This window comes from Bombina bombina, chromosome 5, assembly GCF_027579735.1.
Source record: "Bombina bombina isolate aBomBom1 chromosome 5, aBomBom1.pri, whole genome shotgun sequence".
Taxonomy (NCBI): domain Eukaryota; kingdom Metazoa; phylum Chordata; class Amphibia; order Anura; family Bombinatoridae; genus Bombina; species Bombina bombina.
The window spans coordinates 701,602,422-701,674,510 of NC_069503.1; the positions used below are offsets into that span (position 1 = coordinate 701,602,422).

Consider the following 72,089-nt stretch of genomic DNA (forward strand, 5'->3'; position numbering starts at 1 on the left):
GGTGCTCTTGTTCTTCAGGGCAGGTGTGGATTCTTCATTGGTGGATGTCTGGAAGTGTTCTTTGAGTCTAAGTGAGCAGGTGAAACGCTGTACATCCACATATAGGTTGAAGGGGTCAGGGTTAGTAGTAGGAATGAAAGAAAGACCCTTATTAAGGACACTCCTCTCGTCTTCTGTGAGTATGTGTCCATACTCAGCTCCTCATATACCTTCCTCTCCTGGGTAGTCTTGGTGGTCTGCCTGTAGCCCCCTCCGGGTATGGGTCCTCTGCCTCCCCCGTTTTTTTGAGCATGTTAGCATGCCACTTTGTTGTTCCATCGTGACAGTTGGTGCCCTGTTGGTGTTGTCTGAATCCAAACTGTTTCAATTTTTAATGCAAAGTTATATATACATGATGTTCGAATAGAAGAATGGATTATATACAAAATTGCTAAAAATGAAAAATGCTTCTTAACAATTTTGCAAATTTCAGAATACTCTTGACTAAACTCTGTAACAAAGGTTACTCCATTGTGGTCATTAGTGATATTACCCCTATCACCAGTCCTATCTGTACTACAGATAGTCCAATTTTGCTATCAGCCCTGCATATATTGTTCTTTAATTTTGTATATAATCCATTCTTCTATTCGAACATCATGTATATATAACTTTGCATTTGGTATACTAATGGTATACTACTATCTCTACAGTGTTTCTGTATTTCAAACATTTTCTGTATTTCAAACATTTTACATATTTTTCTTGTTCTTCATTTTTTCCTTTTTTTCTTTCCTCTTTGCATCATTATAATAATTTTCATTTATTTTATTTCCTTTCATTTTCATACAGCACGTGTTGTTACCATTATAGGCACTGAGTTTAGATTTTGGATTAGATTTTTTGTTGCATTTACTAAGTTAAATATATTATGTTTTGCTCTGTTTCATCTACACACACACATCTAGCTCCCACTTTAGTTCAATTAGTGGGTTTGAACTTTGTTGGATTAAACATGTTCCTTTGCCTTCAAATGTGTGACTAAAGAAAAATAAAATAATACAGGGATAGCATGTTTTATATTTTATATTGTAATATTATTCTATACTCAATAGTTGCTCAAATGTATAAATGTTGCAACTACATTCATGTGCCGTTCCTTTTAAGGTGTCTAAAAAAACTTTCTAAAAAAACTTTCTACAATACTTTTATAACAACTCTTCAACATATTTGACTACATAGCTTGTAAATTAGTATTAGTATTTGTGCTATTTTTCCTTTCAGACACAGGTTGAATTATCATTATGTGTACAACTATTCATAGAGTTAAAATTAACACACAGCTTGCCTTTGATTTTATCCAATCAGGGTTATCCTGGTGCCTTTTTAAGTGGTTCAGGTGCTTTGTCCTTTAGCTATGATTACGGCCTGAGGCCAAAACATGTTAGCGGACCTATTGCTGTGATGTACCTGTGTGACCTCTGGAGTATTTCTATTTTTTAACTATGTTCTAATAAAGACTGTGAATTTTACCTATAACCGCTGTCTGCAACATTTTGTTCTTTTGCTGCTTATTTTCTGGGCTGCAGCAGTGGTTTTCAGGACATCGGCTCCAAAGTTTTCCAAAGGGATTCCTCACAAGTGTTTTCTTCTGCTCCGGATTGGTTCATGGATACCATGTGTCATCTGACACACACCCCTCCCGCATAGTGGGACACTCCGCTATACAGCCTTCAAATCTTACACTGAGCCCGAAGAGGAGATGAGGATTGATGCACCCCGGGTGGTGAGTTTAAGGCGCTAATGCCTTATGGGAGCACGGCTTCCGTTATGTCTCATTCTACAATGTTTGGTGCTCTATTGTAATTGATACAAAGTTGCCGGTTTCTATTACCGTACTACAGTATAGCTGGAGCTCTGAAGTTAGCTACACCGTTATTGGATCCTGCAAGTGAGGCGGGTAGAGGGGGGTTTTCCTATCAGCAGTACTTTATTATATCGATTCACTCCCACATCAGTGTCTTTTGTCTAATGGAACTTTTTTCCCTGGGATTTGAACTTTGTATAGACAAATAACTTTTTGTCATTGAAAATATATAAATATATGGACAGTAACTTTGAACCATACTTTACTTTAATTTATATATATATATATATATATATATATATATATATATATATATATATATATATAGGGGAGTGCAATGGAGGGGAGTGCAATGGATGTCATCAGAGTCAGTCTCATTGACTACTTAATGAGCCAGTGCTAGGGCCGAAATCTATGTCTTGGAGTCTTGCTATGTAACTAGCATCATTTCGTGTATTTCTACCTTTCTGGTTTTGGTGTAATGGTAACGCTCCAATTACAAGAGTTCAGATACTTGAGTGCTCCATTCTTTTTTAGTCGGGGTAGCCTGAGACTTCCAATTTTTTGGTATAATATATTTTTTTGCTCCATTGAGCATTATTAAAAGGGACAATGTACACTAGATTTTCCTTTGCATAAATGTTTTGCACTTGATGCATTTATATAGCTCATCTGGGAGTGATTTTGTAATAATGTATAATTTTGCTTAATTATTAATAACATTGTGCTGATTTTCAGACTCCTAACCAAGCCCCAAAGTGTCAGATGTATACATGTGTTTACAGACTACTGATGGCTCCTGTTTGTCTAATCTGTCTTTTCATATGCAGGGAAGGGGGAGGGAGTGTCTGCTCCCAGCCTCTTTCTCTGGGTGTTCCAGCTAACGTAATCAACTTGGAGCTTCTAAGCAAGTTTTTTTTAAAGGTTTTATACTGGATTTTTAGATCAGTATCTGCACATATTTTTCTTTATAGTAGTGTATATTACATGCAGTTATAAGAAAATTGGTGTATACTATCCCTTTAATAACAATGAGAATTTAGCTTCACCTTTCATTTTTAGAAGAGAGTGAAAAAGCAAAATGTCAAGGTTATTAGGAACTACTACTCCTATTTTATCTGATATAACCCCCGGAACCTTTGACCAGAATTCCTGCAAATTTGGGCAGGACCACTACAAGTGCAGGATGGAACCCTCCCCACCACATCCTCTCCAGCATCTGTCACTTAAAGAAGTATAACTTCTATGCAATCTATAAGGTGTTAAATACCATCTGCATAAGAACTTGAGCTGCATTTCTTTGATAGCTGCAGACACTGAGGCACGCTTTGGAAAAGCTTTAAAGGGACAGTCAAGTCCAAAAAAAACTTTCATGATTCAAATAGGGCATGTCATTTTAAACAACTTTCCAATTTACATTTATCACCAATTTTGCTTTGTTCTCTTGGTATTCTTTGTTGAAAACTAAACCTTGGAGGTTCATATGCTAATTTCTTAGCCTTTGAAGGCCGCCTCTAATCTGAAAGCATTTTTACAGTTTTCACCACTAGAGGGCATTAGTCCATGTGTTTCACATAGATAACATTGAGCTCACGCACGTTAATTTACCGAGAAGTGAGCACTGATTGGCTAAAATGCAAGTTTGTCAAATTAACTGAAATAAGGGGGCATTCTGCAGAGGCTTAGATACAAGGTAATTACAGAGGTAAAACGTGTATTAATATAACTGTTGGTTATGCAAAACTGGGGAATGGGTAATTAAGAGATTATCTATCTTTTTAAACAACAAAAATTCTGGTGTTGACTGTCCCTTTAAGCCATGATACATGGCCCAAATCTATAACCTGGTCTTCAGACCATGCTTTGTGTATGTTGATAGTAGGGTGTTTTGTGGTATTGATATAATTTTGTATATTAAAGATATTGTCATGGTGCAAAGCTGTTCAAATGGAGTTTTATCTCTGATCAAGTCTGGCTTATATTTGTAATTCGTTAAATAATGGGTTAGTTGATTATATCTGACCCATGAAGAAAAACAGAATTTATGCTTACCTGATAAATTACTTTCTCTTACAGGTGTATTCAGTCCACGGATTCATCCTTACTTGTGAGATATTCTCATTCCCTACAGGAAGTGGCAAAGAGAGCACACAGCAAAGCTGTCCATATAGCTCCCCTCAGGCTCCGCCCCCCCAGTCATTTGACCGACGGTTAGGAGAAAAAGGAGAACCATAGGGTGCAGTGGTGACTGTAGTTATTGTAAATTAAATTTGAACCTGACTTAAATATCAGGGCGGGCCGTGGACTGAATACACCTGTAAGAGAAAGTAATTTATCAGGTAAGCATAAATTCTGTTTTCTCTTACTTGGTGTATTCAGTCCACGGATTCATCCTTACTTGTGGGATACCAATACCAAAGCAATAGGACACGGATGAAGGGAGGGAACAAGTTAGGTAACCTAAACGGAAGGCACCACTGCTTGCAAAACCTTTCTCCTAAAAATAGCCCCAGAAGAAGCAAAAGTATCGAATTTGTAAAATTTGGCGAATGTATGAAGTGAAGACCAAGTCGCTGCCTTACAAATCTGTTCAACAGAAGCCTCATTCTTGAAAGCCCATGTGGAAGCCACAGCTCTGGTGGAATGAGCTGTAATTCGTTCAGGAGGCTGCTTTCCAGCAGTCTCATAAGCCAATCGGATGATGCTTTTCAGCCAGAAGGAAAGAGAGGTAGCAGTTGCTTTCTGACCTCTTCTCTTACCAGAATACACAACAAACAAGGATGATGTTTGTCTGAAATCTTTAGTTGCTTTTAAATAGAATTTTAAAGCACGAACCACATCAAGATTGTGCAACAGTCGTTCCGTCTTAGAAACTGGATTAGGGCACAGAGAAGGAACAATGATTTCCTGGTTAATATTCTTATTAGAAACCACCTTTGGAAGGAAACCAGGTTTAGTACGCAAAACAACCTTATCTGCATGGAACACCAGATAGGGTGAATTACAATGTAAAGCAGACAATTCTGAAACTCTTCGAGCAGAAGAAATAGCTACTAAAAACAAAACTTTCCAAGATAATAACTTAATATCTATGGAATGCAAAGGTTCAAACGGAACCCCTTGAAGAACTGAAAGAACTAAATTTAGACTCCATGGAGGAGCCACAGGTCTGTAGACAGGCTTGATTCTAACTAGGGCCTGTACAAACGCCTGAACGTCTGGTACAGCTGCCAGACGCTTGTGTAACAGGATAGACAGAGCAGATATCTGTTTCTTTAAGGAACTAGCTGACAGACCTTTCTCCAAACCTTCTTGGAGAAAAGACAATATCCTTAGAATCCTAACCTTACTCCACGAGTAACCCTTGGATTCACACCAACAAAGATATTTCCGCCATATCTTATGGTAAATTTTCCTGGTGACAGGCTTTCTGGCCTGTATCAGAGTATCTATAACTGATTCAGAGAAACCCCGCTTTGCTTGGAGATTGAACGCTTAATCCTAGCTGTCAGTTGCAGAGAAACTAGATTTGGATGCTTGAAAGGACCTTGGATTTGAAGATCCTGTCTCAATGGCAGTTTCCATGGTGGGACCGATGACATGTCCACTAGGTCTGCATACCAAGTCCTGCGTGGCCACGCAGGCGCTATCAGAATTACCGAAGCCTTCTCCTGTTAGATTCTGGCTATTAGCCGAGAGAGAAGAGGAAACGGTGGAAAGACATAAGCAAGACTGAATGATCAAGGCGCTATTAATGCATCTATCAATGCCGCCTTGGGATCCCTGGATCTGGATCCGTAAATGGGAAGATTGGTGTTCTGACGGGACGCCATCAGATCCAACTCTGGAATGCCCCAAAGCTGGGTCAGCTGAGCAAAAACCTCCGGGTGGAGTTCCCACTCCCCCGGATGGAAAGTCTGACGACTTAGAAAATCCACCTCCCAGTTGTCTACCCCTGGGATGTGAATTGCAGATAGATGGCAGGAGTGATCCTCCGCCCATTTGATAATCTTGGATACTTCCTTCATCGCTAGGGAACTCTTTGTTCCTCCCTGATGATTGATGTACGCTACAGTAGTGATGTTGTCCGACTGAAATCTGATGAATTTGGCCTCTGCTAGTTGAGGCCACGCCTGGAGCATATTGAATATCGCTCTCAGCTCCAAAATGTTTATCGGGAGAAGAGATTCTTCCCAAGACCATAGTCCCTGAGCCTTCAGGGAGTTCCAGACCGCACCCCAGCCTACCAGACTGGCATCGGTCGTGACAATGATCCACTCCGGTCTGCTGAAACTTATTCCCTAAGACATGTGATCTTGAGACAACCACCAGAGAAGAGAGTCTTTGTTTTTTTGATCCATTTGAATTTGAGGAGACAAATCTGCGTAATCTCCATTCCACTGTTTGAGCATGCACAGCTGCAGTGGTCTGAGATGGATTCGGGCGAAAGGGACTACATCCATTGCCGCAACCATTAAACCAATTACTTCCATGCACTGAGCCACGGAAGGCCAAGGAATGGAATGAAGAACTCTGCAAGTATTCAACAGTTTTGACTTCCTGACCTCTGTCGGAAAGATTTTCATTTCTACCGAGTCTATTAGTGTTCCCAGAAAGGGAACCCTTGTGAGCGGGGACAGAGAACTCTTTTCTACATTCACCTTCCACCCGTGAGACCTTAGAAAGGCCAGAACGATGTCTGTGAAAGGACGACACCTGTATTAATATATCGTCTAGGTAAGGTGCTACTGCAATGCCCCGCGGTCTTAGTACCGCTAGAAGGGACCCTAGCACTTTTGTGAAAATTCTGGGAGCAGTGGCCAACCCGAAAGGAAGGGCCACAAACTGGTAATGTTTGTCCAGAAAGGCGAACCTTAGGAACTGATGGTGATCTTTGTGGATAGGAATATGTAGGTACGCATCCTTTAAATCCACGGTAGTCATACAGGGAGTGCAGAATTATTAGGCAAATGAGTATTTTGACCACATCATCCTCTTTATGCATGTTGTCTTACTCCAAGCTGTATAGGCTCGAAAGCCTACTACCAATTAAGCATATTAGGTGATGTGCATCTCTGTAATGAGAAGGGGTGTGGTCTAATGACATCAACACCCTATATCAGGTGTGCATAATTATTAGGCAACTTCCTTTCCTTTGGCAAAATGGGTCAAAAGAAGGACTTGACAGGCTCAGAAAAGTCAAAAATAGTGAGATATCTTGCATAGGGATGCAGCACTCTTAAAATTGCAAAGCTTCTGAAGCGTGATCATCGAACAATCAAGTGTTTCATTCAAAATAGTCAACAGGGTCGCAAGAAGCGTGTGGAAAAACCGAGGCGCAAAATAACTGCCCATGAACTGAGAAAAGTCAAGCGTGCAGCTGCCAAGATGCCACTTGCCACCAGCTTGGCCATATTTTAGAGCTGCAACATCACTGGAGTGCCCAAAAGCACAAGGTGTGCAATACTCAGAGACATGGCCAAGGTAAGAAAGGCTGAAAGACGACCACCACTGAACAAGACACACAAGCTGAAACGTCAAGACTGGGCCAAGAAATATCTCAAGACTGATTTTTCTAAGGTTTTATGGACTGATGAAATGAGAGTGAGTCTTGATGGGCCAGATGGATGGGCCCGTGGCTGGATTGGTAAAGGGCAGAGAGCTCCAGTCCGACTCAGACGCCAGCAAGGTGGAGGTGGAGTACTGGTTTGGGCTGGTATCATCAAAGATGAGCTTGTGGGGCCTTTTCGGGTTGAGGATGGAGTCAAGCTCAACTCCCAGTCCTACTGCCAGTTTCTGGAAGACACCTTCTTCAAGCAGTGGTAAAGGAAGAAGTCTGCATCCTTCAAGAAAAACATGATTTTCATGCAGGACAATGCTCCATCACACGCGTCCAAGTACTCCACAGTGTGGCTGGCAAGAAAGGGTATAAAAGAAGAAAATCTAATGACATGGCCTCCTTGTTCACCTGATCTGAACCCCATTGAGAACCTGTGGTCCATCATCAAATGTGAGATTTACAAGGAGGGAAAACAGTACACCTCTCTGAACAGTGTCTGGGAGGCTGTGGTTGCTGCTGCACGCAATGTTGATGGTGAACAGATCAAAACACTGACAGAATCCATGGATGACAGGCTTTTGAGTGTCCTTGCAAAGAAAGGTGGCTATATTGGTCACTGATTTGTTTTTGTTTTGTTTTTGAATGTCAGAAATGTATATTTGTGAATGTTGAGATGTTATATTGGTTTCACTGGTAAAAATAAATAATTGAAATGGGTATATATTTGTTTTTTGTTAAGTTGCCTAATAATTATGCACAGTAATAGTCACCTGCACACACAGATATCCCCCTAAAATAGCTAAAACTAAAAACAAACTAAAAACTACTTCCAAAAATATTCAGCTTTGATATTAATGAGTTTTTTGGGTTCATTGAGAACATGGTTGTTGTTCAATAATAAAATTAATCCTCAAAAATACAACTTGCCTAATAATTCTGAACTCCCTGTATATTGACCCTCCTGGATCATCGGCAAGATTGTCCGAATGGTTTCCATCTTGAAAGACGGAACTCTTAGGAATTTGTTTAGAATTTTTAGGTTCAGGATTGGCCTGAAAGTTCCCTCCTTTTTGGGAACTACAAACAGGTTTGAGTAAAAGCCCAGTCCTTGTTCTGCAATAGGAACTGGGTGTATCACTCCCATTTTTAGAAGATCTTCTACACAGCGTAAGAATGCCTGTTTCTTTATTTGGTCTGAAGACAAATGAGAAATGTGGAGCCTTCCCCTTGGGGGAGAATCCTTGAATTCTAGAAGGTACCCCTGAGCAACTATTTCTAATGCCCAGGGATCTGGAACATCTCTTGCCCAGGCCTGAGCGAAGAGAGAAAGTCTGCCCCCTACTAGATCCGATCCCGGATCGAGGGCTACCCCTTCATGCTGTCTTGGTAGCAGGAGCAGGCTTCTTGGCCTGTTTACCCTTATTCCAGCCCTGCAAGGGTTTCCAGGTTGCTTTGGGCTGGGAAGCGTTATCTTGCTTTGCGGCAGCAGAGGTAGTGGCAGGTCCGCTCCGGAAGTTGCGAAAGGAGCGAAAATTAGCCTTGTTTTTGGCCTTAAACGGCCTATCTTGTGGAAGGGCATGGCCCTTGCCCCCAGTGATATCTGAAATAATTTCTTTCAGCTCTGGGCCAAATAAATATGCCCTTCAAGGAGAAGACCCTAACAGTTTAGTTTTGGACGACACATCGGCCGACCATGATTTGAGTCAAAGCGTTCTGCGCGCCATGATGGCAAAACCTGAATTTTTCGCCGCTAGCTTAGCTAATTGGAGAGCGGCATCAGAGATAAAAGAATTAGCCAGCTTTAGAGCATGAATTCTATCCATGACCTCATCGTATGAAGTCTCCCTTTGGAGCGACTCCTCCAAGGCTTCGAACCAAAAAGCCGCAGCAGTAGCTACTGGAATAATGCAGGCAATTGGTTGAAGAAGAAAACCTTGCTGAACAAAAATTTTCTTCAGCAATCCTAATTTTTTATCCATAGGATCTTTGAAGGCACAACTGTCCTCTATTGGTATAGTTGTACGTTTGGCAAGTGTTGAAACAGCCCCCTCTACCTTAAGGACCGTCTGCCACGCGTCCCGCCTAGGGTTGTTTATGGGGAACATTTTCTTAAAGATAGGTGGGGGAATAAAGGGTACACCTGGTCTCTCCCACTCCTTAGTCACAATTTTAGCCACCCTCTTTGGGATCGGAAATGCCTCAGTGTATACAGGGACCTCTAAGAATCTGTCCATTTTACACAATTTTTCAGGGACCACCATGGGGTCACAATCATCCAGCGTAGCTAAAACCTCCTTAAGCAGGACGCGGAGGTGTTCCAGCTTAAATTTAAACGCTAAGGAATCTGACTCTGCCTGCTGAGAAACTTTTCCTGTGTCAGAAATTTCTCCCTCAGACAGACCTTCCCTCACTGCTACATCTGAGTTTTGTGAGGGTACTACAGATAAATTATCCAAAGCTTCAGATTGCTCATCCTCTGTGTTTAAAACTGAGCTATCGCACTTTCTTGGAAAAACTGGCAGTTTGGATAAAAATGCTGCAAGGGAATTATCCATTACTGCTGCTAATTGTTGTAAAGTAATAGGGGCCAATGCGCTAGAGGTACTAGGCATCGCTTCCGCGGGCGTAACTGGTGTAGACACGTGGGGGAGGAAGAAGGACTATCCTCATTACCCTCCGTTAAGGAATCATCTTGGGCAGCATTTTTAATTGTCACTGGATGATCTTTAAAATGCTTAGATGTTTTGGCACACTTTAAACATAAATGCAATGGGGGTACTGCCATGGCTTTTGAACATAAAGAACAAGGTCTATCTGAAGGCTCAGACATGTTTGACAGACTCGGACAACACTAAAATCTTGAAAAAAATACTCTCTGTCTTTAAATAATAAAAAGTACACACTTTTTTACCAAATCATCAAAAAACATCCGATCTTAATGAAATTTTCACCACATGATCCTAATGCTTTGAAATGATTGCACACAAATTTTCAAATCAATTAACCCTTTAATGTCCAAACCGGAGCAAAATGAAGTAAACAACCGGTTTAACCCACTACAGTACGATGCCACAGTCTTTGCTGTGGCTTTACCTTCCTTTAGGGTTATTTGTAGGTGCAAATTAAGCCTCCCTGAAGTCCTCCTGTACTCTTAAGGCTCTACACGTGAAGCTGCATGGAGCTGTGTTGCAAATCAACTGCGCAACTGAGGTGCAAAAATGAGGCCACCCGTCTATTAATTACTCCAGAGTTATGGGGCCTTTCTGAGTCAGATTAGGTGTCTTACAAAATGCCAGGAGTAAAAAAGTCCCCAAAAAGTGTTTCCAACCTCTAAAACGCTTAATAAATATAAGATTACCTTAATAAAGTAATCGATTTAGCCCATCACAGTGTCTGTCAGTATTAAAGCCCTTAACTGAAGCCATCATTCTATACAGTGTCTCAGAAAATGGCTTACCTTCCCTCATGGGATTTCTGTCAGTCTTCTAGCACTACCAAGTCTTGTTAGAAAAAATGACTGAGCATACCTTAAGCAGTATAAGCCTGCAAACTGTTCCCCCCAACTGAAGTTCTCCGGTACTCAACAGTCCTGTGTGGGAACAGCCATGGATTTTAGTTACGACAAGCTAAATTTTTTTTCCTCTCAGCAGAAATCTTCATCACTTTCTGCCTCAGAGTAAATAGTACAAACCGGCACTATTTAAAAATAACAAACTCTTGATTGATGAAATAAAAACTACAAATCTAACACCACAAACTCTTTATCCTCCCATAGAGATGCTACTTGTTAGAGCGGCAAAGAGAATGACTGGGGGGGGCGGAGCCTGAGGGGAGCTATATGGACAGCTTTGCTGTGTGCTCTCTTTGCCACTTCCTGTAGGGAATGAGAATATCCCACAAGTAAGGATGAATCCGTGGACTGAATACACCAAGTAAGAGAAATAGCCCTGAATTCCATTCCTGTCATCGATCTTCAAGGATGAAAGGTCTTTAGAGATTTCCTTGTTTAGTCTTTGATAATTATATTTAAAGGGACAGTCAACACCAGCATTTTTGTTGTTTAAAAAGATAGCTAATTCCTTTATTACCCATTCCCCAGTTTTGCATAACCAACACAGCTATAATAATACATGTTTTACCTCTGCGATTACCTTGTATCTAAGCCTCTGTAAACTGCCCCCTTATTTCAGTTCTTTTGACAGACTTGCATTTTAGCCAATCAGTACTTACTCCTAGGTAACTTCATTGTTTGAGTCATGACGGCGTGCATTTGTGAATATGGGACTCCAGCTGTGGATTAAGGGGTTTGTTCCATATCTTATTATTATTTTACACTCTCCTACATACCATTTGCATGTATACTGTACTTAGGTGACGTGATCCCTGTATAATCCTATATCACAGTCATCGGGCTAGATGCACTGCGTGGGCTCTAAACTCATATGTATACAGTATTAATACAATTTTATTTAATTTTCTGGGAATTAATTGATATTTATAGGGGCGTGTCCTTGTCCACCAATCATATTAGCCTCTATTAGCATGATTTGCTTTTACCCATTGGACACCCGCTGTTGTGCAGAATACACAGCCTTTACTGACCGCCTACATGTCATTACAGGGGCCCTTAATAGATTACTGATGCAGTTTCGGAGAACCCCACACTGACACTTTGTCCCGACATCAAACATAGATTATTCGGGGTTTATTGCCTTATAAGTATTTTTTTTTGACCTGAGGATCTATATATGCATCCCTGAGTGGCCTTGCCATTTTATATACTGTATTTGAATTATTATCCCGTCTGTATTTGGCCCCTGTGTATATTGTATATGCTACCCCACGGTCCGGTATCGATATTATATCCCCTCATGCACTGGGGCAGTACATGCTCATATGGATCAGACTTCCCGATTTGTATAGGGGCTTGTCTTTCTCAACGTATCATGTTAGCCCACTGGAGTGACTGGGGGAGGGACAGCATAGGTAGATACACATGCGCATAACAGACATATCACTGCCGTCACTGATCTAACACTTGCCACAAACGGGGGCCTTGTTAACAACGTGTGAGATACTCCTCTACTTGTACATTGGGTACGTAAACGCTAGCTATCACACTGTCACTATGCATCATCTGGTTGCGGAACACTTGTGTTCTATAGAAAGTTGCGTGTAGTGATTAATGTTTGAGCTTGATGAATGATGGTATTCAGTTTTTGATAATCATCCTGATTCAGCACAGTTCCTGATATCTACGTATGACCAGCAGTAGTACGGATGTCACGATTGTTTTAATAAAATGTATGTGACTGCTTAATTGTACTGAGCGTAAGAAGTTTATGTTACTGTGTAGTTATATTCAACAATCTGCTACACTTTGGTATTTGCGTATACAGGATTTAGATCCGGTTTTACCCTCAGTTACATTATAACTACTGTATTGTGTAATTTGTTATATGTATTTGTGAGGTTCACATCTTAGCTTTCCAGGGGTTAGATCCAAGCATGGTATGGCATATTTTATTATGGCATTAAGGTGTTATGTGTTTCCATTTGTACATAAGGATTTATTCATTGATGCTTAAACGATATTGTAATTAATTGTTTATAGGGATATGTGTTGCAATTTGGTTGCCTTGGCAACAATGTTTGGCTTTTTTGCACTGGGGGAGGGGCTTATGTGTGTATAAATGTTTGGTTCATTTGTGTATTGTTGGTCTGATGAAGGGGAGCATTCCCCGAAACATTACCAAATAAATTGATGCATTTAAGCCCAGAGAGTGCTGTTTTCTGAGAAGAAAAAAATAATAAAAAAAACAAAATTATATATATATATATATATATATATATATATATATATATATATATAATTAAAAACAAATTCCTGTTGAGCCCTCCAAGTCGACAGCAGCCTGGGTGCAAGGAAACAGATGCATACACAAACCAGAGATGCACTCACAGGTCTTTTTCACACCAAATTTAATGGAACGGTTTCGGGGTTCACAACCCCTTCATCAGCATACAACAGTGCAACAAATAAGCTCTTTTATAGTGTGTAATACAAATACACAAACCCAGTGCTCTCCAAAAGTGCGCCAATTGTTACGAGTTTGGAACACAAATTGCGTTCCACAGTGAATGCCAAAACCGGAAGTTCAACTACATCACTTCCGGTTTTCGCCAAAGATAGTAAAACTGCAAATAGTATTAACATAAGCGTGTTAAATGTGAAATAAACCTAATAATAATGTAAAATGGCAACTTGCATGTAAGTGACAACATGTAGAAAATTATCTGTGAAACCTAAAAAATTGATCAATACAAACATGTTATGTGTCTACAATTCTCACTGTGGTAATAGTCACCATAGTAACCGTAGTAAACATTCAGTGGTGTGTACAAATGCAATAGAAACAAATGCTTGTGCTGTTATATGACAGTGAATCACACAAGATATTTGCTTATGTACAAACGTATATAGATAAGATCTATGAAACAGTAGTATGATTTCATACATACTAATGATAGTTATGACTTCATAACTAATTACAAAACTTAAATTGGGCTATATCATAGTGCTGTAAATGGCAACCATGTTGCACATAAAGAGAGAACAGAGAAATAGATGTTATATAATAATGACTGTTGTAAAATGTCTAGATACATCAGCTTGTTAGTGTAAACAAGAAAAAAAAAAAAAAAAGTAAAACATTTTTTAATTTTTTTTTTTTTTTAAATAATGGCTATTATGTTTCTGTAAGTAGGCTATGCTATATTGTGTATATAATATTAAAGATGCAAATCCAGATTGCACCATTAGAGAGATATGTAAATAAGTGTATGAGGGACATAAACCTTCATAAGTTCAAAAGGAGGGTACATCCACATAAATTGTAACATACAAAGAAGTATATGGTAATGTCCCCAGCCTCAGAAGGAAAAACTGTGACCTTCATTACCATGCACAATACCACACTCACTAGCGACCCTCAGGAGAACTGGCTGTCTAAAATTAAGTTACAAATAGACAAATACCAGAGTGAATTGATCACTTTCAAGAACAGGAAGCTAGAAACTGTCAATAGTGATTACACACAGGGAAAAGTATACAAATGGCTCACATCCACACAGAGTAATCAAATTAGGAGACAAAGAACCAGACGGGTACACTTTGACACTTTAGACACTAGCGGGGGAGACTCAATTGACACAGAGGAACCCCTCCAGCACTTCGTTTACCCCACCTGGCTCCCACAGACACCCAAATCAATTTACCCCACATGAATCTAGACTGCACTCCACACCGAGCCATTTTTTAGGGGTCACTACACGCTCACGGGGAGGGGGCGGCACAACAGACCCCATATTAGGAGGGCGGGGTATCGGACACAGACCCCCCATACGACCACGACAGAGGACATAATTATCAATTTAAGCACACATATCCTGACAGAGTGAACGTAAAATTCTAAACATAGAATTATCGTTTGTGCCTAGTGTTCCCGTAATTTGATTTGAAATTAGACCTCTACAAACTTAACAGATCACTAAAAATTAGGGAGTTCTTTCAAAACAAAGAATCCACAATAATGAAATCTCAGGTTGAACTTAAATGTAAGCTTCCAAGCTCGTTTGAACCTGCTAATAGCAGTCCCAGTACAAAAACGTTTCTTAGATTGGTCACTCAGGATTTAGACACAGCAAGAACTGAAACCTTGTGGAAACACAATTTATTCAGGGAAGAACAAAGTGCCATTAGAACTCTCCAGGATGACTCCTCCATTGTCATCAGGTCCGCCGATAAGGGCGGAGCCATTGTTCTTTTAAATTACAATGATTATAGAGCAGACTTCCTGGAACAATTGGCTGACACCCTTACATACACACAGTTGCCGTTTGATCCTACAGGATCATACAAATTACTATTAGATGGTCTCATCACATTGGGGTTTGAACAGGGATTCCTGTCCGAACACATACGTGACTTCTGTATAACTAAATATCCAAAGATACCCATTTTGTATTCGATCCCCAAAATTCACAAGAGGTTGGACCGTCCACCAGGCTGCCCCATTGTGTCGGCAAGGCATTCGCTAACCCAGCCAATAGCACAATTTGTGGACGTGTTACTACAATCAGTGGTAAGGGAGATACACTCATATATCATGGATACGAATGATTTCATCAGAAAGATACAGACTGTTGACATCCAGCAAGATGATTTACTTGTGAGTCTGGATGTCAACAGCCTGTATACCATAATACCCCACCACGATGGATTAAGGGCCGTGCATGAACATCTCACCGGTAACCCCCTGTATGAGGGTCCTCCGGTGGAGTACATGATCTCCCTCATTGAATACTGTATTTAAAAACTACTTTAGTTTCGAAAGTAAGTTTTATTTACAAATAGCTGGCACGGCCATGAGTTCCTCCATGGCCCCCTCATACGCCAACATTTACATGTCACAGTTTGAAAACATGTACCTGTGGAATAACCATAATGCATCCATCATCTGTTACTACAGATACATAGATGACATCTTTTTGGTGTGGCGTGGGGGCCTGGAGGAACTCCAGAGGTGGTTTGATTCTTACAATAACACAGAGTAATGTCAGGTTTAAAATGACAGTGGACGATCAATCCATCAATTTTCTTGATTTAACAGTCTTCAAGAATTCAGGTTGTCTTGGCACCACACTATATCACAAACCTACCGATCGTAACTCCATATTCAGGGCGGATAGTTGCCATTCCCCAGCCTTATTGAAGGGCATTATAAAATCGCAGTTAATTAGAACTATGCGCAACAATTCTGAAATTGCGACCGGGGTCTCCCAATTGGTAGGAGTGGGTGAGAGATTCCGTGACAGGGGTAACAAAACATCTGTGATCCAAGAAACCATGGAATCTGTGTCTACATTAACACAAACAGAATTAATTCTACCTAAACCTAAGAGGGACACATCTGACAAGTTAATCATGTCTACTACCTTTACTCCAGCAACCAAGAATACAAGTCAAATTCTTCGCCAACATTGGCCTATTATGTCCTCTGACCCGAAATTGCCATTCACAAGTAATTTACGGCCCATGGTGGGTTTCAAAAGGGGTACCAATCTCAAGGACCTCCTGATGAAGACAGACCCTAAACTGAGCTACACATCTGGTATTAGAAGCAATATCAAGGGGTCCTATCGCTGCTTAGGCTGCAGGACCTGCAACGGCCTAATTGGCACTAAAATATTCCATCATCCACACACATACCGGACATTTGCCATCAGACACTCCATTACGTGCACTACCACTCACGTAGTGTATCTATTTGGTCCATGCTCCAGTTTTTATGTAGGCAAGACGTCTGGCTCACTACGTGAGCGCATGGCCAATCATCGGCACGCCATAAGGACTGCCCTAAAACAAGGCAACTCAGAACAACCAGTGGCGCGACACTGCGCCAATAAGGGGCATTCAATCTCCTCTATTCGCTACATCTTGATTGACCACATACCCTCGTTGGAGAGGGGCGGTGATCGCAACAAACAACTCCTCAGGTGTGAGGCTCAATGGATGTTGATTGGGTACCATACAATCCGGTGGATTGAACACCGTGCCAGACTTAAAGAGCCTCCTGTGACCCTGACCAATTGTGCTACATACTTGGGGTACGGTGGCTCTGTGTTTGTTTCATACTATACCTCTCCCTTTATTGGGTTAGGTTGGCATGTTACTCGCGGCACTGTGGAGTGGGATCATTCTGTTTCCATTTCCTTCAGTGGAAGCCTGGCCCTTCCTGGTTAGTTACTCTGTTTTCTATGCACCAATGGTTACAATTCCTTTTGGTTATGAAGGTCACAGTTTTTCCTTCTGAGGCTGGGGACATATACCATATATACCATATACTTCTTTGTATGTTACAATTTATGTGGATGTACCCTCCTTTTGAGCTTATGAAGGTTTATGTCCCTCATACACATATTTTGGCGAAAACCGGAAGTGATGTAGTTGAACTTCCGGTTTCGGCATTCACGGTGGAACGCAATTTGCGTTCTAAACTCGTAACAATTGGCGCACTTTTGGAGAGCACTAGGTTTGTGTATTTGTTTGTTTGTATTACACACTATAAAAGAGCTTATTTGTTGCACTGTTGTGAACCCCGAAAACGTTCCATTAAATTTGGTGTGAAAAAGACATACACACACACACACAAAAAAGACATACACACACACAAATATTAGCATAGAAAATTAGCACATCTAGGCAAGAATCCCCGCTTACTTTTCCCCAGAAAAACTCCATATACAATGTTACCAATGCACAAGAGAATTCTGGGTAAGACATGCAAAGTCTCAGTTTTTTGCTTCAAATACTGTTTTGACACAGCGATCCTTTATATATATATATATATATATATATATATATATATATATATATATATATATATATATATATATATATATATATATATATATATATATATATATATATATATATATAGTCTTGAAGATCGCAGAGAGCTCTAAAAATGTGTGTGTTATATATATATATATATATATATACACACATACACATTTTTAGAGCTCTCTGCGATCTTCAAGACTTTCCAGAGTTGGCCCCTTCTCAAAAACAGTTCATAGTCTATTTTTCTAATTAGACATGTTTTGGTGGTGGTATACTCAATCATCAAGTGGAACTCAGTTCCTTAGTGATGGAGGCTGCCTGAATATTGACTAGGGCAGGACTAAATTGTTTAATCTCTACTATCCATTTTCTAGGACTAAACAATTGGGAGTAAGTTTACTTTAGCTGGCAATCTCTTCACTTCGGGGAATGACCACTTAATCAAAAGATCTTCCATCAAATTGTGAGTCAGCGGGGCCTCAAGAGGAACTTACAGATACTCGAGTAGTTATTGACTGGTAAATTGGTGCCTGTCTTATTTTTCCCCACCCATTTTCTCAAGGACTCCTTTGCTTGGGTATTAGATCCCAGGTGTAACAGCTGGTGGACTCTATCTTATGAAAGCAAACAATTTATGTTTACCTGATAAATTAATTTCTTTCATGGTGGTGAGCGTTCACAAGACCTGGCCACGTTTATTATTTAAATTGGCAGCAGTTTTAGTTAGCACCTCATTTACCGCATTTTGTCCTTTCCTACCTTTCTGTTTTTTATCCTCTCTTGGCTATACATATATTGACTGAGATACCACAGAGGAGGGAGGGATTAAAAACTCTTGGAATATTAGGGTATCTTTGCCTTCTCCTAGTGGCCAGGAGGTGAATCCCAGGTGTAATGATTCATAAACTTACACCACCATGAAATAAATGAATTTATCAGGTGAGCATATGTGAAACCAAAGCGGTTTAAATTTAATGTGAAGCCAACAGGAAGAGCATGTACAACTGTCACCCAGGACACTATTGCTTTTCGAATGATAGCAAGAACATGCACAGAACATTCTACACAGGAATATTTTCAAAAACAAAAGCAGTTTTATATTTGAAAACAATCTGTCTTATTATAGGTCCTTGACAAAACCTTATTCCTCTTGTACATTGTATTTTTTTATTGTCTCAATAAAATATATTTAAAGGGACACAAAACCCAATTTTTTTTCTTTTGTGATTTAGAGAGAGCAAGTAATTTTAACTCTTTTGTGACCGGGTTATAATGTCTACATCGGAACAACGTTCTGATGTAGACATATTGAAATCACGCGATTGTGCAAACGTTCGAGAGATTTCAATTATGGGATTGGGTCTGGGGGGCGTCGGCATCCCTATGATGCTAGGAACGCCCTCCAGACCACGATCAGTAGGCTTCAGGACAGCCGTTGGCTATAACGTATTCCGTCATAACGGCTTTAAAGCCCAGCGCTGTTGTGACGGGATACAACGGCAGGAAAAGGTTAAATAACTTTCCAATTTACTTCTATTATCTTCTATTTGTTTTATTATCTTGTTCTTTGTTGAAAATCATGCCAAGGAGGCTCAGAAGCAGCAATGCACTACAGGGAACTAGCTGCTGATTGGTGGATTGCATTGGCTCATGCAGTGTGTTCAGCGAACCCCCTGATGTGCATTGCAGTTCCTTCAACCAAAGATACCAAAAGAATAAAACAAATTTGATAATAGAAGTACATTGGTAAATTGTTTACCTTTCATGATTCTGATAGAACATCCAATTTTAAAGAGTCACTGCCATAAGCCAAAGATCACAAATTGTAAAGCAATACAAAAAACAAAACACTAGTGAAATAGCTTTTTATCTTTTATTTAAGAATGTATTCCTTTGCATACTGGCAGGCAGACAACTTTATATCCAATTAATCAATTTACAAAATGTTATTGTACAGTATTTTGCCCACTCAAAGGGTGTTTTGATGGTTAAAGCCTTAAAGTGGAAACTTTCTTTAAAAACCTAGTCCACACATTCCATTTAACCTTTTTTTAATCCCTCAAAGAAAAAAACAAAACAAAACACTATACTCAAAAGGTCTGCATAAAATACCTCAAATATGGGAAAAAAAATTTAAACTTCTTTAGTGCTACAGGTGTTGGCAACCAAACCTTCCAACACAACAGTTAATAAACAGCAGCAAAATGGACGATTATCCACTTGGGATATACAGCTAAAGGCAACTGCATGTGTAAGCACATGAGCCTACCGGAAACATATTTGTTTTGTATCCAAACAAAAATAGAAATGTATCATTGAAGAGGCAATTTGAATTGGCAAATGGGTCCATCTTGACATCAATACCCAGGCAGCTGAATTGTGATTTCTAAAGAAAAGATCTTTGTTAGGGGTCTTCAAAATGATGGGGGGGAATAAAAGATTGAAAAAAAAAATCCCTTAAACAAAACAAAAATAAATTCAACCTTTCATCTCATCTTGCAGTCTGAACTGCATAGTCCGAATGTTTTTTAGTACAACCTCTTCCCACTCAACAGTGCCCCATATGGATATTGTGAGAACTCCATTATGGACAGCAACAGAGCAGGTTTAGTGGAGAGTAAATTTAAGTTCTGTTTACTCATCAGACCCAACTGATCTTTTCTGGGCTCTTTTGCGGGGAGACCTTCTTGGTGAAGCTTTGTCTGTTGGGAGACAAAAAAAAAAAAAGTCAACACAAAGTAATGATCATTAAATACAGCTGCACATCATAAACACATAAAACCAAAAACATTTTGCTTTCATGATGAAACAACTGTCAAATTTACTATTCTCTAATTTGCTTGGTTCTCTAAGTATCATTTGTTGAAAAGCATACCTAGGTAGTTTCAGGAGCAGCAATAAACTACTGGGAGCTAGTTGCAGATTGGTGGCTGCACCTAGCTCCCAGTACTGCGTGGCTGCTAACTTTAAAGATGAGTACCAAGAGAGTAGAGCAAATTTGATAATAAAAGTAAACTGGAAAATAGTATGCTGATATCGGAAAGAAAAATGTTGAGTTTACAGTGTTTCATGGTTTCAGTCTGCTGGGTGACAGAGGTTCCAGCACCTGGAAGGTGCGCCTGATATGTCAGTGCATCCACTTTTTTCTCTTTGGAAATTTGTAAAGTCAGTGCTAGGCCATTTGGGGGCCTGGTTTCTTTAGTATTTCTACAGACCTTTGCTACAGGAGGTGGACCAAAACCTCACACAAGGAGTTGCCTGGGCAGGAGGATTAGTCATACAGATGCTTATATGTGGATCGCATAGACAACGATAGTGTCATGTTATGGTTATTTAACCTATTCTCTACAGCACTATATTGAGAAATCTATGTGATATATTATGGTCATTTAACCTATTTGATATAGGACTGTATTGAGAAATCCACGTGATTATTTTGACCATTTACTAATTATATCACATATAGATAATTCATTTTTACTTTCGGACTTCTATCACTTTTTTCCTTTTAAGATTTTAGTGTATAATTTAATGGAAGCTAGAATATATGGGGGGGGGGAAATAAACTGACTGAACTGTGTTTTTGACTTTTAAAATATTAGACATGCGCCAATATTTGTAATTTGTTATGTAAATCAATAAAGAAGTTATCCTCGATATCCTGAATTTGATTACTTCTGACATCACACATATATTAGAACTGAAGTGCAACTCAAAATAACGCAAACGCTATTCATTTGTACCTCTCCCACGCATGCGCAATAGTCTTCAGTCCTAATTGCCTACGTCACAGTCATAGCACTCACGTGACTATATATAGAGAAAATGCAGCACCTACATCAACACAGAACACAGACAGTGCAGAATTGACAATTTGTAAGTATTTTATGAACTCCTCTAGATAAACAAGCATCTTTCAAATTGATTATACCAACGCTACATGTACATTTATATTAACAAAATTCACATTATTTGCAATGCGCATGCAATCGGGAGCGTGAACAGCATTTAATATGTACATTTTGAGCACCGCAACTGGCCAATATTAAATTAACAAGAAACAACCACTTTATGGGCTGGAGCATATGACGTCAAGGCTGAAATTAAAATATATACATTTTTATGATTAATGCAGATTTGTTGTCAAGATAAAAAAAAAAAAAAAAAAAAGTAATGTATAGAATATTCGTTAAAAGGGACAGTCTAGTCAAAATAAAGGCATGATTCAGATAGGGCATGCAATGTTAAACAACTTTCCAATTTACTTTTAACATCAAATTTGCTTTGTTGTCTTGGTATTCTTTGTTGAAAGATAAACCTAGGTAGGCTCATATGCTAATTTCTAAGCCCTTGAAGGCTGCCTCTTATCTCAGTGTATTTTGACAGCTAGACCGTGCTAGTTCATAGATGTAGTATAGTTAACATTGTGCTCACTCCTGTGGAGTTACCAATGAGTCAGTACTGACTGGCTAAAATGCAAGCCTGTCAAAAGAACTGAAACTAGGGGGCAGTCTTATATACAAGGTAATTAGGGGAAGAAAAAAAAACAATATGACCATGTTGGTTATGCAAACCTGGGGAATGATTAATAAAAGGATCATCTATCTTATTAAAGGGACTGTCTAATCATGATTCAGATAGAGAATGTAAATTTTAAACAATTTTCCAATTTACTTTTAATCATCAATTTTGCTTTGTTCTCTTGGTATTCTTAGTTGAAAGCTAAATCTAGGAGGTTGATATGCTAATTTCTAAGCCCTTGAAGGCTGCCTCTTCTCTCAGGGCATTTTGACAGTTTTCCACCACTAGAGGGTGTTAGTTCATGTGTGTCATATAGATAACACTGTGCTCATGCACGTGGAGTTCAAATGAGCCAGCTCCGATTGGCTAAAATGGATGTCTGTCAAAAGAATTGAAATAAGGGAGCAGTTTGCAGAGGCTTAGATACAAGGTAATTACAGAGGTACAAAGTGTATTTATATAACTGTGTTGGTTATGCAAAACTAGAAAATAGGGCTGCACAATTAATCGCATATGCAATTTAAAACCACAATTAATTGCAGCGATTTAAAAACCGCGAAGGTACGCGAGATGTGGCTATACTGCATTGATTTGGATGTGATTTCTTGCAAACCAGCTCCATCTAATGGTTGCTTTTAGCACATTTGTAAAATGGCTGTTTTACTTTCACTTTCTGTTTGTGATCTTAGTAGCTGCCGATCAATCTATAGAAGTCTAAAAGCAGAGACCATGCAGGAATGAAGAGGAGGGAAAGCCACTTTCTTATATTTCCCCCTAGGGATGTCTGCAGTCTGAAACTTAGGGTATGTAATCATTATGGAACCTCCCACACAATCTCCTGCTCTCTGAGCAACGGTCCAAATACATAGCAGATGCAGTTAACCCCACGGCTGCCAAAAAGGCTAAAACTGCAGTCCCCTCTGCTAGCTAGCTGCTGGGTTAACTGCATTTACAATGTATTTGATATCAGCAAGGCACATCATTTCTGAAAGGAGCAGCCCCCCACCCCTATATGCCTGTATTGGATTACTGCACAGGAGCAGGACTCAGTCAAATGAGTAATAAAGGAATTATCTAGCTTTTTAAACATTAACAATTCTGGAGTAGACTGTCCCTTTGAACTTTAAAATTATATATTAATCAGGTGATCATTTTTGACTAGTTTTATAATCCTTTAAAATTAAAGATATTTTGAATTGCATATCAGAATATATACCATAGTGCGAATAGAAGATATATAAAAAGGATAGTTAAAATAAATAAAAAGTGATACCATATATACTAAAAGTAGTAATGTTGGGACAACTCTTAATACTAGATGGCAGTTTCAGGAACTAAAACAAAACCATGCAATTTAAGCCGCTATGGAACGGGGAAAAAAAAAAAAAAAAATCTCACCTCTTCTACTTTGCACTGAAGCCGCAAGGAAGTAAAAAGAAAGAAAGACAGCAAGAAGGATTAGAAATAAGGAGGACAGGACAGACATTATGGAGAAACAACAACAGCAGATAGTATCAATCACCATTAGAGTTGCCGCCTCGGCCATGTTGTCCTGGACACTTATGAGTTACACATGCTGCAGGGTGTGCAGTAAAGAACATGAATAGTGCTGTACTGGGTCACTATTTTTGTGCTGTCCAGCAGCAGAATGCATTTTCCTCCCTGCAGCATGTGTAACTCATAAATGTTCAGGAAAACATGGCCGATGTTGCAACCCTAGTCACCACATAAAAACAATGATCTTTAAAAAGAGGGTAAACAAAAAGGTCCAGGTTACTACTTGCTGCAACATAATTAGAGTTTTGCCCTATTTCCCTGCTTCTTGCGCAGAAAAGGGTACAAAAAAGGTATAGATGTGAATGCATAACATTCTAAGGCCTAGATTTAGAGTTCGGCGGTAAAAGGGCTGTTAACGCTCCGCGGGCTTTTTTCTGGCCGCACCATAAATTTAACTCTGGTATTGAGAGTTAAAACAAATGCTGCGTTAGGCTCCAAAAAAGGAGCGTAGGGCATTTTTACCGCAAATGCAACTCTCGATACCAGAGTTGCTTACGGACGCGGCCGGCATCAAAAACGTGCTCGTGCACGATTCTCCCATAGGAAACAATGGGGCTGTTTGAGCTGAAAAAAAACCTAACACCTGCAAAAAAGCAGCGTTCAGCTCCTAACGCAGCCCCATTGTTTCCTATGGGAAAACACTTCCTACGTCTGCACCTAACACTCTAACATGTACCCCGAGTCTAAACACCCCTAACCTTACACTTATTAACCCCTAATCTGCCGCCCCCGCTATCGCTGACCCCTGCATTACACTTTTAACCCCTAATCTTCCGCTCCGTAAACCGCCGCAACCTACGTTATCCCTATGTACCCCTAATCTGCTGCCCTAACATCGCCGACCCCTATGTTATATTTATTAACCCCTAATCTGCCCCCCACAACGTCGCCGACACCTACCTACACTTATTAACCCCTAATCTGCCGAGCGGACCTGAGCGCTACAATAATAAAGTTATTAACCCCTAATCCGCCTCACTAACCCTATCATAAATAGTATTAACCCCTAATCTGCCCTCCCTAACATCGCCGACACCTACCTTCAATTATTAACCCCTAATCTTCCGATCGGAGCTCACCGCTATTCTAATAAATGTATTAACCCCTAAAGCTAAGTCTAACCCTAACACTAACACCCCCCCTAACTTAAATATAATTTACATATAACGAAATAAATTAACTCTTATTAAATAAATTATTCCTATTTAAAGCTAAATACTTACCTGTAAAATAAACCCTAATATAGCTACAATATAAATTATAATTATATTTTAGCTATTTTAGGATTAATATTTATTTTACAGGCAACTTGGTATTTATTTTAACTAGGTACAATAGCTATTAAATAGTTAAGAACTATTTAATAGCTACCTAGTTAAAATAATTACAAAATTACCTGTAAAATAAATCCTAACCTAAGATATAATTAAACCTAACACTACCCTATCAATAAAATAATTAAATAAACTACCTACAATTACCTACAATTAACCTAACACTACACTATCAATAAATTAAATAAACACAATTGCTACAAATAACTACAATTAAATAAACTAGCTAAAGTACAAAAAATAAAAAAGAACTAAGTTACAGAAAATAAAAAAATATTTACAAACATAAGAAATATATTACAACAATTTTAAACTAATTACACCTACTCTAAGCCCCCTAATAAAATAACAAAGCCCCCCAAAATATAAAATTCCCTACCCTATTCTAAATTAGAAAAGTTACAAGCTCTTTTACCTTACCAGCCCTGAACAGGGCCCTTTGCGGGGCATGCCCCAAGAAGTTCAGCTCTTTTGCCTGTAAAAGAAAACATACAATACCCCCCCCCCAACATTACAACCCACCACCCACATACCCCTAATCTAACCCAAACCCCCCTTAAATAAACCTAACACTAAGCCCATGAAGATCTTCCTACCTTGTCTTCACCATACCAGGTTCACCGATCCGTCCTGGCTCCGATATCTTCATCCAACCCAAGCGGGGGCTAGACATCCACTGAAGAAGTCCAGAAGAGGGTCCAAAGTCTTCCTCCTATCCGGCAAGAAGAGGACATCCGGACCGGCAAACATCTTCTCCAAGCGGCATCTTCGATCTTCTTCCATCCGGTGCGGAGCGGGTCCATCTTGAAGCAGGCGACGCGGATCCATCCTCTTCTTCCGATGTCTCCCGACGAATGACGGTTCCTTTAAGGGACGTCATCCAAGATGGCGTCCCTCGAATTCCGATTGGCTGATAGGATTCTATCAGCCAATCGGAATTAAGGTAGGAATTTTCTGATTGGCTGATGGAATCAGCCAATCAGAATCAAGTTCAATCCGATTGGCTGATCCAATCAGCCAATCAGATTGAGCTCGCATTCTATTGGCTGTTCCGATCAGCCAATAGAATGCGAGCTCAATCTGATTGGCTGATTGGATCAGCCAATCGGATTGAACTTGATTCTGATTGGCTGATTCCATCAGCCAATCAGAAAATTCCTACCTTAATTCCGATTGGCTGATAGAATCCTATCAGCCAATCGGAATTCGAGGGACGCCATCTTGGATGACGTCCATTAAAGGAACCGTCATTCGTCGGGAGACATCGGAAGAAGAGGATGGATCCGCGTCGCCTGCTTCAAGATGGACCCGCTCCGCACCGGATGGAAGAAGATCGAAGATGCCGCTTGGAGAAGATGTTTGCCGGTCCGGATGTCCTCTTCTTGCCGGATAGGAGGAAGACTTTGGACCCTCTTCTGGACTTCTTCAGTGGATGTCTAGCCCCCGCTTGGGTTGGATGAAGATATCGGAGCCAGGACGGATCGGTGAACCTGGTATGGTGAAGACAAGGTAGGAAGATCTTCATGGGCTTAGTGTTAGGTTTATTTAAGGGGGGTTTGGGTTAGATTAGGGGTATGTGGGTGGTGGGTTGTAATGTTGGGGGGGGGTATTGTATGTTTTCTTTTACAGGCAAAAGAGCTGAACTTCTTGGGGCATGCCCCGCAAAGGGCCCTGTTCAGGGCTGGTAAGGTAAAAGAGCTTGTAACTTTTCTAATTTAGAATAGGGTAGGGAATTTTTTATTTTGGGGGGCTTTGTTATTTTATTAGGGGGCTTAGAGTAGGTGTAATTAGTTTAAAATTGTTGTAATATATTTCTTATGTTTGTAAATATTTTTTTATTTTCTGTAACTTAGTTCTTTTTTATTTTTTGTACTTTAGCTAGTTTATTTAATTGTAGTTATTTGTAGCAATTGTGTTTATTTAATTTATTGATAGTGTAGTGTTAGGTTAATTGTAGGTAATTGTAGGTAGTTTATTTAATTATTTTATTGATAGGGTAGTGTTAGGTTTAATTATATCTTAGGTTAGGATTTATTTTACAGGTAATTTTGTAATTATTTTAACTAGGTAGCTATTAAATAGTTCTTAACTATTTAATAGCTATTGTACCTAGTTAAAATAAATACCAAGTTGCCTGTAAAATAAATATTAATCCTAAAATAGCTAAAATATAATTATAATTTATATTGTAGCTATATTAGGGTTTATTTTACAGGTAAGTATTTAGCTTTAAATAGGAATAATTTATTTAATAAGAGTTAATTTATTTCGTTATATGTAAATTATATTTAAGTTAGGGGGGTGTTAGTGTTAGGGTTAGACTTAGCTTTAGGGGTTAATACATTTATTAGAATAGCGGTGAGCTCCGATCGGAAGATTAGGGGTTAATAATTGAAGGTAGGTGTCGGCGATGTTAGGGAGGGCAGATTAGGGGTTAATACTATTTATGATAGGGTTAGTGAGGCGGGTTAGGGGTTAATAACTTTATTATAGTAGCGGTGCGGTCCGCTCGGCAGATTAAGGGTTAATAAGTGTAGGCAGGTGTCGGCGACGTTGAGGGGGGCAGATTAGGGGTTAATAAATATAATATAGGGGTCGGCGGTGTTAGGGGCAGCAGATTAGGGGTACATAAGTATAACGTAGGTGGCGGTCGGCAGATTAGGGGTTAAAATTTTTAATCGAGTGGCGGCGATGTGGGGGGAGCTCGGTTTAGGGGTACATAGGTAGTTTATGGGTGTTAGTGTACTTTAGGGTACAGTAGTTAAGAGCTTTATAAACCGGCGTTAGCCAGAAAGCTCTTAACTCCTGCTATTTTCAGGCGGCTGGAATCTTGTCGTTAGAGCTCTAACGCTCACTGCAGAAACGACTCTAAATACCGGCGTTAGGAAGATCCCATTGAAAAGATAGGCTACGCAAATGGCGTAGGGGGATCTGCGGTATGGAAAAGTCGCGGCTGAAAAGTGAGCGTTAGACCCTTTAATCACTGACTCCAAATACCAGCGGGCGCCCAAAACCAGCGTTAGGAGCCTCTAACGCTGGTTTTGACGGCTACCGCCGAACTCTAAATCTAGGCCTATTATTGCAGCATTTAGAGCATTATTGTTCAACTTCAGTCTGAGGACAACACATAGCCCAGAGTGATGTTTATTAAATCTCCTTTGCTGTGGTCAATTAAAGGGATATGAAATCCAAAATTTCTCTTTCATGATAGAGCATGCGATTTTAAACAATTTTCTAATTTACTTCTATTATCAACTTTCCTCATTCTTTTGGCATCTTTTTTTGAAAAGCAGGGACATAAGCTAAGGAGCCTTCCAATGTCTGGAACACTAGATGGCAACAGTTTTGCAAGAATGTTTTCCATTTGCAGGAGTACTAGATGGCAGCACTATTTCCTCCAGACACCTACCTAGGTATCTCTTAAAGGATATAATGGGAATGAAGCAAATTTGATAAAAAAAATAAATAAATTCCAATTTACTATTTTTTTATTTTATTTTTTTATTGTATGCTCTGAATAACAAATTGTTTTGGGTTTCATATACCTTTAAAGATAAAAAAAACAAAAAAAAACAAAAAACTTTTCAAATCAACTTTTCAGGAAGGTATAAAAATAAATAAAACAAGTGATAGATATACATTATGTACACATATATACATACACACATATATATTCTTTAAATGCTACAAGGTTAATATTCAGAGATATCACATTATCTATGACCCAATATAACAGATACAAGACTGCATTGTGAACTACTGAATAGTTAAATGTGGGTTAAAGGGATAGTAAACGTAAAAAAACACAAAACAAAAAAAACAACACCTTACATAAATGACGTGCATAGTGCAGAATTATGTAAGATCTTAGCGACAGCTTTAAAAAAAAAAAAAAAAAAAAAACCCTAAAGATTTCAGAGTTTTTTAGCCCCCCAAAGCTATACTATCCCTGTTTCCTCCCCAGGCTCTTCTGATCAGGTCTGCTTTTCAAAAGCAATTCTCAGGCACCGATCACGCTACTAAACTAAATATAGCACGCTCCCACTACATTTACTTCAATAGCGTGATAGGGCGCACCAGCAAATTGCTTTTGAAAAGAAGACTTGATCAGATGAGCCTGGAGAGAAAAGAAGACTTGATCAGAAGAGCCTGGAGAGGAAACAAGGTAATTTTGTAGGGGGGAATAAAACCTCTGAAATCTTATGTTTTATGCTTACTGTCCATTTAATATAATCTACAAAAAAGGAGAAAAAAAAAAAAAAAAGTACATACTGATCTGGCTCAGGGTCTCAGGAGGAATCCAGCTCATATCTACATCATTTTGGTTGGATGTGCCCATCTCCACTTTTTGGGCTGGTCTCTTCCTCTGCAGAAAAACAGAACATAATTTGTAATCACCTCAATGTTTAATATGAGAAGCAAGCAAGTCAATAATGCTTAAGTGCCGCAGGTCTTTCTCAAATGAACAAGTTTTATTAATAAACCTTGTTTATTTGATGAGAAAGACCTGTGAGTGCATTACTTTGGAAGGAAAAAAAAGAAAGAAAGAGAAAGAGAGAAAAAGAGAGACCTTGTAAGTTGGTGACTAAAATCCCAAATTTTAAAGTAAAAGCTAAGGTGATTTTTTTTTCCCAGGCAATTTCTGAAGCATTTAAAAATCTTTTTTGTTTATATATAAGTGAATGTGCGCCATACACCACTGTTGTGTGTGCATGCCCTACAGACATATATACATCCATATCTCCGTTTTTAAAAAAGATTTATTACAAATATATGTAGACATACCTTTCTAGATTCAAGAAGCTGATGAAGACCAACTATCGTAAGTAGCCCAAGTCCACCAAGGAACACATACAGGAAGATGCTGTGTGTAGGGAAAAAAAAAAAAAAAACACTTAACTACATATAAAAAACAAACTAAAACAAAACTGAAAAATATATATAAATGATGCAGTAGTTTTTAGAAGTAACTGCTACATTCCTGTTTTTTTTGCATTAAAAAAAAAAAAAAAAAAAAAAAAAAAAAAAAAAAGGAGTACAGCCTGAAGTGTATTTTTGGAAATGGGACTTACGTTTCACCATCCAAACCATCTTCTCTCTCAATTATGGTAACAGTCTGATTAAAGACAGCATCTTGAAACGAATTTCCCTAAAATATGAAAAACAGTAACATAGTAGACGAGGTTGAAAAAAAAGACAGAAGTCCGTTTAACCTATACAAATCTGAATATAGTTAAAAAAAGCTCCAGCTGATGTTAAATTAATAGCATTAAAAGCAAGCAATCATATCCCTGAATTCTGTTTGTAGTCAGAAATGTATCTAAACCATTTTTAAATGTATCTAAGGTATTGGTATTTATTACCTCCTTAGGTAACGAGTTTAACAATTTGATTACTCTTAGTGAAGGGAAAAAAACCCAAACCAAAACCTTTACGTTGCAGGAAATTAAATCTCCTTTCCTCCAGCCTTAAAATTGTGATCCTCACAAACAGAGATTCTGCCATCTCTGCTGTATATGGGCATTGAATATAGTTATATAAAAGTAATCATGTCACTTCTCAAGCCCCTTTTTCTAGAGAAACTGACCCAGTTTGGCTAACCCTCTCCTCATAGCTTAAATTCTCAATTCCCCTTATTAGCTTTGTGGCCCTTCTCTGGACTTTTTCTAAATCTGCAATATCTCTTTCATGTAATTGGCAAGAGTCCATGAGCTAGTGACGTATGGGATATACAATCCTACCAGGAGGGGCAAAGTTTCTCAAACCTCAAATGCCTATAAATACACCCCTCACAACACCCACAATTCAGTTTTACAAACTTTGCCTCCTATGGAGGCGGTGAAGTAAAGTTTGTGCTAAGATTTCTACGTTGACATGCGCTTCTCAGCATTTTGAAGCCCGATTCCTCTCAGAGTACAGCGAATGTCAGAGGGATGTGAAGGGAGTATCACCTATTGAATGCAATGATTTCCCTAACGGGGGTCTATTTCATAGGTTCTCTGTTATCGGTCGTAGAGATTTATCTCCTACCTCCCTTTTCAGATCGACGATATACTCTCATGTACCATTACCTCTACTGATAACTGTTTCAGTACTGGTTTGGCTATCTGCTATATGTGGATGGGTGCCTTTCGGTAAGTATGTTTTTATTACTTAAGACACCTCAGCTATGGTTTTGCACTTTATGCATTAATATAAAGTTCTAAATATCAGTGTTAATTTTGTCGACTAAAACTAGACTAAAATGATTATAAAACTAAAGAAATTCTAATGACTAAAATACGACTAAAACTAAAATGACATTTTAGTCAAAAGACTATGACTAAAACTAAATCAAAATGACATTTTAGTCAAAAGACTATGACTAAAACTAAATCAAAATTTGCTGACAAAAACATTTTATGCAAGTTGTTATAATCAATACATATTCAATTACTCCTCTTTCGTAAAATTTACGAAACTTAATTTTATTAAATTTTAAGATAAAGACATGTTATATACCACAACAGTTAAAGCTGTTAAATCTATATTGCATGTTCAAACCTTAATACCATAAAAGAAAACAGGTTAATAAACCTTTACTCCAGGAGTTTATAATAAGTTTGGAAGTTGTAGAGCAGTGCTAATATTGTTGCTGAAACATTTTTGAATCTGTGAACAATCAATGGATTCTTCCTATAGAAATAAGCATAACCCACAAATATGGGTTTAAGTTATGCTGTGCCTGTGCTAGCTGCAGAAACTTTTTGTTGTGTTGAGTTTCTTGATACTTGTTTTAATTATTAACAGAGAACTGTTAAAGTTTTTATATTGGGTAATATGTTCAATACAGCCAATACAGTTTTTTTTTTTTTATATTTTAAAGTTGCACTTCTGTTTGTTTATAAAACTTGGTTTTATTTAATTTTAAGTTTAATAAAGATGTTACATATCACAACGGTTAAATCTGTGTCTGTATTGCATGTTTAAACCTTAACACCTGTTAATATTTATGGTATTATGTTTACTCCTGGAGTATATAATCAGTTTGCAAATGATAGAGAAATGCTTAAATAATGCATTACACTTTAACTAAACCCCTTAGATTTTAGTTGACTAAAATCTACTGGAAATTTAGTCGACTAAAATGTATTGGAGATTCAGTCGACTAAAACAATTCAGATGACTAAAATACGACTAAAACTAAAATGGCATTTTAGTCAAAAGACTAAAACTAAGACTAAATTGAAACTTGCCGTCAAAATTAACACTGCTAAATATATGTATTGTACTTATATTTGCCATGAGTCAGGTTCATGCATTTCCTTTTTGCAGATTGTCCGTTTGATATTTAGGGAAAATAAACATATTTAGAAATATTTTTCTTACCTGGGGTTTAGTCTTTTTTAATGGACTACTTTTTTTCTTGCAAATTGCGGGCAGTACTAGGCCCGCAGGTGCGCCAAATGCTAGACTTTATTGCGTCATTTTTGGTGTGAGAATTTTTTGCCGCGAAAAGTACGTCCGTTGACGCAAGTTCGTCATTTCCGGGGTCGTAGTTGACGCCGAAGCCTTACACACGGTTGCGTCGTTAGTGACGCAAGTGTGTCATTTCCGGATATTGTTGGCGCCAAAAAATTTTCAGTTACGTTGTGCGTCATACTTGGCGCCAACTTTTTTCATTAATTTAATACCCCATTGCTATTTGCCTCTTGCCTTTTTCAATGTCAGAGGGCTATGCTATTTTAATTTTTTCCCCATTCCTGAAACTGGCGTAAGAAAATTGACAAATTTTGCATTTTGCAAGATGTCTAAATCTGATCCTGCCTCAGAAGTATCTGGAACTTTGCTGCCTGATGTTGGTTCTACTAAAGCTAAGTGCATTATATTTCCGAATGTCATTGTATTGGTTATCATGATAAACTTTTACATGCAGATATTGTGTCCATCAGTAAATAGTACATTTCCTGTTCCTTCAACTTTTAATGTACATGTTATACCTATGAAATTTAAAGAATGTTACCGATTCTATTCAGAAGGCTTTGTCTGCTATTCTGACTTCTAATTAATATAAAGGTCTTTTAAAACTTCTCATAAGGTTGATAAAATTTCAAATGACCGACAACATAATGATTTATCCTCCTCTGATGGGAATCTGATTCAGAAAATCCTTCCTCAGATATTGACACTAACAAATCTACTTATTTATTTAAAATTAAGTATTTTCGTTCTTTGTTAAAGAAGTGTTAATTATTTTGGATATCGTGGAAACTAGTCCTCTTGACATTAGAACTAGTAAATTCTGTTTTTAAACCTCCTGTGGTTACTCCAGAGGTTTTTTTCCTGATGCTAGTTCTGTTATGATTTCTAAGGAATGGAATTAGCCGGGTACTTCTTTTATTCCTTCAAAGTTTAAAAAAAATTGTATCCTTTTACCAGCAATTTCTATAGAGTTTTGGGAAAAGATTCTCAAAGTTGATGGGGCTATTTCTACTCTTGCTGAAAGTACCTCTATTCCTATGGAAGATAGTACTTAAGTTCCTTTAGATAGGAAACGTGTATCTTATCTAAGGAAAGCTTATTTATATTCAGGTTGTCTCAGGCCTGCAATTTCTTTGGCTGATGTTGCAGCTGCATCAACTTTTTTGTTGGAGATTTAGCGCAACAAGAATTGGATTCTGATTTATCTAGTATTGTTCGCTTACTGCAACATACTAAATCAGTTCTGATGCCAGTTTTTGATATCATCAAGATTGATGTTGGATCTAGCTATTATTAGCTAGAAGAGTTTTGAGGCTTAAATCTTAGAATGCTGATATAACATTTTAAGTCTAGATTGTCATCTCTTTCTTTCCAAGGTAATAAGAGACCTAAGGGTAAATATAAAGCTTCCAATCGTTTTCGTTCTTTTTGTCAAATAAGGAACAAAAACCGAATCCTTCCCTATGGAATCTGTTTCCAATTCGAAACCTTCATTAAAGTGGAATAAATCCAACCCATTTAAGAAACCAAAAGCCAGCCCCTAAGTACGCATGAAGGTGCGACTTTCATTCCAGCTCAGCTGGTAGGGGGCAGATTAAGGTTTTTTTTCAAGAATGTTTGGATAAATTTGGTCCAAAATTAATGGTTTCAGAGTATCGTCTCTCAGGGGTTTCGAAAAGGATTCTGAGTGAATCCTCCTGTGAGTAGATTTTTTTCTCTCACGCATCCCAGCAAATCCAGTTAAAGCTAAGGTTTTCCTGAAGTGTGTTTCAGACCTGGATTTTTAGGGGTAGTCATGCCAGTTCCTTTTCAGGAACAAGGTCTGGGGTTTTATTCAAATCTATTTATTGTCCCAAATAAGGAAATTTCATTCAGACCAATTCTGGATCTGAAAGTTTTGAATAGTTATGCAAGAGTACCAATTTTCAAATGGTGACTTTAAGGACTGTTCTGTCTTTTATTCAGCATGGATTGCAGGATGTATACCTTCATATTCTGATTCATTCAGATCATTATCAGTTCCTGAGATTCTCTTTTCTAGACAAGCGTTACCAATTCGTTGCTTTTCCATTTGGACTAGGAACCGCTCAAAGAATCTTTTTTAAAGGTTCTAGGTGCCTGCTTTATGGAAACCAGAGAGCAGGGTATTGTGGCGTTTCCTTATTTGGACGATATCTTGGTACTAGCTCAGTCTTTCCGTTCTGCAGAATCTCACACTACTCAACTAGTGTTGTTTCTTCGAAAAACATGGTTGGAGGATCAATTTACCAAAAAGTTTCTTGATTCCTCAGAGAAGGGTCACCTCTTTAAGTTTTCAGATAGAGACAGAGTCATGGACACTGAATCTAACAGACAAGAGACGTTTGAAAGTGGTTGCAGCCTGTTGGCACCTTCAGTCTCAGTCATCCCCGTCAGTGGTTATGTGCATGGAAAATATAGGTCTCATGACTGCAGCATTGGACGAGATTCCCTTTGCCCGTTCTCACATAAGACCTCTCCAGCTTTGTTTGCTGAATCCATGGTGCAGGGATTATACAAAGATATCACAATTAATATCCTTAAATCCCAAAGTTCGACACCAGTCTGACGTGGTGGTAAATCACCAGCGTTTAGTTCAAGGGGCTTCTTTGTTCGGCTAACCTGGTCTATGATCTCTACAGATGCAAGTCTTTCAGGTTGGGGAGCTGTTTGGGGATCTCTGACAGCACAAGGGGTTTGGAAATCTCAAGAGGCGAGATTACCAATCAATATTTTAGAACTCCGTGCAATTCTCAGAGCTCTTCAGTTTTGGCCTCTGTTAAAGAGAGAACTGTTCATTTATTTTCAAACAGACAATATCACAAACAGTGGCATTTGTCAATCAGCAGGGTGGGACTCACAGTCCACAAGCTATGAAAGAAGTATCTCGGATACTTGCTTGGGCGGAATCCAGCTCCTGTCTAATTTCTGCGGTGCATTTCCCAGGTATAGACCTTGGGAGGCAGATTATCTCAGCCGTCAGACTTTATATCCTGGGGAGTGGTCCCTCCATCCAGATGTGTTTTCTCAGATTGTTCAGATATGGGGTCTTCTACAGATAGATCTGATGGCCTCTCATCGAAACAAGAGACTTCCCAGATGCCTGTCCAGGTTCAGGGATTTTCAGGCGGAAGCAGTGGGTGCGCTGACACTTCCTTGGTGTTATTATCCTGCTTATATTTTCCCGCCTCTAGTTCTTCTTCCAAGAGTGATCTCCAGAATCATCATGGAACAATCGTTTGTGTTGCTGGTGGCTCCAGCATGGCATCACAGGTTTTGGTATGCGGGTCTTGTTCGGATATCCAGCTGCCAACCTTTGCCACTTTTGTTAAGGCCGGACCTACTGTCTCAAGGTCCGTTTTTTCCCCATCAGATTTTCAAATCATTAAATTTGAAGGTATGGAAATTGATCGCTTAGTGCCAAGTTATAGAGGTTTCTCTGACTCAGTGATTAATACTATGTTACAAGCTCGTAAATCTGTCTCTTGAAAGATTTATTATCGAGTTTGGAAGACTTACATTTCATGGTGTTCTTCTCAAATTCTCTTGGCATTCTTTTAGAGTTTCAAGAATTTTACAGTTTCTTCAGGATGGGTTGGATAAGGGTTTGTCTGCAAGTTCCTTGAAGGGACAAATCTCTGCTCTGTTTTATTCACAGAAAGATTGTTAAACTTCCTGATATTCACTGTTTTGTACAGGCTTTAGTTGGTATTAAGCCGGTCATTAAATTAATCTCTCCTCCTTGGAGTCTTAATTTGGTTTGCAGGGCTTTACAGGCTCCTCCATTTTGAGCCTATGCATTCTTTGGACATTTAACTACTTTCTTGGAAAGTATTGTTCCTTTTGGCCATCTCTTCTGCTAGAAGAGTTTCTGAGTTATCTGCTCTTTCTTGTGAATTTCCTTTTCTGATTTTTCATCAGGATAAGGCGGTTTTGCGGACTTCATTTAAATTTTTTCCTAAGGTTGTGAATTCTAACATTAGTAGAGAAATTGTTGTCCCTTCCTTGTGTCCTAATCCAAAGAATTCTTTGGAAAGATCCTTACATTCTTTGGATGTGGTGAGAGCTTTGAAATATTATATTGAAACTACTAAAGTTTTCAGGAAGACTTTTAGGCTATTTGTTATATTTTCTGGTCCTAGGAAAGGTCAGAAAGCTTCTGCTATTTCCTTGGTTTCTTGGTTAAAGCTTTTGATTCTTCAAACTTATTGGAGTCGGGTCAGGCCCCGCCTCAGAGATTTACAGCTCATTCTACTAGATCAGTCTCCACTTCGTGGGCTTTTAAGAATGAAGCTTCAGTTGATCAAATTTGCAAAGCGTCAACTTGGTCTTCTTTACATAAATTTACTAAATTCTACCGTTTTGATGTATTTGCTTCTTCAGAAGCAGTTTGATTCTTCTGCTGATGTTTTAAGTTTTTCTTGTCATTAAAGAATAAACTTATATTTTGGGTTGTAGACTATTTTTTCAGCGGAAAATGGCTGTTTATTTCTATCCCTCCCTCTCTAGTGACTCTTGTGTGGAGTTCCACATCTTGGGTATTGATATCCCATAAGTCACTAGCTCATGGACTCTTGCCAATTACATGAAAGAAAAACAAAATTTATGCTTACCTGATAAATTTATTTCTCTTGTGGTGTATCCAGTCCACGGATTCATCCATTACTTGTGGGATATTCTCCTTCCCAACAGGAAGCTGCAAGAGGATCACCCACAGCAGAGCTGTCTATATAGCTCCTCCCCTAACTGCCACCTCCAGTCATTCGACCGAAGACAAGCAAGAGAAAGGAGAAACTATAGGGTGCAGTGGTGACTGTAGTTTAAAAATTAAAAAACACCTGCCTTAAAATGACAGGGCGGGCCGTGGCTGGATACACCACAAGAGAAATAAATTTATCAGGTAAGCATAAATTGTGTTTTCTCTTGTAAGGTGTATCCAGTCCACGGATTCATCCATTACTTGTGGGATACCAATACTATAGGACACGGATGAAGGGAGGGACAAGGCAGGCGCTTAAATGGAGGGCACCACTGCCTGCAAGACCTTTCTCCCAAAAATAGCCTCCGAAGAATCAAAAGTATCAAATTTGTAGAATTTAGAAAAAGTATGAAGCGAAGACCAAGTCGCCGCCTTACAAATCTGTTCAACAGAAGCCTCATTTTTAAAGGCCCATGTGGAAGCCATCACTCTAGTGGAATGAGCTGTAATTCTTTCAGGAGGCTGCTGGCCAGCAGTCTCATAAGCTAAGCGGATTATACTTCTTAACCAAAAAGAAAGAGAAGTTGCTGAAGCCTTTTGGCCTCTTCTCTGTCCAGAGTAGACAACAAACAATGCCGATGTTTGACGAAAATCCTTAGTAGCTTGTAAATAAAACTTTAAAGCACGAACCACGTCAAGATTATGTAATAGACGTTCCTTCTTTGAAGAAGGATTAGGACACAGTGACGGAACAACAATCTCCTGATTGATATTCTTATTATATACCACCTTAGGAAGAAACCCAGGTTTGGTACGCAAAACTACCTTATCTGCATGGAAGATCAGATAAGGGGAATCACACTGCAAGGCAGATAACTCAAACTCTTCGAGCCGAAGAGATAGCTACCAAAAAAAGAACTTTCCAAAATAAAAGCTTGATATCTATGGAATGCAGAGGTTCAAACAGAACCCCTTGAAGAACTAAATTTAATCTCCATGGCGAAGCAACAGGTTTAAACACAGGCTTGATTCTAACTAAAGCCTGACAAAACGCCTGAACGTCTGGAACATCCGCCAGACGCTTGTGCAAAAGAATAGACAGAGCAGAAATCTGTCCCTTTAAGGAACTAGCTGACAATCCCTTCTCCAATCCTTCTTGGAGAAAAGATAATATCCTGGGAATCCTGACTTTACTCCATGAGTAACCCTTGGATTCACACCAATGAAGATATTTACACCATATCTTATGATAGATTTTCCTGGTGACAGGCTTTCGAGCCTGAATTAAGGTATCAATGACCGACTCGGAGAAACCACGTTTTGATAAAATCAAGCGTTCAATCTCCAAGCAGTCAGACGCAGAGAAATTAGATTTGGATGGTTGAAAGGACCCTGAAGTAGAAGGTCCTGCCTCAGCGGCAGAGTCCATGGTGGAAGGGATGACATGTCCACCAGATCTGCATACCAAGTCCTGCGTGGCCACGCAGGTGCTATCAAAATCACCGAAGCTCTCTCCTGCTTGATCTTGGCAATCAGACGAGGGAGCAGAGGAAACGGTGGAAACACATAAGCCAGGTTGAAGGACTATCAGCACTGCCTTGGGATCCCTGGACCTGGATCCGTAACAAGGAAGCTTGGCGTTCTGACGAGACGCCATGAGATCCAGTTCTGGTTTGCCCCAAAGTTGAATCAACTGTGCAAACACCTCCGGATGGAGTTCCCACTCCCCCGGATGAAAAGTCTGTCGACTTAGAAAATCCGCCTCCCAGTTCTCTACTCCTAGGATATGGATAGCTGATAGATAGCAAGAGTGAACCTCTGCCCATAGGATTATTTTTGAAACCTCCAACATTGCTAGGGAACTCCTTGTTCCCCCTTGATGGTTGATGTAGGCTACAGTCGTGATATTGTCCGACTGAAATCTGATGAACCTGACTGCAGCAAGCTGAGGCCAAGCCTGAAGAGCATTGAATATCGCTCTTAATTCCAGAATGTTTATCGGAAGGAGCGCCTCCTCCTGAGTCCACGAGCCCTGAGCCTTCAGGGAGTTCCAGACTGCACCCCAGCCCAGAAGGCTGGCATCTGTAGTTACTATTGTCCAATCTGGCCTGCGGAAGGTCATACCCTTGGACAGATGGACCCGAGATAGCCACCAGAGAAGAGAATCTCTGGTCTCTTGATCCAGATTTAGTAGAGGGGACAAATCTGTGTAATCCCCATTCCACTGAGTGAGCATGCAGAGTTGCAGCGGTCTGAGATGTAGGCGGGCAAACGGCACTATGTCCATTGCCGCTACCATTAAGCCGATTACTTCCATACACTGAGCCACTGAAGGGCGAGAAGTAGAATAAAGAACACGGCAGGAATTTAGAAGTTTTGACAACCTGGCCTCTGTCAGGTAAATCTTCATTTCTACAGAATCTATCAGAGTTCCTAGGAAGGAAACTCTTGTGAGAGGGGATAGAGAACTCTTTTCTTCGTTCACTTTCCACCCATGAGGAATGCCAGCACAATGTCCGTATGGGACCAGCCGATTCGGAAATTCAACGCCTGTATCAGAATGTCGTCTAGGTAAGGGGCTACTGCTATACCCCGCGGCCTTAGGACCGCTAAGAGTGACCCTAGAACCTTCGTAAAGATTCTTGGTGCCGTAGCTAACCCAAAGGGAAGAGCCACAAACTGGTAATGCCTGTCTAGGAAGGCGAACCTGAGAAACCGATGATGATCTCTGTGTATCGGAATGTGAAGATAAGCATCCTTTAAGTCCACGGTAGTCATATTTTGACCCTCCTGGATCATAGGTAGGATGGTTCGAATAGTCTCCATCTCTAAAAATGGGACCCTGAGAAATTTGTTTAGGATCTTGAGATCTAAGATTGGTCTGAAAGTTCCCTCTTTCTTGGGAACTACAAACAGATTTGAATAGAAGCCTTGCCCATGTTCCTCCTTTGGAACTGGGTGGATCACTCCCATAACTAGGAGGTCTTGAACACAATGTAAGAATGCCTCTCTCTTTATCTGGTTTGCAGATAATTGTGAAAGATGAAATCTCCCTTTTGGGGAATAAGCTTTGAAGTCCAGAAGATATCCCTGGGACACAAATTTCCAACGCCCAGGGATCCTGGACATCTCTTGCCCAAGCCTGGGCGAAGAGAGAAAGTCTGCCCCATACTAGATCCGTTTCCAGATCGGGGGCTGATCCTTCATGCTGTCTTAGAGGCAGCAGCAGGTTTTTTGGCCTGCTTTCCTTTGTTCCAAGCCTGGTTAGGTCTCCAGACCGGCTTGGACTGGGCAAAATTTCCCTCTTGTTTTGTATTAGAGGAAGTTGAAGCTGCGCCACTCTTGAAATTTCGAAAGGAACGAAAAATAGTCAGTTTGGCCCTTAATTTGTTGGATTTATCCTGAGGAAGGGTGTGACCTTTTCCTCCAGTAAAAATCAGAAATGATCTCCTTCAGTCCAGGCCCGAATAGGGTCTGCCCCTTGAAGGGAATATTGAGAAGCTTAGACTTTGAAGTAACGTCAGCTGACCAGGATTTAAGCCATAGCGCCCTACGCGCCTGAATAGCAAAACCTGAGTTTTTAGCCGTTAGCTGGGTTAAATGAACAACGGCGTCAGAAACAAATGAATTGGCTAGCTTAAGAGCTTTAAGCTTGTCAAGGATATCATCCAATGGGGTTTCTACCTGTAGAGCCTCTTCTAGAGACTCAAACCAGAAGGCTGCAGCAACAGTGACTGGGGCAATGCATGCAAGGGGCTGGAGAATAAAACCTTGTTGAATAAAAATTTTCTTAAGGTAACCCTCTAATTTTTTGTCCATTGGATCTAGAAAAGCACAACTGTCCTCGACAGGGATAGTTGTACGCTTCGCTAGGGTAGAGACTGCTCCCTCCACCTTAGGGACCGATTGCCACAAGTCCCGTGTAGCGGCATCTATGGGAAACATCTTATTAAAAACCGTTGGGGGAGAGAACGGTACACCTGGTCTATCCCATTCCTTAGTAATAATTTCTGAAAACCTCTTAGGTATTGGAAAAACATCAGTGTAAACAGGCACTGCATAGTATTTATCAAATTTACACAATTTCTCTAGGACTACAATGGCATCAGTCATCCAGAGTTGCTAAAACCTCCCTGAGCAACATGCGGAGGTGTTCAAGCTTAAATTTAAATGTAGACATATCAGAATCAGGTTGAAGTGTCTTCCCAGAGTCGAAAAATCACCTACAGATAGAAGCTCTCCTTCTTCGGCTTCTGCACATTGTGAGGATATATCAGACATAGCTACTAAAGCGTCAGAGAGCTCTGTATTTGTTCTAGCCCCAGAGCTGTCTTGCTTTCCTTGTAACCCTGGCAGTTTGGACAATACCTCTGTAAGGGTTTGATTCATAACTGCCGCCATGTCTTGTAAAGTATACGCAATGGGCGCGCTAGATGTACTTGGCATCCCTTGAGCGGGAGTTATAGGCTCTGACACGTGGAGAGAGTTAGTCTGCATAACTTCCCCCTTGTCAATTTCCTCTGGTGATAAATCTTTTACAGCCAGAATATGGTCTTTATAACTTATAGTAAGATCAGTGCATTTGGTACACATTCTAAGAGGGGGTTCCACAATGGCTTCTAAACATAATGAACAAGGAGTTTCCTCTATGTCAGACATGTTTAACAGACTAGTAATGAAACCAGCAAGCTTTGAAAACACTTTAATTAATGTGAAAAAGCAGAATATAATAAACGGTACTGTGCCTTTAAGGGAAAAAAACAAACAAAAACAGTGAAAAAAAGCAGTTAACTCTACGAAATTTTTACAGTGTGTATAATAGACTAAAATAGCATTGCACCCACTTGCAAATGGATGATTATCCCCTCAGACTCAAAAATGAAGCAAAAAAACGGTAAAACCATTATAAGTCACAGCTCTACTGTGGCTCCTACCTTCCCATAAAACGACTTTTGTAGGCACAAAAACCCCTTACAGAGGTCCAATATGACAGGGGACTCCTTCAGGGAAGCTGGATGTCTCAGAATGTAAAAACTACTGCGCAATTAGAGCGCGAAAATAGGCCCCTCCCACCATGCTTTCAAAGTGAAAGGGCCATAAAAAAACTACTCCAAGGAGAAATCTAGTCAGCCATGTGGAAACTAGGCCCCAAATAAAGATTTATCACCCTCAGTAAAAAACGTTCTTTATATATCATGCAAACGTTTTACATACCAAGCCATAAGAGCAAGTAACATGAATATTACCCTTTACTGCAAGCATGATGCCAGTCGTTTATTAAATCACTGCAATCAGGCTTACCTTAAATATATCAGGTACTGTCAGCATTTTCTAGACCTTATCTCTCTAGAAAAAAAATATACTGCACATACCTCAGAGCAGTTAAATCTGCAGGCCGTTTTCCCATACTCTCCAGTTATGTGTCAGAACAGCAGTGGACCTTAGTTACAACCTGCTAAGATCATCAAAAACCTCAGGCAAAACTCTTCTTCTAATTTCTGCCTGAGGTAAAAACAGTACAACGCCGGTACTGTTTAAAAATAACAAACTTTTGATTGAAGATAAACTACACTAATTCACCACATCTCTCTTGATACTTCCTTTCTTGTCGAGAGCTGCAAGAGAATGACTGGAGGTGGCAGTTAGGGGAGGAGCTATATAGACAGCTCTGCTGTGGGTGATCCTCTTGCAGCTTCCTGTTGGGAAGGAGAATATCCCACAAGTAATGGATGAATCCGTGGACTGGATACACCTTACAAGAGAAACATAATTTAAGAATTTACAAGAAAAATTCATTTCTTTCATATTGGCAAGAGTCCATGAAGCCCACCCTTTTTATGGTGGTTATGACTTTTTTGTATAAAGCACAATTATTGCCAAATTCCTTTGTTGATGCTTTTTACTCCTTTCTTTATCAACCCACTACTTGGCTATTCGTTAAACTGAATTGTGGGTGTGGTGAGGGGTGTATTTATAGGCATTTGAGGTTTGGGAAACTTTGCCCCTCCTGGTAGGATTGTATATCCCATACGTCACTAGCTCATGGACTCTTGCCAATATGAATTTATCTTGTAAATTCTTACATAAATTATGTTTTCTGAGATCGGTCCCCAGAACTGCACGCCATACTTAAAGGGACACAACCAAAAAAAAAAAAAATTTCTTTCGTGATTCAGATTGAGCATGAAATTTTAAGCAACTTTCTAATTTACTCCTATTAGCAAATTTTATTCATTCTCTTGGTATCTTTATTTGAAATGCAAGAATGTAAGTTTAGATGCTGCCCCATTTTTGGTGAACAACCTGGGTTGTTCTTGGCGATTGGTGGATAAACTCACCCACCAATAAAAAAGTGCTGTCCATAGAAAAGCTTAGATGCATTCTTTTTAAAATAAAGATAGCAAGAGAGCGAAGACAAATAGATAATAGGAGTAAATTAGAAATTTGCATGCTCTATCTGAATCACGAAAGAACAAATTTGGGTTCAGTGTCCCTTTAAGGTGAAATCTTACTAGGGATTTATACAGTGACAGAATTATGCTTTCCTTCCTTACATCAATGCCTCTTAAAAGGGACATTAAACACTAAATAAATGTTACATAGAATGATGCATTCACAGGAAAGATTAGTCTGAGAATAATATGTAGATGCATTTAACGTTTCATTAGCTTTTTAAATATTGACAAAATAAGTGTAACGTTTTAGTGTCTATAAAACAATGGGAGCTGCCATGTTGTAACTTAGGTTACCTTCTTTGCTGTGGCCAATTAGGGAAGGTTATAAAGAGGTCACTAGAGTGTGCAGCCAATCACTGTGTGGATTATAACAGTGTTATACATGTCAATTTTTAACAGGAACTAAAAAGCTCACAATTTCAGAATATAAATGATAGGAAAAGGGGACAAATGAAATAATGAAAGTATATTGCAGAAGGTGATAGATCGTGTGTGTATATATATATATATATACATATATACACACATATATATATACACACATATATACACACATATATATATATATATATATATACACATACACATATATATATATATATATATATATATATATATATACATATATATATATATATATATATACACATATATATATATACACATATATATATATATATATATATACATATATATACACATATATATACACATATATATATACATATACATATATATACACATATATATACACATATATATACACATATATATATACATATATATATATATATATATATATATATATATATATATATATATATATATATATATATATATACATACACACATATATATATATACACACATATATATATACATATATACACACACATATATATATATACACACATATATATATATATATATATATATATACACACATATATATATATATATATATATATATATATATATATATATATATATATATATACATACACACGATCTATCATTTTATATTACTATCTCAAAGTGTTTAATGTCCCTTTAAATACATGCTAGTATCTTATTAGCCTTAGAAGCCGCTGCCCTGTATTGTGCACCCATCTTTAAAGGGAAACTGAACCCAATTTTTTTCTTTTGTGATTCAGATAGAGCATGCAATTTTAAGCACATTTCTAATTTACTCCTATTATCGCATTTTCTTCATTCTCTTGGTATCTTTATTTGAAAAGCAAGAATGTAAGTTTAGATGCTGGCCCATTTTTGGTGAACAACCTGGGTTGTTCTTGCTGATTGGTGGATACATTCACCCACCAATAAACAAGTGCTATCCAGGGTCTGAACTAATAATTGGCCGGCTCCTTAACTTAGATGCCTTCTTTAAAAAAAAAAAAAAAAAAAAAAAAGGATAGCAAGAAAAACAAAGAAAAATTGATAATAGGAGTAAATTAGAAAGTTGCTTAAAATTGCATGGTCTATCTGAATCACAAAAGAAAAAAATTGGGTTCAGTGTCCCTTTAACTTGTTGTCTATTAATACTCCCAAATCCCATTCCTCCTCAGTTTTGACAAGTCAAGTCTCATTTCAATAATAGGTTGCCTGCTTATTTGATTATTTCCAAAATGTATAAACCTTTAATTTTCCCATATTAAATCTCATTTCCCCATTTACCTGCCCTTTCTTCTAATTTTTGTAGATCCTCTTGTAAAGGAATTTTATCCTGACCTGACCTAATGACTTTACACAACTTTGTATCATCTGCAAAAATAGAGATGTTGCTATTTAATCCTTGCTCCAAGTCATTAATAAAATAGAAAAAAAAACCTCCTCTAAAAACAAAATTTGAATGTGTGAGCCAATAAAATCACAAAGAAGATGGAACATTAGTAACATTTTTTTGTGGTTTCCGTATACCTCTGTACGGATCATTGATGGGCATACAGATGCCTATTCAGCAGACATACAATGTTTTTGTGCACTGCGTGTCACCAGAATACCTGGTCATACCATATCATGTAACCTGCCACTGAGTGTTAGTACAGGTTAGGGAAGATGAGTGGCAGATCAGTCAAAATGCATGGCTGCAATGGGGGCTGTTAAAATAATGCTGTTTGGCTGTGCAGTGTTAATTTAATCCCCTTTGATGTGAAAAAATGCACAGCAGACACCTCTATTATCCAAGTGGCTATTAATGCAGCCTATGTTATTTTATAAAGAATTACTTTCTTCCCCCTCTTCCGATATGAGATTGAGCTGAATACAAAAGTTTGGAGTCTGTGACGGCTAAACATTCAAGGGCTCTTGGGCTTTTTCTTGTTGACCATTGATATAGATAATACTTGACAGATATTTGACTACAGTAGAAGGTGCATAAATGCCTTCTCAAAAAAAAAAAAAAAAAAAGCTTACAAATTACATACAATTTATATAAAGAATGCAATACACTTACATTCTCATCTTTATAGTTCAGATTGATGACCAATCCAAAAGGACGTCCTCCCATGGGCTCAGCAGGAATAAAAGAATATTCAAAGGTTGCTTGTCTTTGAGGGGATACCACAGTGTTTAAAGTAAGAGCTGTGAAATTCTGGATATAGAACTGGTAGTCTTGAGGGTACCGGAAAGAGGCATCAAGAGACTCAATAATAAAATCTTCAGTACCCTTGTTGGTGAAGCCAACTAGAAACTTCACAATATCATTTGCTGGGAAATCTAAAAATGACACAAATAGTTAATGGTCACTTAAGACCATAAGTTATTTGAACATTGGTAGTGCATTACAAGAGCTAGGTCTAGAATGTATTCTATTCAATAATACGGCCTCATTAACCTAGAGGTTCTTTTAGAATGTGAATTAGCATTTACATAATACATTCTGAGACCAGCTGAATTTGTTATAAATTGCTAGGATACAATGTGGATTAGAGTGTACAGAGGGATATAAAATCATCAAAGGCTGAAAAAAATGGCCGAATGTAATGTTTTCCTGCTTGAGTATAGAGCAGTTATTTGGGTTAAAGGGACAATAAAGTCAAAACGAAATTGTCATGATTCGTGCAGAGCATGCACATGTCGGGTGCACTATATGACAGTAGTTTTGCAAGAATGTTATCCATTTGCAAGAGCAGTAGATGGCAGCACTATTCCATGCCATGTAGTGCGCTAGACAACTACCTCTAGGTATCTCTTTAACAAAGAAGACTATGGAAACTAAGCAAATTTAATAGAAATAAATTGGACACTTTTTAAAAATGGTATGCTTTGTCTAAATCACAAAAGAAAATGTTGGGGGGTTCATATTCCTTTAATAATTATACTTAAAGGGACACTAAACCCACATTTTTTCTTTCGTGATTCAGATAGAGCATGCAATTTTTAATCATGATCTAGAGTTCATACAGCTACCTAAATATTTAATTTTATTTTTGGGAATTTCATTCAATTAAAAGAACAAAAAAAAACAAAAAAAAAAAACGCGCACACACACAGTGATTCATATAGAAATATTTGGTAATTTCACTAACCACTATAAGATCATCATCAGCATTTGTTATGAGCATATTCCAGAGCACTACATAAAAATGCTACATATGAATACCAATAAAAAATAGATCATGGAATAGAGGGGCTTATTCTAAGTTCTCACCACTGTAACATAACAAACAATTAGCAGCCAAGTTTGTGTGAAGCTAGGAGAACAGTAAAAACTCAACATTATGGTAATTTAGAGTTCTCACCTTCGCCTTTCACAAACAGAATAGTTGTATCTGCATTGGATGATGCTTTGGGCTCGCTAGAACTTAAGTCTTCTTCTTCTTCTTTTTCTTCCGCCTATGAAAAATAAACAAATTTACAGCACTGATATGTTATAATTAGTTTATGCCGGTATAAAAATAAACACACACACAGTGGATATAAAAAGTCTACACATCCCTGTTAAAATGTCAGGTTTCTGTGATGTAAAAAAAAAAAAATATGAGACAAAGAAATCAATTTCAGAACTTTTTCCACCTTTAATGTGACCTATAAACTGTACAACTCAATTGAAAAACAAACTGAAATCTTTTAGGTGGAGGGAAGAAAACAAAAAACTAAAATAATGTGGTTGCAACTGTGGATGTAGCTGTGTTCAGAATTAAGCAATCAGAGTCAAAATCATGTTAAATAGGAGTCAGCATACACCTGCCATCATTTAAAGTGTCTCTGATTAACCCCAAATAAAGTTCAGCTGCTCTAGTTTGTCTTTCCTGAAATTTTCTTAGTCGCATCCTACAGCAAAAGCCATGGTCCACAGAGAGCTTCCAAAGCATCAGAGGGATCTCATTGTTAAAAGGTATCCGTCAGGAGAAGGGTACAAAAGAATTTCCAAGGCATTCAATATACCATGGAACACAGTTTAGACAGTCATCATCAAGTGGAGAAAATATGGCACAACAGTGACATTACCAAGGACTGGACGTCCCTCCAAAATTGATGAAAAGACGAGACGAAAACTAGTCTGGGAGGCTACCAAGAGGCCTACAGCAACATTAAAGGAGCTGTGTGGTACATGTGACAAAACTCTCCCGTATTCGTCATATGTCTGGGCTATGGGGTAGAGTGGCAAGAAGAAAGCCTTCTCTTACGAAGAAAACCATCCAAGCCAGGCTACATTTTGCAAAATCACATCTGAAGTCTCCCAAAATCATGTGAGAAAAGTTGTTATGGTCTGATGAAACCAAGGTTGAACTTTTTGGCCATAATTTCAAAAAAAGATATGTTTGGCGCAAAAACAACACTGCACATCACCAAAAGAACACCATACCCACAGTGAAGCATGGTGGTGGCAGCATCATGCTTTGGGGCTGTTTTTCTTCAGCTGGAACTGGGGCCTTAGTTAAGCTAGAGGGAATTATGAACAGTTCCAAATACCAGTCAATATTGGCACAAAACCTTCAGGCTTCTGCTAGAAAACTGAACATAAAGAGGAACTTCATCTTTCAGCATGACAACGACCCAAAGCATACATTCAAATCACCAAAAGAAGTTTAAAGTTTTGGAATGGCCCAGCCAAAGCCCAGACCTGAATCTGATTGAAAATCTGTGGGGTGATCTGAAGAGGGCTGTGCACAGGAGCTATCCTCGCAATCTGACAGATTTGGAGTGTTTTTCCAAAGAAGAGTGGGCAAATCTTGCCAAGTCAAGCTGTGCCATGCTGATAGACTCATACCCAAAAAGACTGAGTGCTGTAATAAAATCAAAAGGTGCTTCAACAAAGAATTAGTTTGCACACTGGTGTGGTGTGCACACTTATGCAACCATATTTTATTTTTATTTTTTTTCTTCCCTCTACCTAAAACATTTCAGTTGGTTTTTCAATTGAGTTGCATAGTTTATAGGTCACATTAAAGGTGGAAAAAGTTCTGAAATGATTTATCTTTGTCTCATTTTTTTTACATCACAGAAACCTGACATTTTAACAGGGGTGTGTAGACTTTTTATATCGTGTATATATATATATATATATATATATATATATATATATATATATATATATATATATATATATATATATATATATATATATATATATATATATATATATATATATATATATATATATATTTATTTAGTGGGCACTGGGCAGCTTGAAATTCAACCACTAAAATGTAAGAGACAATTCCCAGCAACCGCATCTTTGCAAAAGACACAAAAGCCCCGTAAAACAAGTTGATCAGTTACATACCTTCCATCAGGGATAACAAATGGTTTTAGATTATCAAATGTGCAATGCAACATAGCGAAAACTACAGCAAAACTGCAGAAGAGAATTGCTGAGGTGCTGCAGTTTAAAAGCATCAACAAATACTACTAATTCTTCACACGCAATTCCAAACAACTATGTCTAAGTCTCAAAAATTGTATATATACATACATATAACTAGTCTACACATGTATATCTCAAAACATTGTCTGGCTACCCTGTTTTGTGTCCACAAATTAAAAAAAAACTCCAGCCACCAGCTTCATTACAACGTTTCAAGCCTGCACTAGGCTTTTAGTACATGACTAAGAGCCTAGTGCAGGCTTGAAACGTATGTGTTATTGGGACCCTAAATGAAAGAATAAAGGTCTTTTAATGAAGCTGGTGGCTGGAGTTTTTTGAAATTTGTGGATATTTAAGAGACTTGGCAAGTCTGTTACTCCGTGCCCCACTGAAAAAGGTACAGGTGTGCTGTTTCCACTACTTGGATATCATTGTACCCTGTTTTGTGTGCCATTACTGACAGGCTAAACAAAGAATACTGATAAAATTAATGTTAAAGTTCCAATAATGACTGTATAAGTAATGTCTGTGTTTCAGAGAAAAGGTATAAGAAGTTATACTGTCAGTGACCTCCAAAAGGACAACTTAAAAGGAACACTGAACCCAATTTTTTTCTTTTGTGATTCAGATAGAGCATGAAACTTTAAGCAACTTTCTAATTTACTCCTATTATCAAATATTCTTCATTCTCTTGTTATCTTTATTTGAAATTGAAGAATGTAAGTTTAGATGCCGGCCCATTTTTGGTGAACAACCTGGGTTGTTCTTGCTGATAGGTGGATAAATTCATCAACCAATAAAAAACGGCTGTCCAGATGCATTCTTTCAAATAAAGATAACAAGAGAACAAAGAAAAATTGATAATAGGAGTAAATTAGAAAGTTGCATGCTCTATCTGAATCACAAAAGAAAAAATTTGGGTTCAGTGTCCCTGTAAAGTCATACAAAATAGATATGAAAAAAGGGAAAACCTAAAAGTTCCAAGTGTAAATTAAAAATTACTATTATCTTCAAAATTATTTAAAATGTATCTCACGGTTTTAATAAATATAGGTGCCATTGCTTACTAAAATGTTAGTGGAGCCAACAAGCTGAAGAATATATAGAAAACACACAAAATATTTACCAGATCTGTTGATTCGTCTTCTTCCACTTCTGCCTCATCATCATCCTCCTCTACTACAGAATCATCAATTGCCTCTTCATCTTCTGTAGCATCCTGGGCAGCAACCAAGGGACCTGAACAACAAAGACAATGAGCACCTGGGATCTAAAAAAAAACTTTGTACCTCACACCACACTCAGCAAATGCTAAACCTTCAATTGTATTAGTAGGAAGCATGTGGAAACAACCCTACTATTTCAGCTGCTAGTTTTACTGTAGATGACAGGGTTTTCCACAGAAAATTTTGTGCCAGCCAGGTAGGGGCAGTGTGATCATTTCTAATAAGAAATTCTGCTATCCATATCACAAATTAAAAACGCATATTCCTAGCTGTCTCCCCCTATCTGAAGCCGTTTAAATCCAATACATCATCATCAACATATATACATACATAAAATGCTTGTCAAAAGGCAGAAAAACATTATTTTACAGTAGCTAACCAGTGTTGGGAAGAAACATTTTTTTTTAAGGATGCAGCTCTGTGATTTACATAGGAAGTAACATTGTTACAATCTGGTCTGTTTCTAATCCTTAAAGGGACACTGAACCCAATTTTTTTCTTTTGTAATTCAGAAAGAGCATGCAATTTTAAGCAACTTTCTAATTTACTCCTATTATCAATTTTTCTTCGTTCTCTTGCTATCATTATTTGAAAAAGAAGGAATCTAAGCTTTTTTTTGGTTTCAGTAGTCTGGACAGCACTTTTGTATTGGTGGATGAATTTATCCACCAATCAGCAAGGACAACCCAGGTTGTTCACCAAAAATGGGCCGGCATCTAAACTTGCATTTCAAATAAAGATACCAAGAGAATGAAGAAAATTTGATAATAGGAGTAAATTAGAAAGTTGCTTAAAATTTCATGCTCAATCTGAATCACGAAAGAAATTTTTTGGGTACAGTGTCCCTTTAATTAGTAACTCTGGGACAGTTCTGCTTTAAAAACTTTTCACAATGCCTAAATAATGATTACAATAACCAAGAATTCAAAGCATATACATGCAGATAACTGAACAGCTGGCAACACTCAAAAGGCTTAAACCATGAAATATTAAAATCTGAGAAAACTACTAGCATTAAACTATTTTAGTCTTTTACTGGTATGACTTGTGGATTTAGTTTGATTCCACAAGTGTCTAAAAAACAAAATTATACACTGATATAATATATTGGTGTAACATGCTAGCATAATTGTATAGGTTATAGCTATGCAATCTTGAGAAAAAAACGAAAGTAAGAACTTATTGGCTATTCTTTGAATATCAGCAGCTCCTCTTTAACCACATATTAGTATTGCTCTACAATAGAAACATAGCAAATTCATCTGGCACCTAGTCACAAAACCTAGATCATAAACATAATTACAGAACACTTGAGAGAGCCTTGTTAAACCTAACACGGAGAATAAAAATGATATGAACCAATTTGCATAGTTTTAAATATAAATGTACATGACATATACACATTCATCAAATTAACTAGGTGTATTAGGAAGGGCCACTGAATGAATGAACCGCAGAGCAGTGACACGTCAGCCTCAGGCCGGGCGCACACAAAGCACAAACCTATACACAGCAGTCTCACAGCATAGCGTGTGTTTATATCATTTACAAATGCACAATTACTCTCTGATTTGCTATGTCTCATATAAAGTGCCCAGTTGTATACACACATAAGGTAGGCTGCAGCCCACAGTAGCAGTCTGCAGCACAATGTGCATTTCGCGTACAGTTACTGCAATTTGTGCCGTACACTGCGGACAGGGCCTAGCAGTCTCGCGGGCGCGCTGTCACCTCTGCCATTGCTGATCAGAGTGGCCGGAAAGGCCAATAGAAGAAGCAGAAGTAGCTTGCGGAGCGGTAACATGTCGGAGTTCGCTGCTGGTCAGAGCCGTGGAATCAGTCAAACGCAAGAGAGGGTGGAGGGTCTCTCTCGCCGCCTCTATCAGGACCCTTGGTTCAATTACAATAGGATACGTATGCTCCAAAAAGGGGCGGGCATAAGAAGCAGGGAGGCCTTGAGTGACGTAGGCAAAGCGAGAGGAGAGAGACTAGTCGATTATTTCCGGACTGCTGGGTAAAGACGTGGCTATAGATACCAAGCTCATTCGTACAGGCTGTATGAAGGGGCGGGCCCCCAAAACTACAGAAGATGCTGAGTCTTCACAACGAGCGTCCAATGGGAAAAAGCCGAATGCCCTGGAAACGTAATTTTTTAATGGTCATGTGCAGCCATGACTGGTTTAGGCACCGGTGTCCTGGCAGATCAACCTACTTCTCAGATTAGCCCGGGAGCTATTTAGTTTACACGACATCCCTTATTTGCTAATTTGTCTCATGTTTTAGCAGGGACTGCATACTATATACTATTGCAGATATATGCCACTATATGTTGCCAAAAATATTGTGTTATTGAACTTCTGCTCTACACATCAGTTGATTCACATGTTCCCTATACTTGATAAAAAAATATTTAATTATTCTGCTGTTCTAACATAAAGTAAACATTTTCCCTTATAAACTTTTCACAGACACACTTAAAAAAATGTATGGAAATCCTTCACAGAAGAGTGGCAGCAGTGTTATAGGCTGCGTTCGGCAAGCGCTCCAAGCTCGCAGCGCTTGCTTGGAACGTTCGGAGAACACTTCCAAGCGAGGCGCTGGGTGTTCGTTGAGCGCTCGGATGACGCAAGTTCCAGTGTTTCCAGCGTGCTGGTAATGGTGGGACTTTTTCGATCAAGCTCAGACGCTTCTAAAGATGGCAGCCTCCATGAGCAACACGTGTGTGTGTGTATATATATATATATATATATTATACTATTATAGATATATATATAGTGTTATAAAAATAATATTTATCTACTCACCGTCACTCAATCTTCAATAAGCGTCTCCTGTCTCCCCTGCTTTATGTAAATGCATGCTGGGAGTTGTAGTCTTTTCGTTGGGCTGTGAAGAATTTGTACGGGCAGCGTGGTGACGGGAGATGTTGCGATGGGAACGTTTTTTTTTATAAGCGTTTTCCGAACATACACAAGTAGGGCGGAAAAAGCCTTATTAATACCAATGGTTTTGGAATGGGATGTCCAACAAGCTCATATAGCTGGTTTGGTAGTAAAGTGTCCACATAATTTTGGCCATATACAGTTGCTTTTGCTCTGTACTGCCAAGTGAGACTTTAGCCCATATTAAAAGACTATTATGTAACACATTATGAGTATAGCAGGTGATATATGGTTTATCACTAACCCACCTTTTATATTTGAAATTATTTTTAAGTATTCCTTAGGGTATGATACCTTTACATGAAGATATATAAACTGGAGCTCTGTATGTAATATAATAAAGTAGGTGCTATATGTTTATTATTCATTTATTTTTGCATATTTAAAACTATTTTTTGTATCTCTCAGTGCATTATATTCAAACATATTGTTAATTGCATGATGTATTTACATATGTTCTGTTACAATTACACTTTGAGTGCTAAGCCACCTGGGTGCTAAGCTGATTTAAGTTGTTTTTTTTTTCCATTTTTTTTTTTTAACTTTTGTATATATTTTTTTGAGATCCCCAAGACTTACACAGTTGGAAAGGTTAGGTGATTACCTTTCCAACGGTGGGTCTTGGGGGTCTGTAGCTGCGTAGATGCATGAGATACAGGCTTCTAAGCAGCATGCCCCCTTTCCCTATACTTTTGTATTGTAAATTGTTAATAAAGTTGCGCTGTGATGTCAACGTGCAAAAGGTGAAGCCCCGGCGATGCCTGTCACTATGCAGGCCCGATCACCGGGGTAGGAGCGGGTGGTATCCCGCCGATCTCCCTCAAGGTGGGAGAGTGCTAGCGATGGCTCTAAATCGTTAGAACCAGAGTGGGAAATTCTGCAACGGCTTAGAGCCGTCGTTAGCACTCAAGGGGTTAAGAGGGGTGATCTTGCTCACTATGTGGTTGCCTCTTTTTGCCTATAATTATGCACTTTTATATGTATTCCTGTCGTGGACCTTTATCTCATCCGTGCCGCCTTTTTTTTGACTGGATAAGCCTTATTAATGCCAATGGTTTTAGAATGGGATGTCCAACAAGCTCATATAGCCATTGTGGTGGTCACGTGTCCACATACTTTTACCAATATACTACATGTGTTTAATCCCTTTGCAGGAGCTAAACACATTAATTTGCAGTGTTGCTAGTGATAAAATTGCATGCTCTAATGAATAAAAACATTTTATTTTATCACCATAATGGCCTTTTAATTACTTACATTATTATTATCAGGTATTTGTAGAGTGCCAACAGGTTCCGCAGCGCTATGAACGTGGGTGGTATATAAAAAATGATTACAGGGATCAAATGGGTAGAGGGTCCTGCCGAGAGTTGCACTGTTGCAGTCGGCTCTTATGAAGGTGAATTACAAACAGCTGGGCTCTTTGGCTTACATGCTATGGGGTTTTAGGGGATAGCAGTGGAGATAGGAAGGTTAATGTAGGTTGTAAGCATCCCTGAATAGTAGAGTCTTCAGGGAGCACTTGAAGCTTTTAAAAATAGGGGAGATTCTTGTGGAGCGAGGCAGAGAGTTCCATAAGATGGGAGCCAGTCTTGAAAAATCTTGTAGACGGGAATGTCAGGAGGTAACAAGAGGGGAGGAGAGTAGGAGATCATGAGCGGCGCAAAGTGAACGGGAGGGAGAGTATCTGGAGACAAGGTCTGAGATGTAGGGGGAGCAATGCAATTGAGGGCTTTGTGTGTCAGAGTGAGAATTTTGTGTTTAATCCTGGAGGCAAGAAGAAGCCAGTGAAGGGATTGGCAGAGAGGTGTGGCAGAAGAAGAGCGACGTGCAAGGAAGATGAGCCTGGCAGAGGCATTCATTATGGATTGTAAAGGAGCTAGGCGGCAGCTAGGGAGACCAGAGAGGATAGAGTTGCAGTAGTCGAGGCGGGAAAGGATGAGAGAGTGGATTAAAATCTTTGTAAGGAAATGTCTAATTTTAGCGATGTTTTTAAGGTGGAAGCGGCAGACTTTATCCATGGACTGAATGTGAGGAATGAAAGAAAGATCTGAGTCAAGTGTGACCCCAAGACATTGGGCATGTGAGGTTGGGGTAATGATGGAGTTGTCAACAGTTATAGAGACATGGGGGTGGAGATTTTAGAAGAAGGGGTGAAAATAAAGAGCTCAGTTTTGAAGAGATTTAGCTTGAGGTAGTGAGAGGACATCCAAGATGAGATATGAGAGAGACAGTTAGTGACACGGGTTAGCAAGGAAGGAGATCATTCTGGTGCAGAGAGGTCGTTTTGGGTATCGTCGGCATACACATGATAATGAAACCAGTGGGTCTTTATTAAGGAACCTAGTGAGGATATGTAGATTGAGAAGGGGACCGTGGACAGAGCCTTGCGGTACTCCAACAGAAAGATGTAACGGGGCAGAGGATACCCCAGAGAAGGCTACACTAAAGGTACGGTTAGACAGATCGGAAGAGAACCAAGAGAGAACTGTGTCACAGATGCCAAAGGATTGTAGGGTATGGAGCAAAAGACGGTGGTCGACAGTATCAAAGGCTGCAGACAGATCAAGGAGGATAAGTAGAGAGAAGTGGCCTTTTGATTTTGCTGTAAGTAGGTCGTTGGTAACCTTAACAATTGCTGTCTCAAGGAGGGAATTTAATGGGAGTTTAATGTAAGGAAATGGGATAGACGTGCATATACTAGCTTTTCAAGAAGCTTTGAGGCAAGAGGTAGTAGGGAAATAGGGCGGTAGTTTGGATGGGGAGGTTGGATCAAGAGAAGTGTTTTTGAGGATAGGTGTGACTAATGCATGTTTAAGAGATTTGGGAACTATACCATTTCTGAGGGAGAGGTTGAAGATGTATGTGAGTTTAGGGGTACGGGTAGAAGAGAGGGAGGGGAGTAGTTGTGAGGGGATGGGGTCAAAGGGACAGGTAGTGAGGTGAGAGGATAGTCTAAGGGCAGAAACTTCATCCTCTGTAACAGGGGCAAAATAGCTAAATTTATGGCTGTATGTGGGTTCTGGATGATTGTGAGCTATTAAGGAGGTGGGAGACCGGTAGTATGTTGAGAGCTGATTTCAGTTTTGATGGAGTCGATTTTGTTGTTGAAGTAGCTGGCAAAATCCTGGGCTGAGAGAAAAGTAGTGGTCGGAGGTGGGGTTGGGCGGAGAAGAGTATTGAATGTGGAGAACAGACGTTTTGGGTTTGAAGAAAGAGTAGAGATAAGAGTAGAGAAGTAATGTTGCTTATATAGATTAAGGACATAATAGTAAGAGTTCAAGATTAACTTATAGTGAAGAAAGTCAGCAAAACTCTGAGATTTCCTCCAGTGTCGCTCAGCAGTATGGGAACATCTGCGTAGGTACCGTGTCAGAGGAGTATGCCAGGGCTGAGGATGAGTGTATGTTTTCCGAGCTATGGTAGGTGGGGCCAGGTTATCAAGGACCGATGTAAGGGTGGAGTTATAGTGGCAGATGGATTCATCAGGACAGGAAAAGGAGGGGATGGAAGAGAGAAGAGCTAGAGAGCTGTTGCTGATCTAATGACTTGATTCTTCTGTGAAGTTTAGTGTGAGGGGTAGAAGGAGGGAGAGTTGTAGGGAGGGGGTGATGGTACAAGTGAGGAGGTGGTGGTCAGAAAGAGGAAAAGGTGAGTTTGTGAAGTTTGAGATAGTGCATCGATAACTGAAAATCAGATCAAGGAAATGACCATCTTTGTGAGTGGGAGAGTCAGTCCATTGTGACAGGCCGAAAAGGGGAAGTGAGTTGCATAAGTTGTTTTGCAGAGGAGGCAGTGGGATTATCAACAGGGAGGTTGAAGTCACCGAGAATGAGGGCAGGGGTATCTGAGGAAAGGAAGTAAGGTAGCCAGGCGGCAAAGTGATCTAGAAATAGAGTTGCGGAACCAGGGGGTGGTATATGTATGCAACGCGTATAGAGAGGGGAGAGAATAAGTGAATCATGTGTGTTTCAAATTAAGAAAATGTGAGGGAAGAGAAGGGATGTATTTGTTGAAAGGTGCAACGAGAGGAAAGTAAAATACCAATACCACCTCCTTGTCTATTGTCAGACCTTGGAGTGTGGCTGACCCCCATGTGACAGTGCAGCAGTGGAAGCAGTGTCTGAAGGAGAGAGCCAGGTTTCTATGAGAGCCAGAAGATTGAGAGAGTGAGAGATAAAGAGGTCATGGATAGAAGTGAGTTTGTTGCAAACAGAGCGAGAGTTCCATAGTGCACAAGTGAAGGGGGTGGTATCTTTAGATGCAAGAGGAATAAGATTAAGGTTACCAGAGTTTTGTTTTTGAAGTCTATTGAAGGGCACACATGGGTGTGCAGGGCAAGGAAGTTGTGGGGGACCAGGATTAGGGGAGATGTCGCCAGCAGCTAGTATGAGCAAGAGGGAGAGTGACATGAGATGCGGATTTACAGTAGTGAGACTGTTTTTGTGATGAGTTGCAAGGGGGAGAGAGAGTCTTTAGGAATGTGTGAAGTTCATGAATACTAAAGTTAAGGTAAGGTTAAGAGAGATGGGCTAATGAGCAATGCAGGTGGTGAGGGGTAAGGAGTAATTGAGTAAAGTAGTTTGTTAAACAGACAAAAGGTGGCAAAAAGGAATATGAAGATATTTAGCATTTTTACAAAATAGTCAGCACTTGCCTTATCCCTTGTCCAATCCTTGTTGAATTCTTGTATAATGTTTTGTGCCTCACTTATAAATGTTCACTTAAGAGATGTGAACAGATGATCTTACACTATTGCTATCTAATCTACAGTGCTAACCTTTGCATTGCTTTCCCCATAGCAGTGATACATTTATAGGCCAGAGCATTCAGCTGAATGCAATAAATTAGGTAATGACCTGATCAAAGACAGTCAAAGGCCAATTGGGAACATTTAATTCAGACAATAGAATTTTGGGGAGACTGTGGTTAAACCATTGGTGAAATTATAAATTTAGGAATTAAAACAAGTACTTGCAAGATTTGAACATCACATAGATAAAGGCAAGATATCAGCAGGGTAAATATATAATTAATTATACAGACAAATGCAAAAAGAGAGACTTGCAATACAGATGACACAAAAAAAAAACAGGGATATTGGCAGGATTTGAATGCAGGGATCAATTCACATACCAAAGAGAGACTTGTAGTACAAATTACACTAAAACAGAGATATTGGCAGGATTTGAATGCATGGATCAATTCACATACCAAAGAGAGACTTGGGCCTCTATTTATCAAAGGTCTTGCGGACCTGATCCGACAGTGCGGATCATGTCCGCAAGACCTTACTAAATGCGGAGAGCCATACCCTCTCTGCATTTAACATTGCACCAGCAGCTCACAAGAGCTGCTGGTGCAACGCCGCCCCCTGCTGACTCGCGGCCAATCGTACTCGATCGGGTTGATTTCCGTCGATTCCTGTCCGCTGGTGCTATCAGAAACACATGAGATTGAACCATTATGATCTTAAAGATTACCTTTGAAAGAAGAACCAGAGGCGGAAAAATATAAGCAGGTTGGTAAAAACCAAGGAACTGCGAAGGCATCCATTATCTCCGCCTGAGGATCCCTGGACCTGGACCTTCATAACTAAAGGACTGCAAGTCCCTCCTTGATGATTGACATATGCCACTGTTGTGATATTGTCTGTTTGAAAACAAATATTAAAGTTCTCTCTTTAATAGAGGCCACGCCTGAAGAGCCCTGAAAATAGCATGGAGTTCTAAAATATTGATTGGTAACCCCGCCTCTTGAGGTTTCCAAACCCCTTGTGCTGTCAGAGACTCTCAGACAGCTCCCCAACCTGTAAAACTTACATCTGTTGAGAATACAGTCCAGGTAGGACAAACAGATGAGACCCCCTGAACAATAAGGTGATAGTCCAACCACCAAATCAGAGAGAATAGAGTGTTGGGATTTAAGTATATCAGTTGTGATATCTGAAAATAATCCCTGCACCTTTGGTGTAACATGCAAAGCTATAGAGGCCTCAAATGAAAAGGAGCAAAGAGGATCACACCTGATGCTACAGTCATGAGACCTAAAACATCCATGCACATAGCCAATGAAGGTTTAGACAAACTAAAATTAACTTCATTCATCTCTAGTCTGTCAGAGAAAGAATCATAGATACTAAATCTTATCTGGAAACCTAAAAAGGTGACCCTTGTCTAAGGAATCAAGAAACTCTTTTGTAAATTGATCCTCCAACCATGTCTTTGAAGAAACCACACTAGTTGTTTCGAGTGAGATTCTGCTAAATGAAAAGATTTGAGCTAGTACCAGGATATCGTCCAAATAAGGAAACACTGCAATACCCTACTCTCTGATTACAGATAGAAGGCCACCGAGAACCTTTGAAAAGAATCTCTGAGCTGTCGCTAGGCCAAATGGAAGAGCAACAAATTGGTAATGCTTATCTAGAAAAGAGAATCTCAGAAAACGATAGTGATCTGAATAAATCTGAATGTGCAGATACGCGTCCTGTAAGTCTATTGTGGACATGAAGTGACCTTGCTGAACAAAAGGCAGAATAGTCCTTATAGTCACCATCTTGAAAGTTGGGACTCTTACAAAACTATTTAAAAATTTCAGATCCAGAATTGGTCTGAACGAATCTTCTTTATTTGGGACAATGAATAGATTTAAATAGAAACCCAAACTCCGTTCCTGCAGAGGAACTGGAACAATCACCCCTGAAAACTCTAGATCTGAAACACATTTCTTAAAAACCTGAGCTTTCACAGTCATTGTTCTAACATGGGAATGAATCTTCCCATGGGAGGTTTTATTCTGAAACCTATTTGATACCCCTGAGAAAACAATATTCCGAATCCACTGATTTTGAACAGAAACTGTCCAAATGTGTTGAAATAAATTCAATCTGCCCCCACCAGTTAAACTGTTTTAAGGGCCGCACCTTCATGCAATCTTAGGGGCTGAATTTGGTTTTATTTGTATGGCTTGGATTTATTCAAATTCGGAGTAGATTTCATATTAGAGCCAGAGGCCTTAGGGGAAGAAAAAACTATTGAGAGATTAAAATTACCCTTAGATTTCTTATCTTGGGGCAGAAGAAACTCCCTTTCCCCTAGTAATAGTGGAGATAATAAAATCCAATAAAAAACCGAAAAAATTACTATCCTAAAATGATAAGATAGTAATCTAAATTTAGACACCATATCAGAGATTTAAGCCATAAAACTATATTATCAACCATTGGAAATAAATGGTTTCATGATCCAGTGCACACATACACATTTATTTAACAACATATGCAAAGGAGGTGTTTTGTTCACTCATTCATCCTTTTCCCAAATGTACAACACAAAGCTATCACATTGTGATCAAAATACATGTTTTGTATGCTCTTTAATTTTCTATTTTTATTTTTCACTATTTAATAGATGATGATTAGGAAATTTTCGATGTTATTTTGGTACTAATGATCCATTTATTATGGGCACCATATAGAAATCAAATGATCGAAAAATAAGAGTAAAAGGTAAAAATTAAAGATTAAACTGGGAAATAAATTTCTTTATGTAGTTAAAAACTATACATAATACATATGATAAAATAAACGCACATGGTACAACAATAGTATTTTCCTAAATAGGGCACATTAAATATAGGATACATTAGATCTTAAGTGCATTTGTCTATACAATATGGTCACAGCCGTTATTTAAACAGCTTGCCAAAATATATCTATATATTTGTATTATTCATACACCTGCACCAAGTGAATCTTTTGTTTAGAACTATATGTTGCTTAATATCAGGTATATATTGTTATAGTTCCATACCGGTTCTTGATCAGAGCAACGCTTTACTAAGTGTTCTATTACTTCTGCAGATTCTGTATTTACATGGTTAATAGGGGTGTGTTACACACCAACCAATAGCCATGATGTTTGTAACCTTTTTAAACAGACACTCACCTGTGTCTAATCAGGTTTATGAGTACGGCACTGAGCCGAAACGCGTAAAACCTATTTTTTACTGTGTGACCCATGTTAAAATTTTAAATGGACTAAATAAAGCTGTTGTTTTAACTTATTGGATGTCGGGACCGCTTCTTCTTTTTCTATTCTACATGTCTTGATAGGATTACAAGGAATCCTGTACATGGTACCCCTCATCTGCAAGTATTTACAGGCAACCCCAGGCAGACCCATTGATTTACCCGATACAGAGCTCCAGCTAAGCAGACAAGCAGCAGGTACGAGCATTGCACATGATTGGTCAATTGTTCATCACGTGACCCCGCATCTGGATCGCCATTGGCAGATTGGATCTAACTGCCTAAAATCTCAGAGGAATACTGGAAACGGCTTGGAAGGAAGTTACCTGACCGGAGTCACTGCAGGAGCAGTACGTTGTCAGCGGCGGCCGTAAGTTTACATTCCTGTTGAGTTTCTTTCCACGAGTAGTTGGAGCAAGTTACAGCTTCATTTCCGCGAAGTGTGGATACTCGTGAAATTCTATTGAGGATCAAAGCGGGTGAGTCGGCATATTTACGTATGCTTTTCATATAGGACTTATGCCTAAAGTTTGATACGGACACTAATCCATTTCTAAGTGCATTGATATTGCTCAGATATATACAAGTGCTTATGCTTATGCTTATGATAACGAATTATTGAGAGCTGAGGACTGCCTTTTATCATACTATATACGGCTTCTCACGGGTTAACCACCGACATAACTTTTCTTATTAAGCCATAAAACTCTTCTAGTAAGAATGACTAAAAACAAAGATTTAATATAAATTAAAATGACATAACATATAGCATCACTAATGAAATGATTAGCATGTTGAAGCAAAAGAACAATGCTTAGACAAGGTTGAAACAGCAGTTTTATCAGCCATAGAAATTACAGGTTTAAGAATATAGCCAATATGTAAATATGCTTCTCTAACATAGGATACAAACTTCCTATCTAAAGGATCCTTAAAAGAAGAAATATCTTCCATAGGATAGAAGTATGTTCGGCAAGAGTAGAAATAGCCCCACCTTAGGAACTTTTACCCAAAAACTCTAAATTAGCCACAGGAAAAGGATATAGCTTTTTAAACCTAGAAGAAAGGTAAAAAGAAGCACTAAGTTTAGATTCCTTACTAAACATATGAGAGATAGCATCTGGAATAAGAAAAGCTTCAAGACTAACCTCAGATGCTTTAAAAAACAGAATTCCAACATTTGCTATTCTTGTTATCAAGAGGACTAGGTTCCTCAATACCCAAAGTAAACAATACTTCCTTAATAAAGAACGAATATATTTAATAGAAAAGTTGATTTATCAATATCAGTCTCTGAAGTAGGATCCTCTGAGTCAGAGAAATCCTCTTCAGTATGCTGTTGATCAATACAAACTTCATTAGATTTATGAGAAGTTAGGAGAGATCTTTTACGTTAATTTGAAGGCGGAATAGCAGTCATAGCCTTCTCTATGGCTGTAGCAATATAATCCTTTATATCTACAGGGATATCATGTACATTAGACTGTGAAGGTTTTACAGTAGATGTATTTATTACTATAGAAACATTATCAGTATGAAATAATATAACATAACAAGTGCCACATATATGAGCTGAAGAAATAAGATCAGCTAATTAACAATATACACACTTAGCTTTGGTAGAAATTGTGTACAGGCAGCTTGGTTCCTGCAGTAACATCAGAGGCAGGATCAGTTTGAGACATCTTGCAAAATGTAAAAAAATAAAATAAATAACATTTAAACAAAATATCCAATTTACTCAAAATAGCAGTTTCAGGAATGGGAAAAGATGCTTATGATAAATTTCTTATACAAAAGTAAAATCAAAAGCAAGCAACCTAGCCCTCTATGAATCAAATGAGAGCAGAGAGCAAAAGAGGGAGAGACTTACTATAACAAATTTAGGCACCAAGAATGGCGCAAATGCTGAGAAAAAAACTGTTGGCGCTAAACAAATGAAATGACGCAACTCGCGTCATAACAGGTGCGACTTTGCATCAAAAAAACCTTGTGACAAGAAAGTTGCAAGAAATGAAGTAACTCGTGTCGCGGCAGACGCGACTGGCGCAAAAAAAAATTGCGCCAAAAATGTTGCAATAAAAAGTAACATTCTGCACCATCGTGAGCCTAAGCCCACGAAAATTAAAAAAACAAACAAACAAAAAAAAAACAGACTCCAAGTTACAACTAACTGGAACCCCAGGTAAGCCTAAAAACTCCCATAAACATATTTTCCAAGCTGAAACTGTTAGACTGCAGAGGGAAATACACAGACCTGACTCATGGCAAATATATACAATATACATTTAAAACTTTATAATATAAAGTGCCAAACATAGCTGAGAGTGTCTTAAACAAATGATATATACTTACCAGAAGACACCCATCCACATATAGCAGACAGCCAAACCAGTACTGAAACATATCAGCAGAGGTAATGGTAGAGGAGTATAATGTTGATCTGTAAAGGGAGGCAGCAGATGAATCCCTGTGACCGATTTACAGAGAGCCTTAGAATAGATTTCCCATAGGCGAAAACATGGTTTCATCAGGCAATACTCCCTTCACATCCCTCAGACAAACACTGTACTTTGAGAGGAACTGGACTTCAATATGCTTAGAAGCACCTTTCACAGAAGAAAATCAAGCACAACTTGATTCACCACCTCCATAGGAGGCAAAGTTTGTAAAACTAAGGTATGAGGGAGGTGGGAGGTGTATTTATAGGCATTTGAGGTTTGGGAAACTTTGCCCCCTCCTTTATTCCTGGTAGGAATGTATATCCCATACGTCACTAGCTCATGGACTCTTGCCACTTACATGAAAGAAAACTTACAGTAGCTGCATTATTAAGTGGAGGCTCTAGTGTCATTCAGAGAGATATAATAGCATGGTCTGAAGTTACTATTTCTTTTAGATCTCCTCCCCTATTAAAAATCACTCAATCCTGGATAAGGTTTTATGTGACTTACAATGAAAGAAGAGAGTAAGCGCTGGAAGCTTAAAAGGCACAGAACTGGACGATTGCTAAATACTATAAAATTAGTTTAAAAAATGTTTAATACATATAATACATATAACAATACTGCAACAATGTAAAAAAGATTATGAGCATGGATCCATGACTGTAGCTTAAAAACATACATACATTATATAGATATATAAAAATGTATAAAATAATGCTGAGTTATAAAACAAACCAGGCGTTAAAAGAACTTATGGTCGATAATGGTGATGAATGCAAAGGATTAATCAAATCCAGTAGACTCACAATAGAAATCTAAAAATGTAAGAATGTTCACAACAAAGATAAACCCTGTGGGGTGGTTTTAAAGAATGTGATACAAAAGGTATGTGGGGTCCAAAAAGTTGGTAGTGCAAAAAGTAAATATAAAATATAAAATATAGTATAATCAAGAGTTTTTGATACAAAGTCAAATTGTGATGAATCCTCCAATGATGAATCCTCCAATGGTGTCGTGAAGAAGTGCTAGGTGTAAAATATTAATCCAAAAACCAATATCAATTATCAAGTGACCGAGTGGAACAATAATTGGCCAATTTTATCAAATGCAAAAATTAGAAACAATGATTGTAATAAATGTGATCACATAAAAATGTAGAAAAAATGGGAGAAAAAGAGAGGAAAAAAGGATGCAATAATTATCCAGATGAGTATCCATGTGTTAGGTATCCATGATGGCACACAAAACAAAAATGTGATCGTAAATGGAAGTGTGAAAAAAATGATAAAAATAAAAATATAAAAAATATATAAAAGATGTATTAAAAAATAAAAATGCAAAAAACCTGTGGAAAAAAGAAAGAGAAACAATAGTGCAAAACTGTTTGTACACAGTAAAAGACAATTAAAAATAAGCTCACCAGTATGTCAACGCGTTTCGGCCTGGATTAGGCCTTTCTCAAGACTATACTGTGATAAGATGTCTGGGAGCTTATATAGGGGTGTTTGTAGAGTTATTGGTGTAGTTTTGGCGCCAAAAAATGTGGTACGCCCTTTCCTGTTTACCCCAATGCATCTCTGGGAAATTGTTAGTTTATAACCATTTCACATATTTAGTTCTATGGTTTAGTCCTAACGTTTTGGGAATGTATCTTACATCAGATTTTGGTGTACCTATTATATGGTTTAAGTTTATTATGTAAAATTTGAAATATACAAGTGTGTATATACTATATGCAAAATTGTCGTTTATTGTTTGTATTAGTGTTGCACTTCCGGATTGTTTGAGACATCCACTGGGTTTAAACTTCCGGTTCATCTAGTGCCCAGATGTGTATGTGTATCTGTTTCCTATTTTTGTTCCGGTCCTCATTGTGTTTACATATCTCATGCCTCTCAGTTAGGGCTTTACATTATATGTCACCTATTTATATCGATTTCTGTGTGAATTTCTGTATAAAGTTTATGTCGGATTTTTCGATCACAGTTATGACTCTCTGTGCACTTCCGGATCATTGAATGCATCTAGTCTGTTCATGTCACTTCCGGTTTGCTGATATCCGGATTGTCTATGTGTTTGTCCCCTGTTTTGGTTCCAGCACTTTCCAACTTGCAAACCTTCTTTTAAAACTTCTGGTTTAGCTCCACCTGGATGTGACTTTACATATTAGGTAGTCTAGTGTTAATGATGAATATTCACATGTGTATCATCGTGTAGGTAGCGCATCAAAACATTTCTGGTTATAGCAAAAACTAAATGTTGTGTAATGCAAATATTCTTATGTGGACAGATAAACACAATATTAGCATGTGTATCGTCGTATAGATAGCACATCAAAACCTTTCTGGTTATGACAATATCCAAATGTTGTGCAACATAAATGTTCTTATGTGGACAAATAAACACAAAGCAAACTAATGATTCTTGGTGAAAGTTAAGTTTTGGCTAGTAGGACTTGTTTTTTTTGTACCAGTCGATATCATCAGATCATAGTATTGGATATTAGTCTCTAATTTCGGAAGTCACAGATCGTGCAGTTTCCAAAATGTGACTAGATTAGAACCAACGGATAGTTTAGTAAGATATACAAGTTCGTGCTATGTGTGGTTTGGACTCAGAGTAATTTTTCAATTATTCAATTGTTCAATTATTAATATTGCTCTCTAGTATGTTCCCAATATGAGCAACTATTAGTGATGAGTCTATTTTATATATATTATTTAAGAGATAACAGATGTGTGAGGTCCTCCTTATGATTTAGACCTTTAGGATAGAGACAGTCAAGCATAAAGATCCACCTTGATTAGTTATATAACAGTCTCTGCTCATGGTTTCCTCCCCTCCAGTTCATCTTGACTTTCTGAATGCCAAAATATCTGAATGCCTTGATGTTCTCTTTGTGTGTAGTCGCAAAATGTTTGTATAGTGGGGTATCTGTGTTGCCTTTCTCTATAGACAGAATATGCTCCCTAATTCTGTCTCTGAGGGTCCTCAATGTCTGCCCTATGTACTGAAGCCCACATGGGCAAAATATTAGGTATATTATATTTTTATCATGACACCTGATAAGATCTTTAATTTTGTATTTGTCTTTCTTGTGATATGATGAGAACGTGCTAGTCTTACAACCATTCTTGCAAGCTTTGCAGCTTGGGCATGGGAAGAAAACTTTAATAGTATTTCCTTGGTGATCTGTAATGCTCTTTGTTTTGTTTTTCGGGATACTGGGAGCTAGGATACTTTTTAGGTTATTTGTTCTTCTATAAATAAATTTGGGTTGGGAGATTAGCTTTTCTCCAATGATGTCATCCTCTTTCAATGTTATCCAATGTTTCCTTATGATTCTCTCTATGATGTGTCTGTTTGCACAGTATTCTGTTACCATAGGTACATTGATCAAATCATCGTCCCAATCGTTCGCCGATTTTGTTTTATAGCTGATAAGGCTCTTCCTATCGACTTTGCTAATTTCGTCAATTTTTTCATCCAGGACGTCTTCTTGGTACCCTCTTTCTACGAAGCATTGTTTCAATATCTCTGCCTGTTTGTCCCACTATTTTGAATTTTAGCAGTTCTTCCTGACTCTTAGAAGTTGCCCTTTAGGTATGTTTGACTTCCAGGTCGGGTGGTGACAGCACTCATGAATGTAGTTGTTACAATCAACCTCCTTGAAGAAGGTTGACGTCTCTACCACTCCATCCTTTATTTCAATTCTTAAATCAAGGAAATCTATCCTCTCATAGCTGTATTCATATGTGAATTTTAAATTCATCACATTGAGATTCATTACATTGATGGTGTGTATTAAGTCTTCCAATGTGCCACTCCAGACAATAAAGATGTCCTCTATATACCTTGAGTAAAGGACCAGGTCCCTGCCGGCTGGACATGAGTCCCAGAAGATGTTTTCCCATTGGCCCATGTATAAGTTGGCATAGCTCGGCGCGAACCTGGTCCCCATTGCTGTACCACATAGTTGCTTATAAAACTCATTGCAAAAATAATTGTGGTTTAGTATGTAGTTTATACTGTCTAGTATAAATAGACGTTGCTCATTGGGTATTTCTGGGTCTTTGATTAAAAATGAATTGACAGCCTCTATTCCAAGTTGATGTGGGATACTCGTATAGAGCGAGGTGACGTCGCACGTGGACATTATGTAGTTATTCTCCCATGTTAGTGAATCCAATATGGCCAACACTTGGGTTGAGTCTTTCAAATAGGACGGCAATTTGATGACATATTTTTGTAACATTTTGTCTACATATTCTGACAAATTGCTTGTAAGAGACCCTATCCCGCATATAATGGGCCTACCTGGCGGGTTATCCAAAGACTTATGTATCTTGGGTAATTGATAGAATACCGGGGTGATTGGGTACGTTACCCTGATGTAATTGTAATTGTATTCCTTTTCGTTCAGTATTCCTTTTGACCTCGCTCCTGCAAGGAGATCTTCTAGTTCCTTCTTGAATCTAGTCACTGGGTTGTTACAGAGCTTCTTGTATGTCTTTTCATCATTTAGAATTCTTCTGCATTCCTCGTCATATCTTGATTTGTCAATAATAACTATACCACCGCCTTTATCTGCTGGTTAAATAGTCAAATTGTGGTTTCTCTCCAAACGCCTGGTGGTCTCCTTCTGTGATCTTGTCAGATTGTGTTTTATCACTTTAGACTTAGTTAAGCTAAGATTTTTAATATCTTGGCACACGTTCATTTCAAACGTTTCGATAATGCTACCTTTGCTGGTGGTAGGGTAAAAAGTGGATCTTGGTTTGAGATCAGTGTGTGTGAATTGGTCTTCTACATTACATCTTGGTTGTGTCGAATAGCTCTCAATGGGAGATTTAAGGGAAATGTCTTTTTAAAGTCAGTTTCCTGACTAGTTCTTTCACACTAATAAAGGTTTGGAATTTATTGAACATCTTTAATTTTTTTCAGCTCATTTTCGGGCTATATGCTCAACGCTAAGAAATCTGAAATTCTTTTTTTTAACATCTTTATTTATATATCCAACAGTAGGTACAATCAAAACTGAGGTGGCTACTTCACACCACGCAGGGTGTATTGAAGAGGAACCCCTCTACAAAAAAGAGAAAAAAGAATCAACCAAAAATAACCCCGGGTTATATAATCACACTTTATACTATACAACACCAGCGTACCCTCTTCGGTATACACTAGTATATTCCCTGCAATTTTTCCTACTACCCCTGTTGGAGACTTTTCTTAAAGTAAAACAAACAATTAAACAACAACACAAAAACAAAACAAAAAAACGAACCCTCCCCCAAATCCTCCACATTTTAAATTATGACTACATAATCTTATTGACCTTTCCTAGCACCAACCCCAGTCAGATAACTTTTCAATAACCTCAATCCTCTCCCTACAAAGATATCCAGTTTGCTGGAAAAATATTGAGAAGTCTGAAATTCTATGGATTCATCAAAATAAAAGTAGCTTAAAGTTGCATCCATTTAAAGAGGTTGAGGTTATCAAGTATTTAGGTATTAACCTACACAAAGATCCGAGCAGATGGTACCAACTTAATTATGGTCCTTTCATTTTAAATGTTACTAGGAAACTCCAAAAATGGTCTAGCTTTCAAATATCACTTTCTGCTAAGATTATGATGATAAAAACTATCCTTTTTCCGCAAGTATTGTACATAATGCAGAATCTCCCTCTCTTTATTCTAAATAAAGATGTGAAACAGTTTAATAGGGACTGCACTAAGTTTATCTGGAAAGGGAACAGACATGGATTATCTCTTAAAAAACTATCTATGCCAGTAGATCAGGGGGGATAGTAGATCAGGGGGGATTCACTTTCCCAGATATGAAGTGCTATAACACTTCAATGCTAGCTCGATTTGCAGTTGATTGGATCACCATAAAAAATCACCTTACAAATCTCCAAATTGAGGAGAATATCTTATCTCCATTCTCGTTAAAAGCCATTCTGCATTGCCCTATACCTCAATTGCCAGAAATAATCAGAAACTCTATCGGATTTCGTAACGTGATTATTGCATAGCAAAAGACAGCTCTTGACATAAACTAGCGTTTTTCTTCTCTACTTCCTATTTGTGGTAATCCGCTTTTTCTACCAGGAGTTAACTCTGGGATATTCAATTTCTGGCAACAAAGAGGTCTGGAAGACGTAAGTCAATGTTTGGAAAGTGCAGATATAGTCAGAACCTTTGAATCACTACCACAGGAATACAATATTCCTAAAAATAACTTTTATGTGTACCTACAACTCAGGCACGTCATCTCAGATTATAGAGGTTCAGACTTAGAGATAAACCAATTCGGTAAACTTGGGGATTATATCAATCTGTATCGAAACGGAATTCACTCTATTTCCTTATTGTACAAGATATTGTTGGCCATGCAAGGTCAAATAGCCTTAAATATATTATTAACGAAATGGAGGTCTTTTTTTCCAGAGAGTTAACAGCAGAGGACATACAAGCAAGTATTAATTGGGCTAAAGAGACTCCAGTATCTTGCTCACGGATAGAATCACATATTAAATTAATTAATGATGTATATATCACACCTAAAAAATTATCTAAATGGAATTATAGTGAAACTAAGAATTGTCTCAAATGTAACTGTGCTGCGGCAGATATCCTAGATTGTATGTGGTACTGCTCCAAAAAAAAACAATTCTGGCTTAAAATAAGTTATTGGCTCAATATGATACTCGGCTCGAATGTAGTACTACAGCCTTTCCACATCTTTCTCCTGTTTTCATGGTCCTATACAAAAAAAATTAAACTACTCAACACTGCCATAATGATCGGCCGTATACTTATTTTACAGAACTGGGAAAAAAAGGCTGCACCAACTATAACCTCTTTTAAACAAGCTATATATGCACAGATTATTTTTGAACAATTGAACACCCCCTCAGCTTCCGCTAAACAGATCCAATCATTTTTTGACAAATGGCTGGGAATTATTCTCGTATGCCCTCTAAACACCCAATTTGATCTTACTAGACAATTCCACAACTCTGACAACTTTATAACTTTAACATTAAGGAATATATTTCCCCATTGCTGATGTTAAGCTCGGAGCCCGTCCCTGGTCTGGTATCAGGTTTCAGTCCCCCCTCTTCCTCACCCCTTTTTTTTTTTTTTTGCTTTGTTTTGTTTTTCTTTATTTGTGTATCTATGTCAAATGTAAAAAATCCTAATTCATGTACAAAGAGTAAACTGGTCTTCTTAGGTTAGTCTGATAAGTCTGTCATGTCAATATTTGGTAGCAAAAATACTATCTTGTTAATAACTATTATGTATGATATCTGATTCTGTTGAACTCTGAAATGTATTAGAAGTCAGATAGGGAAGAATTCAAACAAATGCAGAATCCACAAAGAGTAATGTGATTCTTTATATGTTAATATGTTAATGTATTTTACGCTTGTAGAGGTATTGATTTATCTATATTTCTTTGTGTATTACTTGATAAGAGAATTATTTTTTTAAGAATCATCAGGCTAGTTTGTTAAGTTCTTCACGCTAAAGGAGATGTTGATTTATTCATACTTATACGTGTACTATTTTCTAACAGATTCATTTTGTCAATAATTATTATGTAAGATATTTGATTTTGTTTTCTCTGCTGTTTTTCTGAAATGTATCATGAATTGGTTCATAAATAAGTAATTAAAAAGAAAAGTATAGGGTAGAGGTGCAGAAACAGAGTAACTCCTCTACATATGTCAGATCTATCTGCTGATTGCCATTAGTCATGCA

The 72,089-nt window shown here is 38.4% G+C and overlaps 1 protein-coding gene across 2 annotated transcripts; it reads right to left on the reverse strand.

Annotated features, from left to right (window-relative positions):
• Positions 1-19,670: 19,670 nt before the first annotated feature.
• Positions 19,671-52,848, reverse strand: SSR1 (signal sequence receptor subunit 1). 2 transcript variants are annotated; one of them, XM_053714712.1, is made up of 8 exons: positions 52,626-52,845; positions 50,795-50,907; positions 47,600-47,693; positions 46,312-46,574; positions 30,296-30,372; positions 30,009-30,087; positions 29,496-29,589; positions 19,671-20,513 (listed from the first exon to the last, which is right to left on the reverse strand). In XM_053714712.1, the coding sequence occupies exons 1-8, from the start codon at positions 52,696-52,698 to the stop codon at positions 20,446-20,448; spliced, it is 861 nt and encodes a 286-aa protein (XP_053570687.1). In that variant the 5' UTR covers positions 52,699-52,845; the 3' UTR covers positions 19,671-20,445. The 2 variants fall into 2 exon arrangements, with proteins under 2 accessions (XP_053570687.1, XP_053570689.1); XM_053714714.1 differs by lacking the exon at positions 19,671-20,513 and adding an exon at positions 23,672-23,745 and having other exon boundaries at positions 52,626-52,848.
• Positions 52,849-72,089: the final 19,241 nt, after the last annotated feature.

Bases quoted from the DNA above. Each gene is read 5' to 3' on its own strand.
- SSR1 (XM_053714712.1), bottom strand. From the start codon at position 52,698: ATGTTACCGCTCCGCAAGCTACTTCTGCTTCTTCTATTGGCCTTTCCG. The intron at 46,575-47,599 runs GTGAGAACTCTA...TGTCATTTTTAG, and splicing joins TCTGTTTGTGAAAGGCGAAG to ATTTCCCAGCAAATGATATT. The intron at 30,373-46,311 runs GTAAGTGTATTG...TTCATATTTTAG, and splicing joins TGAACTATAAAGATGAGAAT to GGAAATTCGTTTCAAGATGC.